Below are 72089 nucleotides of genomic sequence, written 5' to 3' on the forward strand. Positions count from 1 at the left end.
CATGGATGAGTAGCATGCGGTAGTAGTCAGAAGGCCGGATAATCCTCGACAATGCCTCTGTAACATCTCGGATACGGGCTCCTGGCAGGCAGCATACCTCCCGGGATGAACGGTCAGGGCGACAGATGGGTGTCTCCGTCCCCCTCAGCAGAGAGTCTCCAACCACCACTACCCTACGTTTCTTATCAGTGGTGGCAGCAGACCTCCCAGCCTTAGGGGTACGAGGCTTCACCTCCTTAACTGTTGGGGGTGATTCCTTCTCTCCTGTATCAAGAAGAGCATAACGGTTATCTTTTACCACAGCAGGAGGGATCGCAGCAGCGGTGGAGCACTGCCTGCTGCTAGAAGTAACCAGATGGCTGTGTCCACCCTGAGCCTCCTCCTCCACTGGTGTGTCAGTAGTCCTGTGAACTGGGACAGCTACGTCAGCTGTCTCCACATGGATACTGTCCAGGAATTGCTCATGGATATGGATGTTCCTCAGCCTAGCCACCTCCTCCTGTAGCTCTCCCACCTGCTGCCTGAAAGATTCCACCAGTAGGCACCTTTCACATTGGATGCCACCCCCAGCCTGGATATCAGTAAGTGGAAATTGCAAATTACAGTCTTTGCAAGCCCACACCAGAATCTGGGTAAAAGCATCCATGCTTTGGTGCTCTGTCTGGCTACAGGCACAGGTGGAGGAGACAGAAGCAGTGCTGGCACAGGTGTTGCGGGTCCTCCTCACCATTGTAAGCCTCCCTCTGTCAAACTCTCTCAAATTCCCGTCTGCAGCTCCCTGTCCGCTCTGCTCTGCTGTAAACAGAAAGGTTTTGGATGTGGCTCAGTTTAGAGGTTCAGGGGACCAATGGGTCACAGATGAGACCAACAAGGGACCCCCCCTCCCTTCCTACTCCCCTTCCAAACTCCCTTGCAAAACTTCCTGTTAGCAGCTCCTGATCGCTAAGCTCCCTGGTCGCTTGTGTGCAGCTTTATAAAGCCCTGGCCTGAGTGAATGCCCCGCCCACTGGTTAAGACTCAGCCAGTTACCAGAGGCTTGTTACAGACCTGACTCAAATATTATTGGTGTTTACCGATGGGGGTGGTAAGTGCTGCAGAGAGGACAGAGTGGGGCACATCATGTGCCTTGGCACAGGCAGGGCTTATGGCATACCTCCACCACACCTTGGAAGCTGAACAGAAGGGTACATGGTCTCCTTTACATAACCTCATGGTAAGCATCCGGCTCCCCTTACAGAGGAGCAACACTTGGACCATCACTTTGGGGTCCTGCTCACCTCAGTGATGCATACTCTATGCCAGGGGAGTGGGAATAGCGGCCCCCGATCCAGGCCATTCCACTGACACCAGGCTGGGTAGACGACTGTTGGCTCCAGTGGGCAACCAACTGGATTGTGTTCCAATTCACATGGAGAAATAGAACTAGATACATATGAGACCCTGTGGAGCAGACTCAACCCCTGGGGAGAGATAGGGCGGCTTTAGTTAACATGTTAGAGCGCTTCCTGCAACATCCACCATTCTTGAGGTGCTGGGAGGAACCTGCAACCCTGGTGAAGCAAGTAAGGGGATATCTATCTATCTATCTATCTATCCTGGGGAGGGGGCAAATGGCACAGTCAGGGTTCCCGCCATCCTGCAGGCTAATTGGACCATCACACCAGGATTGCCAGCTGAATGGGTAGGACATGTAAAACCAGTGGTGGTGGGGAAGAACTGGTCTCAGGTCCACACCCTAATTAAGGCATCTATTAAGAAGGGTCAGGAAATATGTTCCCTGGGAGTTACCCTCCAGGCCCAAGGGAAACAGATAGTGATCTCGGCCACCAAAATTGGAGAGTGTCCATGGTGGAACATGGCTTGCCACCTGGGCTTGGGAGGGACTATAGGGGTATTCAGCACCAAACTACTGTCCACCACCATGATTGCTGCTAGGGTGCTGACAGCAGTATTGGTGTTCTGTGCAGGGTGCCACCTATGCACTCAGAGGGCTCTCTGTAGGACCCAACAAGTGTTTCAGGCCCTGTATGAAGGAATGACACTCTGGCATAAGGAGGAAGAAGCCCCCCCTTATAGAAAAGAAGTGGGGGAATGCGGAGACTTATCACTATCTCACATAGAGTCTGCCTGGTAGATGTTGGCAGAGACGCACACGGAAAACCCCAAAACCACAAGCTTGCAGTTTTTTACTGACAGAGGCAGCCAAGTGCTCAGTAACAACCCCTTGTATAGCAACAATGGTGATGAGTGAGGGTAAACATGAAGAGGGACAGGGAATTTAGCAGAGAAATTAGAGAGCAATAATTTGGCCAGACTGAGACCAGAGCTGCCCATCTGGGGAGGGGGAGGACTGATGATTACAATAAAGGGGAGCCAAAAAAGGCTGGACTATAAGGTGGATAGAAAGCTGGCTAGATTGTTGGGCTCAATGGGAAGTGATCAATGGCTCCATGTCTAGTCGAGAGCTGGTATCAAGCAGAGTGCCCCAGGGGTCAATCCTGGGGCCGGTTTTGTTCATCATCTTTATAAATGATCTGGATGATGGGATTAATTCCACTCTCGGCAAGTTCACAGATGACACTAAGCTGAGGGGAGAGGTAGATATGCTGGAGGGTAGGGATAGGGTCCAGAGTGACCTAGACAAATTAAAGGATCGGGCCAAAAGAAACCTGATGAGGTTCAACAAGGACAAGTGCAGAGTCCTGCACTTAGGACAGAAGAATCCCATGAACTGCTACAGACTAGGGACCAAGTTGCTAGGCAGCAGTTCTGCAGAAAAGGACCTGGGGATTACAGTGAACGAGAAGCTGGATATGAGTCAGCAGTGTGCCCTTGTTGCCAAGAAGGCCAACTGCATATTGGGTTGTATTAGCAGGAGCATTGCCAGCAGATTGAGAGAACTGTTAGTTCCTCTCTATTTGGCATTGGTGAGGCCTCATCTGGAGTACTGTGTCCAGTTTTGATCCCCCAATTACAGAAGGGATGTAGACAAATTGGAGAGAGTCCAGTGGAAGGCAATGAAAATTATTAGGGGTGTGGGGCACATGACTTATGAGGAGAGGCTGAGGGAACTGGGATTGTTTAGTCTGCAGAAGAGAAGAGTGAGAGGGGATTTGATAGCTGCATTCAACTACCTGAAAGGGGGTTCCAAAGAGGATGGATCTATAAATAAATAATAAAGAAGAGTAACTGGAGATATTCCACTCTCCTAGAACTGGAAGGGACCTTGAAAGGTCATTGAGTCCAGCCCCCTGCCTTCACTAGCAGGGCCACCTACTGATTTTTGCCCCAGATCCCTAAGTGGCCCCCTTAAGGATTGAACTTATAAACCTAGGTTTAACAGGCCAACACTCAAAGCACTGAGCTATTCCTCCTCTATGTTTGACCATCCATCTAGACTGTTCTCGGTGGTGGCAGATGACAAAACAAGGTGTAATGGTCTTAAGTTGCAGTGGAGGAGGTCTAGGTTGGATATTGGGAAACACTATTTCACTAGGAGGGTGGTGAAGCACTGGAATGGGTTACCTAGGGAGGTGGTGGAATCTCCTTCCTTAGAGGTTTTATAAGGCCCGGCTTGACAAAGCCCTGGCTGGGATGATTTAGTTGGTGTTGGTCCTGCTTTGAGCAGGGAGTGGAACTAGATGACCTCCTGAGGTCTCTTCCAACCCTGATATTTTATGATTCTATGACCTTGGGGCTCACTCTTCGGGATGTGGGGGAGGTAAATGGATGGTGCAGCTTTGCTTCTGCAGGATGTAGCTGAGCTTCTGCTACAATAAACCGAGCCATAACCAAAGACTCCAGTCTCTGTGTGTTCCTGTGTGTCTGTTGGTCGTGTCTGAAGACATAGGATACCCCAACAGTTTAGCCACAGCTAAGAGGAATGAAGGCCCTTTAGCTAAAATATAAGAGTTACGGGGTGCGGAGGAGAGTGGAGCTTTGCATTTCTCTTTATTCTCAAAATCTTTCCCATTTTTTGGCAGATAGTCCCGTAAAACCATCTCAGTTCTTCCCCACCCCAGTCCTATTCTGTCCTCTGAACTTTAAACTTGAGATCCAGTCATTTTAAAAGCAAGAAGAGTGAAAAAATAAGTTCCAAACCAGAGTCCCGCTCGCCAATTTTTGTTGGTTTAACAATCACATTTCCTGTTGTTTGCAGAGAACGCTGCTCTTTCCCCCTGAGAGTAGATTCTGACAATCACGGAAAACTGACTAACCATTCAGCCAATATCAAAGGGGTAGCCACGTTAGTCTGGCTCTGTAAAAGCAGCAAAGAGTCCTGTGGCACCTTATAGACTAACAGATGTATTGGAGCATAAGCTTTCGTGGGTGAATACCCACTTTGTCGGATGCATGTACATTCAATCAGTGATACTGTTTCTTCCCATGGAATGAAAGCACAGAAAATAAAATCAGTCCCCCACCCCCTTTATCTCTGTCATTCTAGGAAGCTTTGATTGCATTCATAACAGATGTGAAGCAATCTGACATATGCTTCTTCAGCTAATGGCATCCCAGATGTGACACTAAGGGCTTTTATACACATATAAGTTGTGTATAACTATCCTGAGTGTGGTGTCTGTTACAGCTACCCCCCTATTCCATTTTGTTTCTTACAGCTGTCCCCATATTCCATTTTGTTTTTGTTCTCCTCCTGTGGCCGCCCTGCCCTGGCTGTTGTTTACCAGGGCTACTGCCCTTCTCAAAGGGAGGGCCCGTTAAGTTGTTTACCAGGGCCATTGCCCTTCTCAAAGGGATGGCCACTTGTGCTGCGTGCTAAATGGGACCACTGTCCTGTTCAAAGGGTTAGTCCTGTTATCACCTCGTTGAACCTGGGCTCGGTGTAGGGCAGGCAATGTCCAGAGCTGCAAGACCTATTGTGTTTTTAAGATCCTGGGCATGAGTCATAGGTCTCATGTGCTTTTGAGTCACCTATTGCACAGGACTCTGCCCAGGCATGTTTCTGTGCTCACCTGCCTGGTTTTTCCCTGTGCCTCCTCCCCTGTGACAGAGGGAGCCTATCAGGATTACTGGCGGGAAACTGCCTGAGTTTGCCCTTAAAAACAGACATTTTTGAAACAAACATCAGAAAGGTTCCTGCATTGCTGCCTGGTCTGATCAGCCAGGGGTTCTGGGGGGTCCTTTCTCTGCTCTTGTTTTATTTTTGAGCACACCCCCGTTTTTTGACCCCCCCCCCAAAAAAAACGAATTGCTACCTGAGAGAGCTCCTGATTATTGAGACTGTACCGAGCCCTCCTTGCCTCTTCTGATGTTGCTGCTGCTTCTGCCTTTGCTGCTGCCTTGGGGACTGGTAAGAATCTCTCTGTAAAACTTTCCCTACTTTTATTTTATTACTTTAGCTGCTGGCTCTGTTTCCCCAGCACACAGACTCAAGCTAAACCTTGGTCTGTGTCTTAAAATCTCTCTTAAACTCCGCGGCTCTTTGCCGCTAAAAATAAGTTTGTGCCGCTGCTAAGCTCTGCTCCTGTGGGCTTTGCCTCGGGGCTCCCTGCTTTCAGCTGTATCCCTTGGCTTCAGCCAGCATCCCTTGGCTTCCTTGGGAGCTGGGTCCTGGGCACATACCACTCTGCCCTCTGTGACTTCCCCATAGCATAAGGTGCACCATAGGTTTTGTTTTTTTAGTTTAATAAGTCACAGTTTGTTAAGACTGTAGAGCTTGTAAGTTCACCTGCCTTGTTATAGTTTACTGTTTTGTTGCTCTGTATAGTTGCTTGTTAAAGTTTTGCTTAGAATTGTGATATTTGTTGTTTTGCCTAGTCGTTGGTTAAGATAGATAAGGTTTTGCTGCTTAAATTCATCTCCCCGCTGTCCCGATCTCTCCCTGAACTTTCCCGTGTCTGTTTTCCCCCGCTCCAATCTCCCCCTCTGTGTGCTTCTCCGTGTGTCCGTTATAACTCCTTGCTGCCCCCCCCGCGTCTGCATCACCCTCCGAACCTCCCAACCCCCTTGCTGCTTCTCCTCCTGTGAAACTTCCCAAACCCTTTGCCGCTTTTTTTCCTTTGTTTTTGGTGTCCGCTTGTTGCTTAAACCTCTCTCTGGCCCTTCTCCGCTGCCCTCCCCTACCGAAGATCACCATCACACTGCTCCGTTGTCCTTACCCTGCAGGGCTTCAGAGTCTCTCGCTGCTTCCAGCCGCACTCTCCTCTCATCAGTTGCCACTAATCATTCACTCCCCTCCCCCTCCTGTTCCTTGACAGATTATCTGCTATCCTAGCCTCACAAATTAAATCATTACTTTTCTTTTATACCGTTACATGGCATACATTCACTTATATTCACATTTTACTTGTAATTATAACACCCCATTGGTTGTTTCCACTTTTCTGATATACTTTGTATTTGCATTGATACCATTGTGTTACATTGTGTATAAGGCCACCAACCACTTAATACATTCTATCTAAGATTGTTGACCATTTTATATAGAAGCTACCATTTAATTTTGCATTTCTTTTTGATACGCTTATTGACTGTACTGTACCCCACTGTTAGAACTCCCTACACTGTTCAATAAGAACCCCCCCATCATTGTCTATTGTAAACACCCTATACACCCCATCCCATCGTATTTCATTGTTAAATTCCCACCACTTCCTTTTTTCTTTAACAAAGAAATTAATTGGCACCCCACCTGTGTGGTAATTGCTCCCCAAGATCCCATAAAGCTGCAGGCAGGGACATGTGGATGCAGTTATACAGTTATAGGCTTGGCAGCATTTGGTTTCCATTTGTTCTTTTATAACTTTGGCCAACAATATTGATGGATTTTTTTCAGCATTTTAAATTTTGTTATCAATTTAAATTTTCAGTGGTGTGAAATGATGTCTTTTAAGTTTTTAAAATCTATTTAAATCATCATAGCAGCAGGAAATTATGAGGAGGCCAGACAATAATTATTGAATGATGCTGAGATTCAAAAAGCTAAAGCTTTCTAAGCCAGTTTTAGCAGCGATGTATTCAGCATTTATTCCAAGAGCTGTGATACGCATTAAGTTGGGACTCTAATGAATTCTCTAGCAGCACTTTTCTTTCTTTGCCTACTTGTAAATTTCTATTATTATCGCTGGAAATATGTTTTTGCAGTTAGTGTGAGCATGGTGAAATCAGTGCTTACCACAATTTGTCAATCAAAATAGAATTTTTCCACGCCTAAGTACACCTATTCCCATACTGGAAGAAGATTACAGCCTCCCTTATACCTGTAAAACTGACTTCACACGAGGGCTCTGTATTGCTATAATTATATCAAAGAAAAAATTATCCAGCCCCAGCTCGCATTGTTATACCAGGACACACAGTGTGTAGAAGAGACCTAATTTTGAGACAGAAGTAGCTGACCCTCGTAACTTTTAATTTCCTGGCTCTCATTGCCTTGTTTTCAGAACAGCGACACTAGTTTTTGGCAGAGAGTTTTGGCTCTATGAAGCAGAGCCAAAACTAGCAAGCCAGCCAGAGCTCATCTCATGCAGGTGAGAGATTTCAGCATGAGGATTAAGCATGAAAATTTACCAGCCCTGGCAAAAATGAAACTTTTCTGCTCAGCATACAGAAGGGCGGGATAGGCCTAAAGTATGTTGTGTTCACTTAAAATGACGTCCCAGTAGTTTGTGCAGAGAGGTTAGATGGCGCGGTTTAGTGGTAGAGAGTGACACATGGCGTCAGGCTCAATTCTAACCCTTTTGCTTTTCTGTACCTCATTTTCCTCAGCTGTAAAATGGAAGTTGAGACTTCATTTAGGTTGTATAAGAGCTTTGATACTTTCTAAAGAGAGGCCTGTCACAAGGGATTTTTTTTACTGTATTTGTTTTATTTTTCCAGGCCTTTTATTATGATTTATTGTGTGTTCTCTGGTAGCATTTAAACATCCCTGTCGCGGGCTAAGATCTCATTGTGCTGGGTGTTGCAATGTGTAAAGTGCAATGTTTCACTCCCAGCCCTGAGCAGCCCCCCTCCTGTCATTTCATCAGCTTCCGATTTTTTTCCAGCTGATTTTCCTTCTGCCGCTGCTGCCTGGAAGACCCATACAAAGCAGCCAAGTCAATGAGGCTCTCCTACATTGCTGCTGAGTGCACTAACCACCAGGCTAGATGGCATGCTGTGGCAGTGCCCTCTACATCTCTTCTCTTCTATCTGTTCCACTGTGTATAAATAATTAACCAGCTGACACAGCAGAGACCTGGCTATGGGCTGTCTCCTCACAAGGCACTGCCCTGACCACTGGTCTATATAGTCAATTACTGCCTGGTTACTTATTTAATTATTTATACAAATGGAACAGCACCTACAGGAACAACTGAATGAGGTCAGCCCCAAACTAGCCCAATGGTTGATATTTTCCTGGGAGGCAGGAGAGACGATTTCACCCAGTTACCTGTACTGAGCCCCATGATTTGTGTTTGGTTCAATCGTGTCCCAGAAAGTCAGCCAGTGTGGATTAGAAGCCACATGAGATGCAAAGTTCACCACTTCCCTTAAGAGTTATCCAATCATTATCCACTGGAAATGGGTGCCTTATTTGAATTTGAATTGCTAGATCAAAGAGACCTATTCTCATAAAACCATCCTCACTGCCATTAATTATATTCCAATCATTTAATTCTTTATCAATTGCTGTATCATCTTTTCCAGGGATCAATGCTAGGCTAACCAGCCTATTTAACTAGGTGATCTCACTTTCCATATTTGAATATTGGCACAATATTAGCAGCCTTCTAATCTTCTGGAATTTCCCTTGGATTCCAAGATTTATTAAAAATTAACATTATTGAGCCAGACACCTCCTTAGCCACTCTTTCAGAACTCTTGGGTGCAAGGTATTCAAGCCTGCTGATTTAAAAATATTTGTCACTATTAGGTAATGTTTAGCATCATCCTTCATTACTAAAGGACTGAAAAGTAGTTCAGCATCCTCACAAAAACATTATCCAACTTCTTTCCAAATTCAGAACAGAAATATTTGCTAGGATTTCTTCAGTTCCTAATATACTTTAAAAAGTCCTTATTTTCTCTAGCCCTACCATCTGTGTAGTTTTCCCTGATGTCTTTAGCTTTCCTTATCAGTGTTCTGCAGATCATAATTTTTAATTTATATTGATTGTGCTTACTTCCCCTTTTTACATTTGTTATACGTTGCATTTTTTCTATTGCTGCATTCAATTCACCACTCAACCATAATGGGCTTTTAACTAAGGTTATCTTCTTTCTTTTGAGACATAATGCTTTACTGATTGATTTAACGTAAGTTTCAGAAACCTCATATTTTACATCTATAAAGGAATGATCTGTTGATTGCAGAAAAAATCATCTCCACTGAGAAGTTAGGAACAAACTGTAGCGAAGAATTAGAATTAGATTTCTGATCCCCTAGCTGAATTGTTTGAAATATGACTGCTTTGGAAATTGAAGCTATCCAGTTTGTCAACACACAAGCCAACAATTGTTTATCACAGTGGGGCAGCTGAACATGAGCCATTCTGGAAAAAACACTAGTTTCACTTTTCATTCTTACTCACGGTCCATAATCGTTCACATATCTGAATGTACTCACTCAGTCTTCAGACTTCACTATATCCTTTGGGCTGGGAACAATCTCATCAGAGATGAAAATGGCAATTAGCAGAAACTTCACAAAAATATGGAAAAAACATTTTAGTCTTATATCGCAGTCGGCATACTCACTTGTTTTGGTAGTGCTTGAAAAGATGGTGGAATCTGACTTTAAATGCCCAGAAGAGCTGCACTGGAGATGTTTGTACATCTCCTTACTTTTCTTTATCCCAGCAGTGCTGTTTTTTATATTAGGCATAGTTTTGCAGCCAGAGTGTCTACATCCTTCTGTTAGAAAAAAAGAATTCTACTACTGTTACAACAAATGCAAAAGTAACAACAAATGCAAAAGTGACTCTACAGATAAGCACAAGTTTAGTAGCTGCTGGCCTGTTTTGTTAAAGGCTTTTTTTCCTGCTGTCTTGTGGATAGTGATCCTTCTTCTGGATGGAAGATATATTAACTGCTTGAGTGAGAACATCATAAAGTATCCGATATTCCAGGTAAGATTCACCTGCCTTGAGAGATGAAATAATGTTGCTTTCAGCCAGTTTTCTGGAGTTGCTCCAGAATTTTGCCACTTGTGTTTTATATTATGCAGGAAAAATAGTTTCTATTAAAAAATTAGAGGAAACCAGGATCTGCCACCAGTTGCTACACAATGTGAGCTGAGTTTCGTTATTTCTTCATCTTTCTAAAGGGATGTCCATCCTTGATTGTAGAACTCAGGCAAAGAATAAACAATATACATAAGATTACTCATTACAAAAACACATGTCTGAGAGGTGGAAGCTAGACAATGAGTGCAATTATCTGAATTCGTTTCACTGGGGTCACAAAATGTATGGAATTCTTTTTCACTAGTTTCTTTTTTCCTGTATGGATGGGAAATGTCTCGATAACTAAAGGGAAGTTAGTAGTTTTTCGTTTCCTGGGGATATGTGTGAGTCCTTGAAGTAATGTAGGTCCAGATGCTCAAAGAGACATGGTGGATGAGGTAATGTCTTTTATTTGATCAATGTCTGTTGGTGAGAGAGACAAGCTTTCAAATTTACACTGAGCTCTTCTTCAGATCTGTGTAGCACGAAAGCTTATCTCTTTCATTAGCAGAACTTGGTCCAGTAAAAGATATTCCTCCACCCACCTTTTCTCTCTAATATCCTGGAACCAATGCAGCTACAACAACTCTGTAATGAGATTGTTAAATGTATTCAAGCACCTTTGAGGATTGGGGTGGGCCCTCTTTGTCAGCTCCTGTCTGCATATTCCAGGGGAGTTAAAGCAGTAAAGAATCCTGTGGCACCTTATAGACTAACAGACGTTTTGGAGCATGAGCTTTCGTGGGTGAATACTCACTTCGTCAGATGCATGCATCTAACAAAGTAGGTATTCACCCAAGAAAGCTCATGCTCCAAAAAGTCTGTTAGTCTATAAGGTGCCACAGGATTCTTTACTGCTTTTACAGATCCAGACTAACACGGCTACCCCTCTGACACAGGGGAATTAAAATGCCTTTTTTCCAGTCTGAATTTCTCTGTCTTCTATTTCTGGCCTCTGGATTTTGTTAGGCTTTTGCCTGCTAGATTGAAGAGCCCATTATGAAATATTTGTTCCCCAGGTAGGTACTTACAAGTGTGATCAAGTCACTCCTTAATCTTCTCTTTGATAAGCTAAACAGAGTGAACTCCTTGAGTCTCTCATTATAAGACATGTTTTCCAATCCCTTAATCATTTTTATGGCTCTTCTCTGAACCCTCTCCAATTTATCAAAATTCTTCTTGAATTGTGGGACCAGAACTAGACATAAGATAATAGGGGTGGTCGCACCACTGCCACATACAGAGGTATAACAACCTCTCTACTCCTACTTGAGATTCCCCTGTTTATGCAGATAAGGAAGCCAAATGTAATGGTCTCTTCTGGCCTAAACTCTATGATGATCGTTGTAGCTAAATATAAATAAAAGGATTTATCCTCTAAACCCTTCTGGTGGGATATAAAAGAGTTATAAAGAAAAAGTCTAATGCAAATAAGAGGTTTTAACATAACTGATTTTTTTTCAAAGATCTTGGGACTCGTTATCATATTCGTTGCTGTCTGCATTGGTTCAATATGCAAGTGCTGCTGCAAGAAGGGCTACAAAGAAAAGGTAGCAGCGGATAAAGCTGAAATCAATCAACTAGAGCAAAAAGCTCGTGAGTATATGTTAAAACAGAAGGAAGATGCTATCCAGCAACGCGTAAAGGATGAATATGGCCCGGAAATAATTTTAATACCTATTGACAATAAAAAGTTCTCTGATATAATAAATGAAGTTTGTAAAATTTCAGGAGAAGGCAGCTCAGCTGACCAAGGATAAATAGGAACTGTCAGCATTTCACCTCAAGGGACCTCCAGTCAGTCACCTCAAGAGACCTCCAGTCAGTCACCTCAAGAGACCTCCAGTCCTTTACATCAGGGAACCTCCAATCTGTCACCTCAAGTGATATCAGAAAACACAAGTTGTTCAAGTGTGTGAGTTTTTCTGTGTTTTAATATGACACCACAGAAAGTCTGGTAACTGATTAACATACCAGTAATAACACCAAACCATGACTACACAGCAACTGCAATCTACTAAATGCACAAAAACCGAAGTGGAAAATAAGGAAGGAGATGCATCCCCAGCAGTTCTGCTCCTCCAGCCTCCCCCTGCAGTTCTTGGCTTCCTCTTCCAGGCTGGGGGGGGCTGTAGTGGGTTCCCCTCCCCCATTCCAGGCGGGAGAGGGTGGCTCCAGGGGCTCCCCACCCTCCTCTGCCAGGCTGATGCTCCAGGGAGGGAAAGGCGGCAGAGCTGTCTTGTCCCGTTGTTCACAAGAGGGGAGAAGGAAATGGCAGTGGAGCCACCTTGAACTGTTGGGCTCTTTAGTTCCCTCTTCCCCCTTCCCCTCCCATGAGAATGGTGTCTGGATGTCGAGGGGGTGGAGAGGGGAAGAGAGCTCTGAGTGCAAAGTTCCAGATCCGTAGCAGCACTACACCTCTGCTGGATGAGATTTCCTGAGGTTTGTGTAAACATGTGACACAGGGTTCAAATATGTAAGTCTTATAACTCAGGTGTCTGAGATATCAGGTTCCTCATTGCATGAGCTTTCCAGTTCTTCACAGCAAGAGATCTCCAACCCTTCACCTCAAGGGTTTTCCAATTCTCCACTTCAAGAGGTCTCAAAAGTTTCATCTCAAGGAACTACAGATTTCTGATTTCTAATAGTCGTGTAATCTCCAAGGGAAAAGCTACAACACAACCTCATAACCTGCTTCTCTCAATTGGAAAACAAAGAGAAATTAAAATTAAGGATGATTAAAATTCTGTCCATATCTAGTTAAACAATGGTCATAGGGTGACCACCCATCATTAAAATATCTTCCGATGGCCAAGTAAGTTTTTGAAACGTAGATAGAAGTTTGAGGTGACCACAGTGATTTGTGTTCAGGAAGAAAATCCGAGAGACTGCCAATAATCCGCTCAAGACTTCTGCAGCTGTTAAATAGTTTAAATACAAGGCTTACCTAGCAAATGTAGCTCAGTTGTTTTTCACATGCACTAGATTTGCTTTAGCATTTACTTTCATATTTTTATGTGCAAAGCATTTAAAAATAAAGGCACTCTGAAACTCAACACTTGTCTCACTGGTTTGGTTTGGCTTGAACGATCTCACTCAAGGAACAACACACATAGTCAAATTCATGGAATAACCGAAAGCTGATTACAATGCCTTGAGCGGGTGGGTTGGACTAGTCTGAGCCCAGCCCTCACATCAGTTATACTGGCCAGGTGGAGTTAACTTACACTGCTGGAGTGTGGGAGACAGTATGGCCTAATAGATAGTGCACAGATATGCAAGACACCTGGGTTCTAATTCCAGCTCCGCTACTGGCCTGCCGGATGACCTTGCGCAAGTTGCTGCATTGCTCTGTGCCTCTGTTTCCCCATATGCACAATGGGAATAATGCTACTGACCTCCTTTATAAAGTCCTTTGAGACCTATGGATAGAAAGTGCTATACAAGAGCTAGGTTTTATCCTTATCATAGTAGGAATTTGTTTTCCTGTGCCATAAAAACCTTAAAGATTTCATCAAATTTCCCCATCAGATGAAATCTTGAAATTTTTCTCCAGCCAAAAATCTGGGGAAAATTATTGCTTCACGTCGATTAAAATATATCAGACATTTCAAAACATTTTGTTTCAATTTTGACCATCTTAAATTTTAAACCTTTTTTCTGTTATACTTAGCTTCCATTTAGAAATGAACCTGAATTGCCTGAAAATGTCAAATTCCCATTTCTCTGTCATGTCCACTGGTCTATATTTGCATGCCACACCCACAGAGTGTGGGGCTCTGTCACCCCATGGTGGTGGCATGACCACCTAGACATCAATGAGCATGCTGCAACCTAGATTGAGTCTTTTAGCTCAGCTTGTAATGGCCCCTGTAGTAGGATCCATACAGATGGAAAGACTGTGTGTTACATATTAATAGATTTGTAGATTTTCCAGTCACATCAGCCACCTGCCATCTGTTTCTCTTCTCTGCTTAGATGAGTGTAGCTCCAAGAAGCAGTGTTCTGCCATGAATACTCAGTGACGAGATCGAAATTCACTTTCCCTACACATTCCTCTCTATTTATTCCAAATACACCCTTCCTGGGAACACCTGGCCCAGGGGAGCCGGCTGTGACAAATATGCCAAACACAAGCCTGTTTTTGTATTTATTGTTATGAATGTTATCTGCAGGGGTGAACCACCCAATGAAAACTTCAAAGACTATTCTATTATGGGACAACGTAGGCCAACAGAATATTCATTGCCCTATGTATCAATGTGTTGTGTGTATTTGTGGGTGCCTAGTTGCTAGGGAGGTGGGGGAGAGATACATGTGGACTCTGGAATCATTCAGCTGCTGCACAGATCCCAACCAAGATCAGGGCCTCCCTTTTGTTGGGCGCTGCAGAGACCACAACAGAGATCAGGTAACCCTTTCCTGTGAAAAGTTTCAGTTTAAACAAATGCACATTTTTTTAGGGAAATATTACTGATAGTACATGTAGTTTTAGAAAAAAATGTTGATGTATTTAGATTGTTTTGAAATAGAGTCTGAAAAATCACTATGTTTTTTTAAATAAAACATTAGGATTGATTTTTTTATATGTATGTTTATTAAGAGTATTGTACAACTTTTTCATATGCCTGGTTAAAAACTAGGTTAGTTTGCTGTATTTTTTACACTTTGGTTTTACTGTGAAAAAGTTTGTTTGTGCTGCACCCATGTGGTGGAAGCGGAAATTGCGCTTCTTTACATCCTTAGCTGTTTTTCAGCTGAGTATGTGTAAAGGTTTTGAAATATACATCTACAGGGGTTTAAAAACTAGTTTTGCTTGCTGTTGTTAGGAAAAACATGTACAGGTTTCTGTTTAAAAGCATCTTATTTATGAGTGTTGGCAGATTTATCAAGTGTTATTCTACAAGAAGAAAGATCAGAGGGGAGGTCTTTGAAAAGGGCCAAGAAAACTTCCTCTAAAGCAGCTGCATTTTCCAAGGGTGGGAACAAAGAAACCATTTTCCCTGGTTCTGAACAGCCCCGAACATCCAGAGCCTTTATTATACAGAACGACTCATCATTAAAAAGGGCACACATCCCTGTAGCAGTTGCAATATCCGGGGATGTGGGTAAGCGACACAAAGAGGCCAAAACCTCCAGTTCTGAACAGCTCAAAGCTTCCACTGCACATAAGAAACTAACTTTAAAAAGGGTAAACAAACCGGTAACAGCAGCAGTGTCTAGGGCTGGGCATGAGAAGGGCCAAAGATTCAACCCCCCTGATTCTGATCAGCCGAGAGCCATTGCTACAAATAACAACCCACCTGCTGGCTTTGTTCCATCAATTGCTGTTTGTAATGAGCTGTTTCACACTTGTGTGTCTCTTAGGCATTTAATGGATAAAAAGTTTTCAAAGTTACTTCTTGAGGCATTTCAAAAGAAACCTTCTCCAGAAGAAAGGGAGGCTTTAGAGCAAAAGAATAAGAGACACATGCGATGATTGTAAAATTGGAGAGAGCAGTGAAGGGTGAAGCTTGGCTGTGACTAACCATGAAACCTAAAAACGTGAAGAGGGGCTGAGAAAAAAAGTGGGAAAGATCTCAAAGACTCAGGAGGTTTGTGGCAAAGAAATTTTAAAAGGCCAGAGCGTTTTTAAGGAGGGAAATGGATTTAGATCCCCCTATCCCCTCATCTGACAGTGCAGGCAGGGCCGGCTCCAGGCACCAGCTCAGCAAGCAAGTGCTTGGGGCGGCCAATGGAGAGGGGCAGCACATCCGGCTCTTTGACAGCGGGTCCCTCAGACCCTCTGGGAGTGAAGGACCTGCCGCCTAATTGCCGCCAAAGAATGAAGCGGCAGTGGTAGAGCTGCTACAGATCACGGCTTTTTTTTGTGTGCGCGCGCTGCTTGGGGCAGCAAAAACCCTGAAGGCGGCCCTGTTCAGAAGCAACCCAGGAGCAGCCCAAAGCAACTAGGGATTACCAGGGAATTAGGACCTGAACTTTTTTAAAAATAGTAAAATGTCTGTGGGGACCCTGGTTGCAGGTCTGTACTTAAAGAGATTCAACCTCTGTGTCATTCCAAGGCAACATAACCTGTGCAACCTTGAGTGTATTACCAGTTACACACAACACTATGCAGTAAAGGCTGATAGTGTGTATCAGTAATTTAGAGTAAACTGTATTAGAAGGAATTTGTAATTACTCCAAAAGAAACCAGGAAACTGACAGGTAAGGTGAAACTAAAAAGGAATACAAGGGCCTAGGACATTTCCTGATATTTTGGAATTGATTGGGTGTGATTTTCAAAACTTGCCATGTTAGATAAATACAGATAGACAGACTGTCCAGGCTGATTCCCCACTCTGGCACTTCGAGTGCAGAAGATGGGGGCTGCAAGGACTCTAAAAATTAATACTGGCCACTCCAGGCTGGTATTAAACTCCCAAGGTTACAGATTTTCTCTGATCTTGGATGGGTAAATGCTGCCACCACCCAAGTGCAGAACCCCTCTGGGAATCCAGGGAGGCGTGCTTGGGAATTCCTCCCTGTGGGGTACCCTCAAGCCCTTTCACCCCTACTCCAGGGAAGAGCTGAGAAAGAAACCAAAGGAATCAGCTGTTGCCACCAGATAATTAAATAACTTGCACAAACCTCTTAGCACACAAAAGCCCAATCCTGTTCTTAAAAAAAAGGGAAATTTTATTAAAAACAAAAAGAAAGAAAACGTCTGGAACACAGACCCAAACCCTTGGATCATAAGAACAATGAAAACTCAATTGAGTTCTTAAAAGAAGAATTTTAATTAAAGAGAAGGTAAAAGAATCACCTCTGTAAAATCAGGATGGTAAGTACTTTACAGAATAACAGAAGATTCAAAAGCACAGAGGATTTCCCCTCTAGGCAAAACTTTAAAATTACAGAAACAGGGATAAACCTCCCCCTTAGCACAGGGAAAATTCACAAGCTAAAACAAAGGACAATCTAATGCATTTCTTTCTATTACTTACTATTTCTGCAATATTAGATGCTTAGTGTCGATATGTTTTAGGAAGATATATTTTTCCTGCCCTGTTCCCTTGTTGACTCCAGGAGAAACAGGTCAAAAAATCTTTCCCCCCCAGATTTGAAAATATCTTCTCCCCTTATTGGTCCTTTTGGTCAGGAGCCACCCAGGTTATCTGAGCTTCTTAACCCTTTACAGGGTAAAGAGAAATTAACCCTTTATAGGGTGAAGAGGGATTTTATGCTACCCTTAGCTTTATGCTTATGACAGGGGCTTTGTCATATATAGGTGCATATTACCCCCCACCCTCTGTCCTGATTTTTCACACTTGCCGTCTTGTCACCCTAGCTGCGAGGAAGGCAGAAAACACCCTGGTCCTCCATCAAATGGGAGAAAAAATACCTTTCTAACCTCCAAATGGGCACTGGACTAGACCTGCAGCATCTGCCCAGCCAGGTTCCCATTCCTAGCTCAGGATGGGTAGGGTGGGGCTGCTGGAACAACATTAAGAGAGTTCAGGTGGCCCCCATGCGGGGTTAAATCCTTGGAGCTGGGAAATGCTGGCCAATCTGCACCCTCGTCCCTAGCTGGCCAATGAGTGCCAGAGACTGCCGGAGGGAGGAGTTACCTAGTGTCCATTAGTGTGTCCCCCGTCGCTGCTGGCCCCATGAAGTTCCCCACCTGTTAAGGCAGGTGCCAGTAATTCCAGCACAGTCAGCCTTGGACAAGCCATGCCTCTTGCCTGAGTCAATCAGAAGCTATTGTTTAGACATGTGGTAGAATTGCATTTCCCTGAACCAATCACAGTGTGCCACAAGGCATGGTTATAGACCACTGGCTTTTTTCATAAATGCCTCTCTAGAAACAAAGGAATGAAAGCCAAACACAGTACCTAACACAAGTTTATGTAGAAATATGACAACCTTAAAAAAATTAATGTTAGCTTAGTTTTTAAAGTTTTACCTAAAGGAAAGCAGCTCTAAACCCATATTTATTGTAAACACTAAAGAAAGCTTTAGAATTACACACTTCATGCAAAACACACACACAGAGGTTAATTTAAAAGAGAAACCAGCTTCTATAAAACAGTTGATAACATTTTTACAAGACATGTGCAGGCTACTTTCCCCTCTTTTTTTCCCTCTAACTTTTAAAAAACCTAAATGCTGTTAAACCAAATCCAATTTTAACAAACAAACTTTTAAAAGTTGGACATGAATAAAAAAACAGTATTGGTCTTTTTTGATTGAGATAAAAAATCCTGTAACATAACAAAAAGCTCTGTCTTTACAATCGAATCAATATTTTGTAAAGATATAGCTAAATAAAAAATATTCAATATATATTACCCTAGCCTATCAAATAATATCATTAGCTTAATTTTAAAGTGACACAAAAAAAACCCACAGCATAATCAAACAAACATTTTTCTGCTTGTAAACTGTAAAGAAAATTTTAGATGGCAGAGTAGAATATAAAAATCCTCAGCTGAGAGGGTTTATAGTAAAATTTTATTTAAAGCATAGAGGGAAATCTTACTATAGAGAACCCATATTTACATATGTGTTTCAATTAAAAAATTAAGTTGAAAAAGACAAAAGCCATGCATGAGCATGAAGGAATCCTAGTAAGGAGAGAGAGATGAGCATGTGGTACAACTGAAGGAGCATGATTTCCCACGGTCCTCCTGGACCGTGGGAACACCAAAATGTCACCATCTAGGAGTGATCAGTTCAGGCTCTTTGCAAACTCAGGCAGAGGCCACTATATTGTGTACACCTTTTCAAGATTTTCTTCCCAACAATGATGCACTGAACTGCTATCTGAATAGTCACAAGTTAGAAATAACACAAGCTCCAAAGTTCAAAGCAACCTGAACTCTGGGTTTTCATTCTTTAATATATTTAATAAGACTTTAAAAAAATCTGACCATTTCTAACATCTCAGTTCTGTGCTCAGGTATTCTGCCGGTGATTTGAGTCAACACAGACCATCAGGAGAAGAAGAGGAAGAGAGAGAGGAAGAAGAAGAAGATCTGAATGTTTTAATATAATCTCCTCAGTTTGGTTTTCAGTAGAGATGGACTCAGGAAGCAAAATCCAGATCCTGGTTTCCCCAGAATTCGAACTGGAGATTTTAATTAATCCCCTTAACATGGAGGGACAGCAATGTCTCCAAGGTTGCACTGAGACATGGAGTTGAGTGGGGATTGTTGAGATAAGCTAGCTGCCATGGTTCAATATTAAACTTGTTCTCACCTCCCCAAAGGGACACAGATCTGAGGTTTTCATGGAGAGAGGGCCTGCAAGCATGTTTCAATCTGGAATTGAGGAGGTTCAAAACCAAGCAAATGTTTTGACATGTTCCAGGAATCAGGACATTGGGTTCTGGCTGATCTGCTGACGTAAAGTAGCCAGAAAACACCTAAATCAATTCCACACTTAATTTCTATAACTAGAGTGGAACAGTCAGAATATACCAGTGAGACTTGCCCATGGTCCTAGAAACCAAACTCGGCTAAGATATTCATGAGGAACTAGTGATTTGGGGATCCCAACCTTAAATACCTTAAAAGTGCTTGATTTCCAGAGGCCAAGTCCCCAGAACTTTCAGAAAATCCAGTATCTATCTATCACATTTACACAAATGCATGTTTATTTCAGAAGTGCTCCACAGAGGTCCAGCTTTTTATAGATATAAATTGCCCCTTAAATGAATTACTCAGCTTAATCTGAGGAATATCTGCATCAGAACTCTTGCAGCCTTCATCAGCCCCTTCTTCTTTCTTCATTACAAAGAAAGTTTGGAGAGTTTGCGGGCTGGAGAAAATCACTCTTGGCAAGTTAAATTTTACCATGCCAGAAGCCAATTCTACACTTAATGAGCCCCAAGAGGTCCACTTTACAGTCTCAACTTCCTGAGAAGTTAGCTGTTTTCATTTCATTTAGAACAATCATTTCTCCATGAGATGTACTAGCTGATATATATCCTCCAGTGTTCCAGGTGTTTTTCTTTTCTGGGACAGAATAAGGAGCAAGCTGAATAAAGTCAGCTACTGAAAATATTCCCAGTTTATTTTGTTAAGAGTTTTAGTGAGATGCCTGTTTCTGAACAATATTTGAAGATGAGTCTCCCACCAGCAAGGATTCCTAGGTTATCAGTTTATTTATTTATTTATTTTGTGTGTGTGTGAAATAGATCATTTTATTTAATGTATCTATTTATTTTATGTGTGTGTTTGTGGTGTGTGTGTGTGAAATAGATCATAGGTTTTTTAGCAGGTAGGACTTGTGTTTGGAAAATATATCTCAGTTAGAGTGTGCATATGTTCAAAGCTAAATTATCAATAATAATATGTTCCACGTGTTACATTGTGATTTCCCTTTTATATATTAGATTGTTGTTAGGAATGTAGGATGACAGATTATTTCCTCAGTTATCCGTCGACATCTGAAAGTGATGAGAACATGAATGGTACCATCACTGAATCTGTCTTTGTACCTCTCTATGCACATCTATCTATCTATCTATCTATCTATCTATCTATCTATCTAACAGCAATGGTACATTTTTATTATACCAGATGATGGAACCTGACCTGGTCATTCCTATGGAAATATCTACTCTTTTAAAATTAAGGGAAAAAATATACACTCATCATCTTACAGACATGCTCATTGTACATCTTTGGAAGGTCCTGGCTGAGGGAATGTCAGCCATGGCTGGGAAGAAGAATGACTGATGAGAGAAACCATATTGAACACAGCTTGTACCTTGCTAGATTAAGTTTTAGACTTTTAGATGCATGTTTTCACTTTTATTTACTGGTAACCCTTTCTAACTTTATCTCTTATTCTTGAATTCACTTAAAATTCCATCTTCCTTTGTTGACGAACTTGATTCACTGTTACTATAAACCAACTCAGAGCCGTGTTTAAATAGAAGGGTGCATTTACCCCAGTTATGTTAATAAGCTGTGATGTGCTTTTGTGTCTTTAGTGGAACAAACACACCTTATTATTTCTCCAAATGGCTCAGGAGGGCCGGGCACTTCAGGGCATGTGATTCTGGGAAAATTCAGGCCTGAGGTCACGTCGCCGGGTGTAATCGTGGTTGGTGGAAGCTGCAGTGGGGCTGTAACTAGGGAGGTCTAAGCGCAGACACTCGTGGTGTGACCTACATACTGATAGGCTGGTTGTGAGCATCCCAGGCTGGGAGCTACAGCAGCAAATCATCGTGAGGCATCCAGGTGGCAGGGTAAGTGTGACACAACCACTCATTGGTCCATATTGCCCCCTCATACCTCACAACTGGAAGTAAATGACCATTAACCCAATTTTTTAGATTGGGGAGAAACTGAGTCACAGAGATATCAAAGTCTCACGGTGTCCAGGGCCCATATTTCAGCCGCTGTCCCCTTGTGTACTATCTCAAAGTTTAGTACAGGTTATGTTGATGGCTCTCTCTCCCTTCTTTCCTGGAAGGCAACAAGGTATGGTGCTGGCCAACCAGAGCACCGTGAAAGAATTTGTCCTGCTGGGGTTCCCTCACCTGCATCACCTGGGCTTCCTGCTCTTCCTGGTGCACCTGATGATTTACCTCCTGACGCTTGCTGGGAATGTGGTGGTCATTGCCATCACCTGGGCTGACCACCGCCTCCACACCCCCATGTACTTCTTCCTCAGGAGCTTCTCCTTCCTTGAGATCTGTTTCACCAGCGTCATTGTCCCCAAGATGCTGGCCAATTTCGTGTCAGAGGACAAGACCATCTCCTTCGCCGGCTGCATCGCCCAGGCTTTCTTCTACCTCTCCCTGGGAGTCTCTGAGTTCCTTCTCTTGGCAGCTATGTCTGTGGACCGCTACGTGGCCATTTGTTACCCGCTGCGCTACATGGCCATCATGAATGGCAGAGTCTGCACCTTCATGGTGCTTACATCTTGGTTTGGTGGCTTCTTCTTCATTATTGGCCTCATCATGTTGATCTCTCGGCTCTCCTTCTGCGGCCCCAACGTCCTCAACCATTTCTTCTGTGACCTGGGGCCCCTTGTCAGCCTCTCCTGCTCCAACACACACCTGGTGGAATCAATGGACTTCCTGGTAGCAGCTGTTGTTTTGCTGGGTTCTTTGGCCATCACTGTGCTCTCCTATTCCTACATTGTTGCTACCGTCATCCGCATCCCCTCAGCCAAAGAGCGACGTAAGGCCTTCTCCACCTGCTCCTCGCACATCATCGTCCTGAGCATCTTCTATGGCAGCTGCATCTTCATGTATGTCCGTCCGAAGCAGCGTGATGGACTGGATATCACCAAAGGGGTGGCCATCGTCAACACAGTCATCACTCCCATGCTCAATCCCTTCATCTACTCGCTGAGGAACAAACAGGTCATACAGGTCTTGAAGGACACTCTGTGCTGGAAAAAATAGATAGTGCTGCATATGAGGAAAATAATGATTCTGGAGGGTTGGAAGGGGGGTTAATTAATACACTAAAATGTACTCAAAGTCTTTGAGATGCATGGGAGATTAGGGAAGTGCTTAATTAATAAACTGAAATGTGCTCCAGTTTTTGATATGCACTGGATTCCAGGGAGGACTTAATTAATACACCGAAGTTCAGCCAGAATTTCTGGATGTATCTGAGGGTAGTCATGGCTTCCAACTCCCAGCCAAGTTAGAGAAAGTTGGAGGAACAGGTCTACAGCAGGTGCCCACAAATTCAGCTTGAATTCTTCTGAAGGATTAGGGGTGCTTCCCTTTGCTATAATGCAGCCTGCTCTTGGTCCTTGCCTTCCACCTGGTCAGCTCTGCTCCACTGGTCACTGGTGAAGAATAAGATAGAGCCACCAAGAAGCCCTCAACACCTGCACCCAACCCTGCATCTTCATTTGAGATGGCCTGGGTGACCACCAGAGATTGCATAGCTCTGATCCCGTGCAACCCAGCGCACCATTCAATTGGTGCTAATGGGTGAAGGAAAAACAACTCACTAATGAAATATGTGGAATCTTTAACCTTGTTTTTTATCCTGCTTTTGCTAATATAGTCCAGGTGTCCAGAACATAAGAATGGGAATAATGGGTTAGACTACAGGTCCATCTAGCCCAGTATCCTGTCTTCCAATAGCAGCCAATGCCAGGTGCTTCAGAGGGAATGAACAGAACAGGTAATCATCAAGTTAAAAGATCCCTCAACTAATGCAAGTGTTTACAGAAGTATGTTATAAAGAAAACTGGGTGATTAATGAGGGATATTTGTTATTGCAGATGAGTTCTGTTGTTACCCAGGGTTCTTTCAACCCAAAGCTCTTGGTAACTTTACTCTGTGTGAGGAGGTGTCAGGAAATAAATCAGGGGAGACACGGCCGTCCGACTGATAGATGGCTGGCACAAACAGGACAAAACAAGAGTGCTTTCACTTAAAGCTAAACTTTACTAGTCTCAAGCACTTACACACGTCTGCAGCAAGTTAGTAAAACACCCCCAACCCTTGATAATTACCAAAGCTGAGTGTGGCTTTCGTGTGACACAGCGGCAGCCCGTCTGCCGCTGGAGAACACAAGATGCATCCAGAGAGAGAGGCCAGTCCCGAAACGAGTCCCACCTGTCTCAAGCTTTTCCCCCTTATTTATACATTAGTAATTAAAGAAACCTTGTTAAGTAAGCAGTTTCAAGCAAGTGGTTCCTTCTGATTATCTATTAACCAGGTGTGGGTCTTTCCAGAACTTGCAGCCTTGAGACCTCAATAGACATTCTTGAGGGTACATCCTGCTCTTTTCAAATGCATGTATCAGCAATTTTAATACAATTCTTATCAGGGAGGACGTGGGATCAAGCTGCCCTTTCGGTGGCACCCTAAATCCCCCTCCCCTCCTGCCTTGGTCAAGCTGAGACTTGCTTTTAACAGCTTGCTGACTAGGCTGTCTTTAGCAATAACCAAAATAGCGGTTTCAGGCACTTTACTGGTTTGCCAAAGTCTCCCCGTACACTGTCATGGAGGAAATAATGATCCATTGAAAGATGTTTTAACTAATTGAGAACTGTGAGTTGTCACAATGTTTGTGATAATGACTGGGTTAGAGATTCCTTTCCACTCACCAGTCAGCTAAACTGAGAATTATAAAAGAAATTCCTTCACCAATTAGAAAAACAGAACAGATGGTAAAATTTTTCCCTCCAAAAGGAAGTTTCTTTGTCTCACATGGTATAAAAGACAGAGGGCTTGAAAATTGGTCTGGGTAGTGCAAAATGCTGCATCTCACCAGTTACAGAGGAGAGAGAGAGACATGGAGGCCAGTTACATCAATGGGGGCAATGCTCTATTCTGTATAGCACTATGCTAATCTCTGATGGATAATCTTTGATTAAATAATTTCATTTGACCCTGTTATTTGACAATAGCGAATTGTTATTCAATTGAAACATACTAAATGTGGCCATCCTGGAAAGGATCCCTTATGTTGTCATTATAAATGATGAAAAGTTTAATTTTCATGTCTTATAGACTCATAGACTTTAAGGTCAGAAGGGATCATTATGATCATCTAACCTGACCTGCACAATGCAGGCCATAGAAGCTCACCCATCCACTCCTGTAATAAACCCCTAACCTATGTCTGAGTTATTGAAGTCCTCAAATTGTGGTTTAAAGACCTCAAGCTGCAGAGAATCCTCTAGCAAGTGACCCATGCCCCATGCTGCAGAAGAAGGCGAAAAACCTCCAGGGCCTCTGCCAATCTTCCCTGGAAGAAAATTTCTTCCCGACCCAAATATGGTGATCAGTTAAACCCTGAGCATGTGGGCAAGACTCACCAGCCAGCGCCCAGGAAAGAATTCTCTTTAGTAACTCAGATCCCTCCCCATCTAACATCCCATCACAGACCATTGGGCCTATTTACCTGCTAATAATCAAAGATCAATTAATTGAATGACTCATTATTTTCAAACTCTATCGTGTTTCTTTTTCTGTTGACCTTACATTTGGGCCATTAGCATTTAGAGAGTACTGTATTATTTGTGTAACCCTTCTTCCAGGCTGAATTGATGGCAGCAAGGGCTGGGTTCAATACCTAGGGGTCCCTCCCCTACAACGTAATGCAAAACCAGCTTGAGCCGCCACCCAGTGACCTGGGAAAATCTTACACACATCCCTGGGCACCTCCAAGAGGCAATACTTCCCCTCTCGCAAGCACAGAGTCTTGGTGTAGCAGAAAATGTTTAATAACATGAAGTAAACAACAATCATTAAATTGGGAAAACACCTCAACTACAGTTCATAGACCAAACCATGAGCAAAGACCCACCCCAGAAAATTGGGCCGTGTCCTCTTCCCTGGACTCTTGAGTCCAGCAACCCCCAAATCACCCCAAGATTCCAAAGTCCAATACCTCAAATGTCCCTAGAGTCCAGCAACCCAAAGATCACCCACAGTCCCAAAAGTCCCGCAACCCAAAAGTCTCTGTCCTGGATCAGTGCAGCCCCAGAGTTCAAGAGTCTATCTGCAGGGATTTTTCCCCACCAGTGTGGGTAGAAAGGGCACCTTATGTAGTCCGGGGCCGACTGCCCTGCCTCTCTGTGGCATTCTGCTTACGCCTTCCCCACGAACTGCTCAGCTCCGCTCCGCTCCGCCAGCTGCTCTGCTCCACCAGCCATCCCGTGATCCACTCCAGCCATCCCCCGCAAACTACTTGGCTCTGCTCGCTCTGTGGGCCGCTCCAACCATCCCACAAACTTCTCCGCTCTGCCCAGCTGCTCTGCTCCACCAGCCATCCTGTGACCTGCTCCAGCCGTCCTCATAAACTGCTCAGCTCCACTCGCTCTGTGGGCACTCCAACTGTCCCACAAACTGCTCCGCTCCGCCAGCTGCTGTACTCCACAATATAGCTTCAGGCTCCCCCACTAGTTAGCACAGCTCTTTAGTGATTTCAGCTCTTAGTGAGCTCAGCTCAGGAACCTGTAACTTAGATTCTTAAGGGAATCAAAAATCAGCTCTGGTATTCAACAGTGGAGAGAGAAGGAGGTTTAATTGATGCTTCTGGCTCACACAAGGAGCCCACTCCCTTGTCTAGTGAGTGCCACTCAATTGATGGTGAGACTCCCTGTCACAAAGCAGTTTCACAGTTCCTCATCCACACAATCAGGGTGACAACACTCCACTCCTTCCGCCCCAACAACAAAGAAACTGGGGATCCCACAGCTGCCAAAGCAACCGTCCCAAGCTGCCGTGGGCTATGCCAGGCTGGGTGGGTGTGCCTAGGCAAACACGATCAACTCTTTAAATTCTTTTCCACACTCACCATAATTCACTATCAGATGTCAGGGTAGAGCTCATCCTGACTCTGCTTACATTTTTGTGGAATAAATACACATGGAAGTGTTAAAGAAAGCCTTCAGAGAAGTGTCATACAATTCCATGTAACATATCTTGATTAAGTGTGGGGTTTTTTTTTTGGTCTAGTCATTAAAATTAGGTTAGATTAGGGTTGTTTTATCATTATTCCACATCCCTAGGTATCTTCAGCCATGGATTCCTCAATCTCAGAACCATTGGTCCCAGATCACAAAGGAGATAGAATCACTATGGTTCTGGAGAAACCACAGCATCCCCAGGATTTATGCAGAGTCTCAGCTGTTGGCTAGGCATGTGGGGTCCCAGCTGCTGGCCCCGCCCCAGGGTTCCACTCCAGGCCCAGCACGCAGGGCCCCAGCTGCCAGACCTGTGCCTGGCTGTGCAGGCAGAGTCCCAGCTGCTTGCCCCGCACCCGGGGTTCTGCTTCCGGACTCGCATGCCGGGCTCCCAACCCCACTCCTGGCCATTTATGCAGGTTCCCAGCTGTCAGCTCCACTCCTAGCCGTGTATGTGAGGTCCCAAGTGCTGCTCCCACATGCCAGGTTCTGCTACTGGCCCCACACCTGCCCCCTGCCATGGTCCCAGCCTTGGCCCCCTTACCGCTATCCATGTCCCCCTTCCTGGAGACACAGCCTTGCTCCTGGACTCAGCTTTGGGGTGGACCGAGAGGTGAAATAAAAAGTTTGTGGATAGTTTTGCTGGACTTCAGCACCCCCATTATAAAAGTGTTCCAGTGCCACTGATCTTATGCCCACATTGGAGCTCCTCAGTCCCAAGGGTTTCTCCTCTCTTCTCTGGTGCTCCAACTTCCCCTTTAATGATGGGTATAGCCTGGTTCGATTGAAGTCAATGGAAGTTTTGCAATTGATTCAGTGGTGTTGGGTTCACTGCTAAACACTCTGCTACCAGGAAGATATTGACAAACTGGAGAAGAGCTGCGAAGATTATCAGGGAGTTGGCAAATGATCAGAGAATATCAGAGTTGGAAGGGACCTCAGGAGATCATCTAGTCATCATGTAGGAGGAAAGATTAAAAGAGCTAAATCCAGTTCAGCTATGAGACAACTGTGGAGCAGGGCTGCAGGGGGTATTCCAGACTGTGTAAAGGCACAGCTGAAAGAGGAATTATTGAGAGATGTTATCTATTCCATAATCATAGGTATGGGAAAGGGACAATCTAACATGAGTTACAGTAAATATTCTCTTGGGAAATTGCAACCTGCTCTATTTTCAGCACGTCCGCCCATGAGAGTATCTCCTGGTCCTTGTCCTGTTACACCCTGGAGAGAGAGAGAGAGTTCAGATCCACAAACAGACTGAGCTGTGGCAACACTTCACTTCTAGATGCCTAGCTAACTAGTGGAGTCCCCAAACCCTGACTTTGGCATCCAGGCACCCTACATTTGAGAGACGGAGGCCTGAGAAGGAGATTCACAAAAGCCAGCATGCTAGGTTGGGACCTGCCTAAGTTAGCCAATGGGAGATGCTAAGACAAGGGGTATTTACTAAACCCTGCCCCTCTCAGGTAGTTCAGTGCCTACATCCAGGCAGATACCTCCCTCTGCTCGGGATTCTCAGCTGTGAACCTTCTCTTGGAGTTAGGTGTTTAGGTGTTTTTTTGTAATGAGTTGGGTGTGGAGAGAACTTTTAGCATAGTTATGGCACTCACACAAGACACCCCCAGCTCAAGCCCACCCTGTGTTTAGAAGGGATTTGATGAGGGCTCTGGCGTTTCATAAATGAATGTTCTAACCGGTGCACTATGGGATATTGCATGGTGGAGCTGTTCCACTCTAGATAAATAATGAAAGATCCATGGAGCAAAGGGACTGGATCTGGGGTTTCTTCATCCTGGATGGGTGCTGAAACCACGAAGCTATAGAGTCATTCATACACTGACCTACACTCTCTCTCTTTCTCTCTCTAGTCCATTCTCTCTGCTTATTCAATACAAAGTGGAACGTCTTCAAGAGCAGAGACTGAAGGAGCTGTATAATAGTACATCTCACTGTCTGGGGGCTAAGGCACTGAGCTGTGAGATGGCTGATCCTTGCTACTGCCAATAATGCAAAGTACATGTCCTATTCATGCATTTAGCATTAAAATAAGTCCCAAAAAGAAAAGTCATTTCAAAATGAAAGCTTCAGATGTGTCATTCAGATAAGGTCTGAACACAGTGTTTATCAAAATGCTTCATTAATTTTTTTTCCAAAGCAAAATTTCATGGAAATCGACATTTTCCCATGATTTCAATTAAACACCATTTTCCGGGGGGAATGAACATTCCTTCCAAAAACCATTGACCAGCGCTAATTATTATTTTTAACTGTCCTAAGATGATTCCCACCAAATAAGTTTAATTTAGCATCACCGATTTTGTTTATTGTGGGAGGAGTGAACAACGTACACATACAAGAGATTGTCAGCATTTCAGCTTTGTTTTGTATTTAGTGATAACACCTCATGGAATGGACTCCATGCACTCCACCCTTGTCGGGACCTCTACTGTATCTTTGGTGCTCACCACCAAACTTCAGTGATTCAGCTGATCAAATTTAGGCTCCATCTTGATTCCCCTCAACCTGGCACCACCACCACATGGAGTTAGCCAAATGGTCACCTAGAAGGGACTCAGGAGGTGACACTGCTGGGCATAAGCTGCTCTTTTGATACCAGTTGCACAGAGCAGCTCAAAGGGAGGGAGCTGGTACAATAAGCTGCCCCTTCCCCATCCCCACCCCCTGCTGCCCCTAGTGCCCATTATACAGTATAACCACTCCATTCCCACTTCTCATCCCCTGGTGCCCATTATACAACATAACAACCTTTTCCACATCCTTTCTCCTCTGCTGCCATATGGTAGACAATATATGGTCATTTTGTCATCAGTTGCCTTTTTGCCATCCAGTGGCTATTACAGTGAATAGATTCATATATTCCAAGGCCAGCAGAGACCAGTGTGATCATCTAGTCTGACCTCCTGTATAACACAGGCCATAGAATTTCCCTCAAATAATTCCTAGAACAGATTTTCTACAAAAACATCCAAAGTCTTTTGGCCACAGTGTGCTACTGGGAGCTCAAATTCAGCTGATTATTCACCATGACCCCCAAAATCTTTTTCAGAGTCACAGCTTACCAAGATAGAGCCCCCCATCCTGTAAGTATAGCCTGCACTCTTTGTTCCTAGATGGATTCATTTGCTGTTAGACATATTAAAATACATATTGTTTGCTTGTGCCCACTTTACCAAGCAATCCAGTTTGATCTGAATCAGTGACCTGTCCTCTTCTTTATTTACCACTCCCCGAATTTTTTGATCATGTGCAAACTTTATCAGTGATGATTTTAAGTTTCCTTCTAGGTTATTGAGAGTTAAATAGTGTAAGGCCAAGACCCTATCCCTCCAGAAACTGTGCAGAAACAAACCCACACAACGGTGATTCCCCACTTACAATTACAATTTGAGACTTATCTGTTGACAGTTGTTAATCCATTCAGTGTGTGCCATGTTAATTTTATATCACTCTAGTTTCTTAATCAAAATGTTGTGTGACACAGTCAAAAGCCTTACAGAAATCTAAGTATATTACATCAACATTATTACCTCTATCCACCAAATTTGTAATCTTATAAAAAAAGATATTAAATTAGTTTAACAGGATCTATTTTCCATAATCTACGTTGATTGGCATTGATTACAATAGCCTCATTTAATTCTTTATTAATCCAGTCCCATATCAGTCACTCCATTGTCTTCCCCAGGATTGATCTCAGGCCAACAGGCCTACAACTACTGAAGTCCCATTTAGCCTTTTAAAAAAAATCTGCATTACTTTTTCTTCCAGACCTCTGGAATTTCCCCAGTGCTCCAAGACTTATTGAAAATTAATCCGGCTCTTTAAAAACTTTTGGATGCAAGTTATCTGGATCTGCTGGTATAAACATATCTAACTTTAGTAGTGTCTCTTTAACATCCTCCAGAGATACTAGAGGAATGGAAAGAGCTGTATAATCACCATATGATGAGACTATATCATCAGCTTTTTCCCAAATACAGAACAGAAATATTTATTGCACACTTCTGCTTTTTCTACAGAATTATTGATAATTCTACCATTTCCATCCAGTAATGAACACTCATCACTGTCAGGATTGTTTTTGTCCCTGAGATAGTTTAAAAATCCTTCTTATTGTTCTGAACTCTGCTGGCCAGAGATTTCTTTTTGTGTCCATTTGCTTCCCTTATCCCTTTTCTACAATTCCTAACTTCTAATTAAAAACCTATTTTTTAATCCTTACCTTCTGTTTCCAAGTTCAGTATATTTTGAGCGGTAGAAGGAATAAGTGTTTAAAGAATAAATTCAGGGTGGCATAATCATGAGAGGTGGAAGAACTGTCTAATATATATGTCACTGGTCATGAGCCTTGGGGATCTGATTACAATTACTGGCTCAACCATGGATTTTCTGTCGCAACTGTCCTGCTGTAAATTGGGATACTTCCCTACCTCAGCAAACAACATCCCTTTGACCTAGATTAAGGAATATTGGGTTGGTAGCCAGGAGATGCCAAGTAGGTGCAAATAAATCTGTGAATTTCATAGCATATATTATTGTACGATGCCTCATAACTCCCTTAGAATCATTTGAGAATTCATGACTAAACTTATATTTTACTTTATATTCTTACTTTGGCTGGGTGCAGGGAATTAGCTAAAATATGCCTTCCCATGATCAGTAAGTAAAAACCAGTTCATTTTTTTAAATTTTAGTTTTCAGTATTGATGAATATTACACTATCAAATCTTTGCCCTTACTCGCATGTTTTAAGCTTACGCTACCAAAGACCTACCAAGAAATAAGCACTGCACAGATCCTGAGTATTAATAAGTGCATCAGCTCCGCTCATCACCTTTCAGTTAGGAATTCTTGTAAAGTCTGCACATTTACAGACAATTTTTCTCAGCGCCTCCTTCACCTTTTTGTTCCTCAGACTGTATATGAAGGGATTGGTCATAGGGGTCAGGATTGTATAGAAGACAGAGAACACCTTGTTGAGGTCTCTGAGCGTGTTGGTTTTGGGCAGCAGATACACAATCATTAGCGTCCCGTAGAACATTGTCACCACAATGAGGTGCGAGGAGCAGGTGGAAAATGTCTTCTGCCTGCCAGTGGTAGAAGGGATGGTCAGGATAGTGGAGATGATACAAACGTAGGACACCACTGTTAGTGCAAATGGAGGCAGAGTGAATAGACCAACCAGGATTGTAATGACAAGATCTATCAGGTAGGTGTCAGTACAGCAGAGATTGATTATTTGTGTGGATTCACAGAAGAAATGATCAATTTCATTGGGACCACAGAAATTTAATTGTAACATAAGGCATGTTATGATGGCAATAGCCAGACATCCATTTATCCATGACCCAGCTGCTAGCTGGCGGCAGAATCTGCCATTCATAAGCGTTGCATAGTGCAAAGGTTTGCATATTGCTAAATACCGATCATAAGACATCACTGCTAGGAGGTAGCACTCGGTAGCTGCAAAGAAACTGGCAAAATAAAATTGCACAATACAGCCACTGACAGAAATGGTTCTGTCTCCAGTCAGGAGACTGGCCAGTACCTTGGGCAGGATGGTGGAGGTGTAGCAGGTCTCCAAGCAAGACAAGTTCCCCAGAAAGAAGTACATGGGAGTGTGAAGGTGCTGATCAGCCACAACTAGCACAATGATGAGGATGTTCCCGGCCATGGTCACAATGTATATCATGAGAAACAGCAGGAAGACAAGGATCTGCAGTTGTGGGATATTCCTGAACCCTAGGAAGATGAACTGTGTGACAGCTGTTTCATTTCCCCATTCTCTATTTGCCATGGCACGTATCTAGGAGGGAAAAAGAAGAGAGAATTAGCTTTTGAATTTGATCAGACAAAACATATTTAAATTTTACTCCATCCTATTGTGCCTTGCAGGTGGGGACACTGAAGCTGATGGTTCAATAACAGAGCTTGCATTTTGACTCAACTTGCAAAAAAACTATTGATAGGCTTTCCTCAGCAGGTTTAACAACCTGTTATCCTCTCTCAGTTCAGACAAGGGACTCATTATGATGGTCAAGGGTCTGAGTACTGGATGGCTATCTAGACTTACATACAGATTTGGTTTGTGTAGCCTCATATTTCATCTCCTGACATACTAAACCAGGACAAATTTTGTCCACGTGTGGGAGACCATTTCTGAGAAGTGTTTGACACAACAAGTCTGGGCATGGTGGTCAGATTAGGTGCGACTGTATCTAACTGGCCTTTCTGTTCTTCAGCTCTATGAATCTATCAGCTCTATGAATCATCTCTATGGTTATTTCACATTATGACCAAGTTCTAAAATACAAAAATATCTGAGTGGACAACGTATTAGTATTATGAAAATACTAATAATGGCTAAAATCACTTTTCATTGTGTGAGTCGGAGAAGCTGAAAATGTGATTAAATTATTCACAGTCCACAGCTGAGAATCCACTCTCTAACATGAATATGTCACATATTCAGGCTGTGATTTTCATTGCATACTAAGCAAATTAGGTACCCAACAAGTTGGCCACCATAATCCTAGTTGGGAATTTTTCAGTGAAATGTGTTGTTGAAACCAAAACTTCCCATCAAAATGTATCAAATTCAACTTTCAACATAAAAGGTTGTTACAATGAGGAGGGAGAAAAAATGTTCTTCAGCTCAGAGGATAGGACAAGAAGCAATGGGCTTAAATTGCAGCAAGGGAGGTTTAGGTTAGATATTAGAAAAAACTTCCTAACTGGCAGGGTGGTTAAGTACTAGAATAAAATGCCCAGGGAGGTTGTGGAATCTCCATCATTGGAAATTTTTAAAAGCAGGTTCGATAAACACCGGTCAGGGATGGTCTAGCTAATACTTAGTCCTACCATGAGCACAGAAGACTGGACTATATGACCTCTCAAGATGCCTTCCAGTCCTATGATTCCTTCAACAACCTTGATGGGGAAAGAGAAAGGATTTGAACTTGGGCCTTCTACTTTTCGGGTGAGGGCCTTAACCACAAGCTATAGAACCACTCTCCCTTGTGGTCCTGGGCCCAATGGCTTTTCATTCTCATTCGCAGCAGCACTTCCAAGTCATGTCTCATTTGACAATAAAGGGAATTTTTTTTTGATTAACTGAAAATGTTCATAATTTTTGATGCAGTTGCACCCAAAATGATTTATTTTTGGCCCTGTCAGTGAACCAGAAAATGAATTATTTGCTTAGCTCTAGTTTCAAGATCTCTCACTGTTAAAGGCTGATATTAATAATGCCTGGTGTTGCTATGTGACGATGGTATAGCTCAGGAGTGTTCTGTGCCTCAAACCATGCTCTCCTGCCCAAGAGACAGACCTTGTCATGGTACAATTCCCCACTCTGAACCTTAGCGTCCAAAAGATGGGGTACCAGCATGAATTCCTCTAAGCTCAATTACCAGCTTAGAACTTGTAGCACTACCACCAACCAGGAATTCCAGTGCCTGGTACACTCTGGTCCCCCAAAACCTTGCCTGGGGACCCCCAAGACCCAGACCTTCTGGATCTTAACACAAGGAAAGTAAACCCTTTCCCTCACCATTGCCTCTCCCAGGCTTCCCCTCCCTGGGTTACCCTGGAAGATCACTGTGTGATTCAAACTCCTTGAATCACAAAACAGAGAGGAAAATTCACCTTCCTCCCTCCTTCTCTTTCCCCCTCCCAGACTCTTCCTGAGAGAAAGTAATCCTGGCACAGAGAGAAATCAGTCTTTCTCTCCCTCTTCCCTCCTTTCTCCCCACCAATTCCCTGGTGAATCCAGACCCCGTCCCCTGGGGTCTCACCAGAATAAAAAGACAATTAGGTTCTTAAACAAGAAAAGCTTTTAATTAAAGAAAGAAAAAACAGTAAAAATTATCTTTGTAAATTTTAAAAAAATGGAATAGGTACAGGGTCTTTCAGCTATAGACACTGGGAACACCCTCCCAGCCTAAGTACACAAGTACAAATTAAAATCTTTTCAGCAAAATACCAATCTGAACTCCTTTCAGCCAAATACACATTTGCAAATAAAGAAAACAACCATAAGCCTAACTCGCTTTATCTACCTAGTACTCACTAGTCTGAACTTATAAGAGCCTGTGTTGGAGAGATTGGAGAGAAACCTGGTTGCACGTCTGGTCCCTCTGAGCCCCCAGAGTGAACAACAACCAAAACTAACAGCACAGCACAAAAACTTCCCTCCATCAAGATTTGAAAGTATCCTGTCCCCTGATTGGTCCTCTGGTCAGGTGACAGCCAGGCTTACTGAACTTGTTAGCCCTTTACAGTCAAAGAGATATAAAGTACTTCTGTGCTATTAACTTTTCTTATCTGTTTATGACAGACCTACATCTGAACTCCTCTCAGAGTGGAATCCTGTGGGTTACCCCCATTTATACCAGGTCACGAGGTTTACAACATCCTTTGATTCACCAGCCATGTTTACCAGCTGGATTTGGCTCTGCTATGGGATCCTCTCTGGGAACTTGTGATCAGCATGAAGTTGTATCGACTCAGGCTGGTATGTTTGATTGGTTCATAGAAATGTGATTCAAGCTATAAAAGCCTAGGAGCATAATGTTTTAAGGAACAGCATGAAAACCAGCCAAAATAAAACAGAGTATATGGTCTGTAGATTCAGCGATACCCTGTCAGAATACAACGAGAGCCAGTCAGCCATTATCAAAGGTACAGAAGTTCAAGTACCTAGGTTTGATCATACAGAATAATGACGAACTCAACAATGAATAGGAGAATGCCTATCAAATTGAAAAGTAAAAGCCATAAGACAGTAATAAGGCCTACACTTTCATATCATAGAATATCAGGACTGGAAGGGACATCAGTAGGTATCTAGTCCAACCCCTTGCTCAAAGGAGGACCAATCCCCCACTAAATCATCCCAGCCAGGGCTTTGTCAAGCCTGACCTTAAAAACCTCTAAGGAAGGAGATTCCACCACCTCCTTAGATAATCCATTCCAGTGCTTCACCACTCTCCTAGTGAAAAAGTTTTTCCTAATATCCAAACTCAACCTCCCCCACTGCAACTTGAGACCGTTACACCTTGTTCTGTCATCTGCTACCACTGAGAACAGTTTAGATCCATCCTCTTTGGAACCCCCTTTCAGGTATTTGAAAGCAGTTATCAAATCTCACTCCCCTATTCTTCTCTTCTGCACACAAAATAACCCCAGTTCTTTCAGCTTCTCCTCATAAGTCATGTGCTCCACCCCTCTAATCATTTTTGTTGTCCTCCGCTGGATTCTTTCCAATTTTTCCACATCCTTCTTGTAGTGTAGGGCCCAAAACTTGACACAGTACTCCAGATGAGGCCTCACCAATGTCGAATAGAGGGGAATGATCACTTCCCTCGATCTGCTGGCAATGCTTCTACTTATACAGCCCAACATGCCATTACGTTCTTGACAACAAAGGCACACTGTTGACTCATATCAAACTTCTCATCCACTGTAACCCCTAGGTCCTTTTCTGCAGAACTGCTGCCTAGCCACTCGGTCCCTAGTCTGTAGCAGTGCATGGGATTCTTCCTCCTAAGTACAGGACTCTGCACTTGTCCTTGTTGAACCTCATCCAGTTTCTTTTGGCCCAAGCCACTAATTTGTCTAGGTCCCTCTGTATCCTGTCCCTAACCTCCATCATATCTACCACTTCTCCCAGTTTAGTGTCATATGCAAACTTTCTGAGGGTACAATCCATGCCATCCTACAGATCATTAATGAAGATATTGAATAAAACTGGCCCCAGAACCAATCCTTGGGGCACTCCACTAGACATGGAGCCATTGATCACTACCCATTGAGCCCGACCATCTAGCCAGCTTTCTATTCACCTTATAGTCCATTCACCCAGCCCATACTTTTTTAACTTGCTGGAAAGAATGCTATGGGAGACCGTATCAAAAGCTTTGCTAAAGTCAAGGAATAACATGTCCACTGCTTTCCCCTCATCCATAGAGCCAGTTATCTCCTCATAGAAGGCAATTAGGTTAGTCAGGCATGACTTCCCCTTGGTGAATCCATGCTGACTGTTCCTGATCACTTTTCGCTCCTCTAAGTGCTTCAAAACTGATTCCTTGAGTACCTGCTACATGATTCTTCCAGAGACTGAGGTGAGACTTATCGGCCTGTAGTTCTCCAGATCTTCCTTCTTCCCTTTCTTAAAGATGGACACTACATTAGCCTTTATCCAGTTATCCGAGACCTCCCACAATTGCCACATGTTTTCAAAGATAACGGCCAATGGCTCTGCAATTACATCTGCCAACTCCTTTAGCACCCTCAATTGCAGCACATCTGGCCCCATGGATTGTGCTTGTCCAGCTTTTCTAAATAGTCCCAAACCACTTCTTTCTCCATAGAGGGATGGTCACCTCCTCTCCACACTCTGCTGCCAAGTGCAGTAGTCTGGGAGCTGACCTTGTTCGTGAAGACAGAGGCAAAAAAAAGCATTGAGTACATTAGCTTTTTCCACATCCTCTGTCACTAAGTTGCCTCCCCCATTCAGTAAGAGGCCCACACTTTCCCTGACCTTCTTCTTGTTGCTAACATATCTGTAGAAACCCTTCTTGTTACTCTTAACATCCCTTACTAGCTGCAACTCCAAGTGTGATTTGGCCTTCCTGATTTCACTCCTGCATGCCTGAGCAATATTTTGATATTCCTCCCCGGTCATTTGTCCAATCTTCCACTTCTTGTAATCTTCTTTTTTGTGTTTAAGATCAGCAAGGATTTCACTGTCAAGCCAAGCTGGTTACCTCCATATTTTCTATTCTTTCTATACATATGGCTCTGACTAGTGGAGATTGAGGAAAACGTCGGACAGATCTTTAATAGACTCATAGAAGATTAGGGTTTGGAGAGGGTGCAGGAGGTCATCTGGTCCAACCCCCTGCTCAAAGCAAGACCAAGCCCAACTAAATCATCCCAGCCAGGGCTTTGACAAGCCAGGCCTTAAAAACCTCTAAGGAAGGAGATTCCACCACCTCCCTAGGTAACCCATTCCAGTGCTTTACCACCTTCTTAGTGAAATAGTGTTTCCTAATTTCCAACCTAGACCTCCCCCACTGCAACTTGAGACCGTTACTGCTTGTTCAGTCATCTGCCACCACTGAGAACAGCCGAGCTCCATCCTTTTGGGAACCCCCATTCAGGTAGTTGAAGGCTGCTATCAAATCCCTCCTCACTCTTCTCTTGTGCAGAAACTCAAAATTCCTGCCAGCAGATCCCATGTAGATTTGGAGAATGGCCCCTTGCCCCTCCCGACTGCTTGCTTGACATTGGCTTGAAAGAGGAGCCAGGTAGCCTTCCGATGTAGGCTCACATACTACACTCCCCCCATACCCTGTAATACTTTAGCTTTATCCCTTATCTTTTCTCATTGTACTAAAAGCCCCATCTGGTTGTGGGAAATGAAACATACAGTGTCTTTGTTCACTGTTTACACATACTAGTGAGGATCCCTTTGTTCACCTATATTAGTATAAGGGTATCAAAAAAGTTAAATCCAAAATTCTATCTCAGGCTAACAAACAAGCCTATACACTAACACAATGTAGTAGCAATCTGGGATTGGATGCTCACCTCTAATCACAGGATAGCTCAAACTTGACTCAATGAGCTATTATTTCTCAGGATTTCGTGTCCATCACTCCGGTTCCATGGCTGAGATTCTTGTCAAACTTCCTTCTTCAGGAAGTTGATTTTCTCAGTAAAGAGACCTGAATCTCTCTGAAGGAACAAGTATATTTGGAAATATACTTCTCCTTCTCTATTTACAAAGAACAGTTTTGTGTTATCTGGTGATGCCTTCACACGTTTTTAATAAGACCTCCCCATAACCTAGTCCCCTGTTGATTAATTTTAGGCTTCCTAAGCACTGTTGCTAACAATGCCCAGTGTGATTTATTTAAGTGATATTTATTTATTTATTTCAGTCAAATGATCCCAATGGTAAAACATTTCAGACAATGATGAAATGCTAGTTCACATTTTTTGGAAGACCCTTGTCCCAGGTGATGGGCTGTTATAGTGCACTATCCCTTTATTAATGTTCAATAACCTTGGCCATCCAGTGGGCATTTCAGAACATAGCTATTCAGTTCTCATCTTGTGGACGTTTTGCCGCATAACTGCCCTTTTCTCATTATTTTATCTTCTACTGAAATCTGTTGGTCAATATAACAGACTCTTCTCATGTCTTTCACTCTGCTGCCACCTAGTGTAGATTATGCATCATAACAGCATCCATCTTTACCCTCTGCGTCCTCTCTAGTGATTATTTTTTGCTATATCGTCTTTTTCCTACCCTTGGCTCCCTTCTGCCACCTGGTGGTCAATGAGCAGTATAATAGCCAGGTTCCCACCCCTAATATGCGCTATCCAGCAGGAAATGCATAGCATGGAGGTCCATGTCTTTCCTGGCCACTTACACCGATGCTCTCTAGTCTCTGGTGTAAAGTTTTACTTCTCTTGCTACTTTCCTCTGATGGTCATTTGACAGTGTAACTTCCTCTTTCTTGCCTCTTCCTGTATTAGCAAACAGTGGACATTCAACTTTCCATCCAGATGTAGCCACGGCCTGAGAACTTAAATGTGCTGAAGACTACCCAGAACTTCCTATCCGGCAGGTAATGAATAACATACCCCACCAAGACCTGAAATCAGAAGAACCACTATGGAGCACACGTGACCAACTCACATCTCTGGATCCAGTCAGGGAATGGTAAAGTGTCTGGACCTCATCTACCCTTCCAAAGAAGCATATAATTACTGACCCAACAAGCTGCTCTCCTGGTTTCAACTTGCCACATAGACTTTGGACAACATTGACCTGCGTCTGAACAAGCCATAGAAGATGTGGCTACTTGATGCACAAGTGGGAAATCAAAGACACACCTATGTGCAACTGCAGTGAGACCCTCCAAACCATTGACTGTACTATAACATAGTGCCCCAAATACAGATTCCTGGGTGAATTGGGTGATCTCCACAGCCTCACAGAGAAAGTCTTGAAATGGCTTCTGGACCACCACCTCCATCTGTAGAATGTTGCTTTGCAGATGCCATACGTGTGTGCGAGAGAGACCTCTCTTGCAGCTCCCTCCTGATGGCCATTTGGCAGTGTAGCTTCATCTTTATTGCCCTTCCATTTCAGCTGCTGTCCACTGGCTATTGTACATCATTGCCACATCTTTCCCAATCCTGGCACACGTCTGCCCACTAGTGGTCTTAAAGAGCATGTCTGCACCTTCCTCATGTCTTCTCTTCTTGTGGGTATGCTCTATTCTGAATGAAAGCCACTGGGAACCAAATCGCACAACAGCGCGATTACAGCAATAGTGAGTATCACAGCTGGTACAACAGCAATTGCTCTTGGTCATTGAACAGTGAGGTTTCCCTCAATCCAATGCATTTCCATGAATGTGGGGTCTGTTTCCAAGGGCACTGGCTAAAGGTAGGCTACTCTGAGTGACTCCCCAGTGGGCAGACAGCTGAGATAGTTAATTGGATCTAAGGGGGTAAGTACCCAAACTCCCATAGGTCCGTAGGATAATCCCATTCCTAATGTTCAGGCCCTACAATTCTTCTTACTGGTGGCCATTTTCTCTGCCCCTGGCCATGCCCTGATATGTCCCAGTGACTGAGGCAGCGCTGCTGTGTTTGACATCACAGGAGTTCTGTGTGTTGGGAAATGGTAGCCACTTCCTCTAGCCACACCTTGCCTCACTCCAGAGGAGAGGCCTGCATGGAGCAGTAAAGCTGTGCACAGCACCTGGGAAGGACTGGAGACTGTGCACTGAGAACTAACCCTCACCAGCTTTGCACTTGTGGTGACCATTTTTAGGGACATTCATTGAACCAGCTTCCTTCCTTTGAATTGCTCTGTGCAGCTGGCATCAGCAAAGTGGCTTTTGCCCGGCAGCATCACCTGCTGAGTCCCTTCTCGGTGACCGTTTGACATGCCCAGCCACAGGAACAGCCTCGGTTCTATGTGTGCACCCCTGGTAGAGTCCCAGCAAAACCCCAGCTAGGTCTGGACTGTGATCTGAGTCTGGATCTTTGTGTTTGCCCAACCTCCCCACAACACTGGGCCCAGTAAGTCTTCTTCTCTTGCCTTGCCTGAGATGGTTACAGCTGGGCTTAGTGATAACGATGCTGCTGGTGAAATGTACAGGCTGGCTGTTTGCATCTGCCGTCTGTGAATGGAATGAAGGGTCATGATTTGGTGGGGGGTATGTGGCATAGATGGTGAAAGGCTCAGGTTCAGATGTGGGAGAGTTCTCCTGCTTATGTCCCTATATAAGGTCCAAACATGTTTGTGTCTATTAAACATGGCTTTTGTGTTACCTAAACAATTTTTGGTGGACAATTTTGGTCAGCATTTACTTTCTTCTCTTTTTTCACTGAAATTAATGGTGATTTTTGTCTGCTGTTCTCAAAAATCTGTTTTTTCTTATCCTCCCTTTCCCCATTCCTCCCTTCTTTTCCAGTTTTTTTTAAAAGAAACAAGAAAAATCTAATTTTGCTTAATTGAAAAACTGAACAAATTCCATGAAAAATATCCCAAACAGATAATTTCATTTGAAAATTTTTCATGTAAAATCCATAACAATTTTTTATTAGACTCAACTGTAGCCATTTGAAGATCTCTTCATGGTCATTTTTTTGCGAGCTATTCTTTTCACCTGGGAATTCTAGTTTTTTTTAAAAAATCTTTCCCTTTTCCACTTAAATAAACAGAAAGAAAAATCCATTGTTGTTTCACTGAAAAATTGAAATAAAAAGTCCATGAAAAATATCCCATATATATTATTTCACTGGAAATTTTTCATGGAATACTTTCAAAAGCCATACAACATAAGATTTGCGGGTCTACGGTTAATGAAAATACAGCCCATTGTGTTTATCACTTTTATTTAAGATTAGGAATCTGCTAACATAAAGAAATATTAAAATACGATTGGTAAAATGCAGAGAAATTATCCTTTGCTATTAAGCATCCCTGACTTAGCACCTATCCCTTTATATTAACTTGGCTTGAAACATTCTCAGAATTTAACAACTTTCTCTATCGCTATCTGAATTTACCACCACTACCAAGAAAAAAAAATCAGACTGTAAATATAAGGACCAAAATTTAAACAGTTTGAAAAATAGTAAAGAATGTCTGGTGAAAGTTTTGGAATAAGTTTCATTTTGCAGCTTTCAGAAAGAAGGGATTTTTCATGTATTTGAAACATTTTGGACTTTTTTTTTAACATTTGGTGTTTTTTGTTTGTTTCTCCACTTTGTTCTCCTCTTATTCCCCCTGCTTTCTCAACCCTTAATTCTTTTTTTTTTCATGTTACCACTGGAAATAAGGGAAAAAGAGGTGAAAAATGAGAGAGTGGAACACAAAGAAAGAGCAAACACTGATATAAAAAAAAGCCCAAACTTGAAAACACACACACTTTAATTTTGGGGTGTCAGGAAAAGATTGGAAAAATAATAAAGTATAAAATTTCTGTTTCAAAAAGAAAATTTTCCATGTTGTGTGGGGGTAGACATTCAGTATCTGCTCTGCCAAAAGAGAACGCATGTCAGAAATTCTCAGTGTGTCATCACTTTAGTAACTCATCTTTCATTTGGCCTAAGATAGAGATGAAATAATGTGAAATCCAGCCCCACTGAAGCCAAGGGGGGTATTTACCATTGACATCAATAAGGCTAAGATTTTATTTCATAGACTTTGTGCCTATAACTCAGTAAATCAGCTCAGGTCATCTTGGTTTGTTTTCAGCCTAAAAGAACTGGCTAGAGATGTCTGATTTCTTGAGAAAGCTACACATTTATGCATCACTCTACTCAGGGCCTCCTTGACCTCCTTGTTTCTCAGGCTGTAGATGAGGGGGTTGATCAGCGGGGTAAGAACAGAATAGAAGACAGAGAACACTTTGTTCAGGTCTCTCAATGTGTCAGATTTCGGTAGCATGTAGACAATAATGATAGTCCCATAGAATGTCGTCACCACAATGAGGTGCGAGGAGCAGGTAGAAAAAGCCTTTTGTCTGCCGCCGGTGGAAGGGATTCTCAGGATGGTAACAATGATATAAACATAAGACAACAGGGTTAGCAGAAACGGGAAGAGTGTGCAAAGAGAAGCCAGGAGAAAATCCAACACCAAGATCAGGTTGGTGTCACTGCAGGCCAGTTTTATTACTGGGGTGAAGTCACAGAAGAAATGGTCAATTTCATTGGGGCCACAGAAGGTTAGTTGTGACATCAAGCATGATATGATGAGAGTGGCCAGACAGCCGCTTAGCCAAGATCCAGCTGCTAGCTGGAGGCAGAGCCTGCCGTTCATAAGGGCTGCGTAGCGCAGGGGGTTACATATTGCTAAATACCTGTCATAAGACATCGCGGTCAAGAGACAACATTCTGTAGCTGCCAGTGAAGCAAAAAAATAAAATTGTGCTATACACCTAGGAACAGAAATGGTCCTGTCCCTAGTCAAGAGACTGGCCAGCATCTTGGGCAGGATGGCTGAGCTGTAGCAGGTCTCCAAGCAGGACAAGTTCCCCAGGAAGAAGTACATGGGGGTGTGAAGGTGCTGATCAGCCACAACTAGCGCAATGATGAGGATGTTCCCAGCCATGGTCACAACATAGATCACTAGGAACAAAGGGAAGAGAAGGATCTGTAGTTCAGGGACCTTCCCAAATCCCAGGAGGACGAACTCCATGATTGACGTTTTATTTCCCCAGCCTGTGTCTGCCATGGGGTGAATGCAGAGACAATTAAAAAACACCTGCAGTATAACCACAAGAACAAAGTTAAAACAGGACTCAAGTGTCGGCAATTAATCTCATAAATGTTTAAAAACTCATCTACCCCGCATCGTTACCAGTCCATCTTTTGAATCCAAATCACAGAGGCAAATGCTGACTATCTCGTGTCTAGAAACCAAACCTTTATTACCACCTCTATCTCATCAGATCATGAATCAGTGTAACAGCAGCCAAATTCTCTGGTGGCCCAAGTACAGACCTGGCAGCTTAGACCATTTATTGATCATATCCTATTTATTCTGCCATACTGGAGAAGGGCAATAATAGTTCAAGCCTGAATAGCCACCTCTCTCAGTGAGTGGAATGTGATGGGCTAGCGAAAGAACAAAACCAATGAATATTAAATGGTAAGAACCAGTTTTTTTAAAGTATTTAGGCTCCTAACACCTATTAAAATCCATAGACATTAGGTGTCTGAATACCTGTAAAAATCTGATCGTAAGTGACTCTCAACCTGGAGTTACAGCAGAGGTACCCCTCAGCTATAATACCAAATAAGATGAAGATTTTCAAAAGAACCTAAGGGGGTTGGGTGTCAAGTTTCACATGACTATTAAGGGAATTTGTGCTGTTAACTCACTTAGGCACCTTTGATATCTCATCTTAAAAAATTTGGATGAACTTTTCTATGTAATCTAGTGGATTTAGACCATTTCTTCCTTGGAAATGAATAGGAATTAATATCTGCCTATAGCTTCTTGGTCAATATGTCACTGTTCTTCTGGAAAGAGTTAATTCCATCCATACTCTCACTAGAGATCATCTTAACATAGAATCATAGGACTGGAAAGGACCTCGAGAGGTCATCTAGCCCAGTCCCCTGCATTCATTACCTACATAAGAATGGCCATACTGGGTCAGACCAAAGGGCCTTCTAGCCCAGTATCCTGTCTTTCAACAGCAACCAAAGACAGAGGACCAAGAAGGAATGAACAGAACAAGTGAACATGAAGTGGTCCATGCCCTGTCGCTCATTCCCAGTTTCTGGCAAACAGAGGCTAATAGCCATAAACAGAGCCAAAAATCTAGACCATCCATGGCAAGTGTTTGTCTAACCTGCTCTTAAAAATCTCTAATGATGGAGATTCCACAACCTCCCTGGGCAATTTATTCCAGTGTTTAACCACTTTGACAGTTAGGAAGTTTTTCGTAATGTCCAACCTAAACTGCCCTTGCTGCAATTTTAGCCCATTGCTTCTTGGTCTATCCTCAAAAGTTAAGAAGAACAGTTCTTCTCCCTCCTCCTTGTAACAACCTTTTATGGACTTGAAAAATATTATCTTGTCTGTTATTATGACTTATGAGGAGAGGCTGAAGGAACTGGGGTTATTTAGTCTGTAAAAGATAAGAGTGAGGGGGGATTTGATAGCAGCCTTCAATTACCTGGAGGAGGCTTCCAAAGAGGATAGAACTCAGCTGTTCTCAGTGGTAGCAGATGACAGAACAAAGAGCAATGGTCTCAAATTGCAGTGGAAGAGGTCTGAGTTGGATATTAGGAAACACTATTTCACTAGGAAAGTGGTGAAGCACTGGAATAGGTTACCTGGGGAGGTGGCGAAATCTCCCTCCTTAAAGGTTTTTAAGTCCGGGCTTGACATAGCCCTGGCTGGGATGATTTAGTTGCGGTTGGTCTTGCTTTGAGCAAGGGGTGGGACTAGATACCTCCTGAGGTCTCTTCCAACCCTCATATTCTGATTCTATATCCTCTCTCAGTCTTTTTTTCTCCAGATTATGGAAGCCCATTTTTTTCAATCTTCCCTCATAGGTCTTCTTTTCTAGACCTTTAATCATTTTTGTTGCTCCTCTCTGGCCTTTTTCCCGTTTGTCCGCATCTTTCCTGAAATGTGGCACCCAGAAGTGGCCACAATACTCCAGATGAGGCCTAATCAGCTCAGAGTAGAGCAGAAGAATTACTTCTCATGTCTTGCTTACAACACTCCTGCTAATACATCCCAGAATGATGTTTAGGTTTTTTGCAACGTTAAGAAAGTTTTTGTAATGTCCCAGCTAAAAAGTCAGGTGAAGAATGTTTTCCCCACACGATCACAACCATCTTTAGCTTTATTTGAGGGAGAGTTTCTGATGTGTCACCTTTACATTGAAGGAATAAACATGGCTATTCCCCTCTGCCCCGATTTTGGCCATGAGCAAAATTGGGTTCATTTATTACTTTAACTCTAGAATGTCAGTCACTGTTTCAAAATCAGCATCAGCTGCTAAAATACAGACATGAAGATGACAATGGGAAGGAGACATACTGCCCCTAACATCACAGCTGCAGAGATAGTACAGATTTGTTACACTATGGCTTTGATCTAGAAAAAAAATGTATGTTTGAGCTGCACTTCCATCATGTGAAGGGTTTAAATGCTTTGCTAGCGACACTCTTCATTAGAGTTTAAGCCAGAAGGAACCATTGTGATCATGCAGTCTGACTTCCTGCATAACACAGCCAGAGAACTTCCCCCAAATAATTCCTAGAGCAGAGCTTTCAGAAAAACATCCAATCTTGATTTAAAAATTGTCAGTGATGGAGACTCATCCACAACCCTAGGTAAATTTTCCAATGGTTAATTACTCTCACAGTTATAATGTGTGTCTTAATTTCCAGTCTAAATTTGTCTATCTTTAACTTCTAGCCGTTGGATCATATTAGACCTTTCGCTGCTAGATTATAGAGACCATTATCAAATATTTGTTCCCCACATTGCTCCTTAAAGATTGTAATCAAGTAACCTCTTGACTTTCTCTTTGTAAAGCTAAATAGAGTAAGCTCTTTGGGTCTCTCAGTCTCTCATTATAAATCAGGTTTTCTGATCTTTTAACCATTCTTGTGGCTCTTTGAACTGTCTCCAATTTATCAACATCCGTCTTGAATTGTGGACACCGTAACTGACACAGGATTCCAGGAGCAGTCACACCAGTGCACAATACAGAGCTAAAATAACTTCCCTACCCCTACTCGAGGTTCCTTATTTAATTGATTACATCAGTTTTATGGAAATCGATTTAAAAACTGACATAATTAAGACCTATATGGGCACATCTCTGTTTAAAGCTGTTATTGGTTTGCTTTGCATCTATAAGTACCAACGCAAGCTAAATAGATATAAGTCAGGGTTTAAATTGAGTTAAGAGTGTCTGTAGTGCACAGGCTGTCTTGTCAAGGAAAATTGGTTGAGTTTAGGTTGTTATGAGCTAACACATGCTAGCCAAACCTGACCGAAATGTATTGTTTTTTCCTGGAGTAGATGCAAGCTAGAACATTTAGCTCAAATATATACCTGCCCCTGGATATTTCCACTACATGCATCCAACGAAGTGGGTATTCACCCAAGAAAGCTCATGCTCCAATACGTCTGTTAGTCTATAAGGTGCCACAGGACTCTTTGCTGCTTTTATTTAGCTCGAAGTTACTTTTGTCATATTCTAGCCTAGGCATGGCATGTGTTCAGGAGATAGCTCTAGAGCGTATGTCTGTTAAACCCAGCCACTTTCCCTACTCAATACAAACAGAGGTTTTGCACCAAATTAACTAAATTGATTTTAATTCACACCTGGCACTAAATCAATGCAACTTTTGTGAGTAGAACAGACCTTAATGAGTCAGATTTTTAAAGGTATTTAAAATTATTTCAATGGGTAAATGCTTTTGAAAATTGCACTGGGTTCCTATTGCCTTTAAAAATCTGGCCCGGTGTTGTTAGTTCTTTCAGGTTGCAATTTCTTAATGATTAGTGATTTAGACCTGTGCAGATAATTCAGATTTACTGAGTCAGAATTCCCCAGGCTCTTGCTCTGGTGGAAGGCTTTTCTGAACTCCCTTAGTAAAAGCAAGAACAGCTCAATAAAGTAGAGGGTATTGGAAGACAAAGCTTTTCCCTACCTATTGTATGTTGTTTAATGGCAAAATAAGGTGTGAAATGGGCATCAAATCAAATAAAATTTTAAAAAAAGGAAGACATCTATAACTGTATTCTAGGCTCCACCATGAACTTTTGATCAATATCTTCACTTTAAAGCTTGATAATAACAATAACAGGCAGCTGAACTAAAATTGCTAATGTCCCTAAATCTCTTAGTGAGAATGTGTTTTATCAATGCAGTGTCAGGGTAGGGATCATGATTACCTTGAAGCCAATATCAGCTGAGGTTTTTATCTCTTGCTGTTCCTCAAAAAGTCGGATTCTGGTAGTAAAGATACTTACGTATTCCTGACGGATGAACAGGTGCTGCAATCTTGTGTGAAAGATACTCTATTTACAAAGGGCAGAATGCCTTCCTGTATTTGTACCCTTGACAGGCGATAGTGGTGCCTTCCTTGAGTCTACACTTGAAGGGAACTTGCAAAGCTGGAGTCTGGGGAGTTACTGCTCTGTTTCCTGTGCAAACAAGACAAACAACGGCCCTGATGCAACCGGCCTCCCACACTTAGAGCACACCTGACATCTGCTGCCTGATGTGCATGACGATTTCTTTGTATGAACATGAGTCAGGCCTGAAGAATCAAGTGCTCAGGGCTTCACAGTGCAATCAACTCACAGTACGTGTGACAAAGTTCCTCCTCTGCCTTGGTGGGTCCTGCGCTTTCTGGTGGATTTGCTCATCTCAGAGGTCCACGGCAGCCTTTTGCTAGAGGCTCAGACCTACCATTCACTCAGCTCACCTCATCAATGCCCAGCATGGGGGAAAGGAAGAACAATCTCCACAGTGTCTGTTGTCCCACCTAATGTATCGGGGACAAGCCAGATCCCTTTCCAAATTACACCTTCCCCTATGGTGTTTCTCACAGACCAGGTCAACTCATCCTGTGTCTGATCAGGAGTTGGGGGGAGGAGGGGAACTCGGCCTCACACTCTACACCGGGGTCCAGCTCAGGGCCCCGTGAATAGCAGCTGTCTACAATGTCTCCTGTATCAGCTGCGTGACAGCTACAACTCCCTAGGCTACTTGCCCATGGCCTTCCCCCAGCACCTTCTTTGTCCTCAGTGCAGGATCTACCTCCTGAAGCCTGATCATGCTTGTACTCCTCAGTCCTCCAGCAACACGCCTTCTCACTTCCTGCTCCTTGCGCACCCTCCATTGACTGATGAGAGGTCCCTTTTAAACCAGATGTCCTGATTAGCCTGCCTGCCATAATTGATTCTAAAAAGTTCTAATTGGCTCTAGGTGTCTTAATCATCTTGCCTGTCTTAACTGGTTCTAGCAGGTTTCTGATTGCTCTAGGGCAACCTCTGCTCTGGTCACTCAGAAAAAAGAAAACTATTCATCCAGTGGCCAGTATATTTGCCTTCTACTAGAATCCTGTACACCGCTGGTTTGGGTCTGTCACATAAGTTAAATGTGTGGTCAATTTAATCCAAGGAACACTCTGCAAACAGACTTTCCCAGCATCAGCTCCAATTCCAGCTTTGTCTTGGTTGTTTACCAGGCTTCATGCCTTGCCTGGGACTCTAGACAGAAACATCTAGTGGGGAACAATGAAAAAATATATTTTCCCTATTTGACTCTGATCTCATTAATATTTATTTATTCCTTCATTCAAGTAGCTCATTACCTTGCAGCACATTTGCAGTGCATTCCTTAGGTCTGGTCTGCACTATGAGTTTAGGTCAAATTTAGCAGCATTAAATCGAATTAACCCTGCACTCGCCCACACAACGAAGTCATTTACTTCGACATAAAGGGCTCTTAAAATTGATTTCTATACTCCTCCCCGAGGAGGGGAGTAGCACTGAAATCAATGTTGCTTGTTCGAATTAGGGTTAGTGTAGGTGCAATTTGACTGTATAGGCCTCTGGGAGCTATCCCACAGTGCACTGTTGTGACCATTCTGGATTGCAATCTGAACTTGGATGCACTGACCAGGTAGACAGGAAAAGCCCCACAAACTTTTGAACTTCATTTCCTGTTTGCCCAGCGTGGAGAGCTGATCAGTACAGGTAACCATGCAGTCTGAGAATCGAAAAAGAGCACCAGCATGAGCTGTATGGGAGGTACTGGATATGATCGTTGTATGGGTAGACAATTCCATGCTAGCAGAACTACATTCCCAAAGACAAAATGCTAAAACATTTGAAAAAATCTCCAAGGGCATGATGGAGAGAGGACACAATAGGGACCCACTACAGTGCTGCGTGAAAGTTAAGGAGCTCAGACAAGCATGCCAGAAAACCAAAGAAGCAAATGGATGCTCCGGGGCAGAGCCACAGACATGCTGCTTCTACGGTGAGCTGAATGCAATTTGGGGAACGGGGCACCACCACTACCCCACCCCGACTGTGGATTCCGAGGAGGTGTTACTCTCAGCCATACCTGAGGATTTTGCGGACAGGGAAGATGATGAGGAGGAGGAGGATGAGCTTGAGGAGAGTACACAGCACACCATTCTTCCCAACAGCCAGGATCCTTTTCTCACCCTGACTGAAATAACCTCACAACTCTCCCATGGTGGTATCCTGGACCATGAAGCCAGAGAAGGGACCTCTGGTGAGTGTATATTTGTAAATATAAAATATGGTTTGAAATCAAGCAATTTTTAATGATTAATTTGCCCTGAGGACTTGGGATACATTCACTGCCTGTACAGCTACTGGAAAAGTCTGTTAACATGTCTGGGGATGGAGCGGAAATCGTCCAGGGACATCTCCATGAAGCTTTCCTGAAGGTACTCCAAAAGCCTTTGCAGAAGGTTTCTGGGCAGTGCAGCCTTATTCCGTCCTCCATGATAGGACACTTGACCACGTCATGCTAGTAGCAAGTAATCTGGTATCATTGCATGACAAAGCCTGGAAGCGTATGGTCCCGGTGTTTGCTGGCATTCAAGCAACATCCGTTCTTTATCTCGCTGTGTTATCCTCAGGAGAGTGATATTGTTCACCTGGTTGAAATATGGGAATTTAATTAAGGGGACATTCAGACGTGGCCATTCCTACTGGGCTGTTTGCCTGTGGCTGAAGAGAAATCCTTCCTGCAGTTAGCCAAGTGTGCGTGTGTGAATTGGTGCTAAGCTGTTCACGTTTTGCTAGCAGGGACCTTTCCTGATACCAGCCACGTGGTGCGGGGAGGGTTAAAGCGCTCATCCCAGAGAATTGGATGGGGCAGGGGGTTAGTTTGGTTTCTGCTGCTGCACGTTAACAGGAGAGCCGCAGCACTCAATGGGCTTTGCTTGGTATGTGAAGGAGGGCGCTGCTTTTATGAAGGTTGCAGAAGCCAAAAGACTATGGCTTACAATGGCCACATGCAAGCTGAATTCTGTTGACTAGCCCTGCATCTGTGATCTCTAACACCAAAGCCGCAGGGACGCAATATTAAGATGCAAAATGCGACCTTGTACCAAAATCACATGTGCTATATAATATGAATAATGTTGTTCACCATGAAAGAATATACCCATTGTTCTGTAAAATGAATCTTTTTAAATACTTCTCTCCCTTTTTTCCCTCTTGCAGCTGCAAATTTTTCAAGTCTCACTCCTCTGTCCCAAAGGCTGTCTCAGATAAGACGGCAAAAAAAACACATGCCCGATGAAATGTTCTCTGAGATCATGCAGTCTATCCACAATGAAAGAGGTCAGTATCACAGTACAGGAAAGTGGCCAGTGAACGTGAGGACAGGAGGGAAGCTCGAGATGAGAGGTGGCAGCAGGAAGATCAGAGGAAACATTACGCAACACTGGGGCCACTGTGGGAACAAACGGACATGCTCTGGCATCTGGCGGAGCTTCAGGAACGGCAGCAGGATCACAGAGTGCCTCTGCAGCCCCTGTTTAACTGCCCTCCCTCCTCTCCAAGTTCCATAACCTCCTCACCCAGACGACCAAGAACGTGGTGCCAGGGGAGGCTCCGAGAACCCTGCCACTCCACCCCAGTGGACAGCCCAAGCAAAAGGCTGTCATTCAACAAGATTTGAAGATGCCTTTTCCTTCCCTTCTCCCTGCCCTCCAGGTGTCAGTTCTCTCCCTGTTTTTATAATCAATTAATAAAGAGTACACAGTTTTTGAATGAGAGTGACTTTATTTCCTTAGAAAACAAGCTGTGATTGAAGTGGGGAGGGTGGGTGGTTTACAGGGAATGAGTCAACCAAGGGGGAGAGTTTTCATCAAGCAGAAACAAACAGAATGGTCACACTGTACCCTGGCCAGTGATGAAACTGGTTTTCAAAGCTTCTCTGTTGCGCTGCACTTCCTGATGTGCTCTTCTAATCACCCTGGTGTCTGGCTGCATGTAATCAGTGGCCAGGTGATTTGCCTCAATCTCCCACCCTACCATAAATGTCTCCCCCTTACTCTCACAGAGATTGTGGAGCACACAACAAGCAGCAATAACAATGGGGATATTGGTTTCGCTGAGGTCTGAGCAAGTCAGTAAAGTGTGCCAGCGAGCTTTTAAATGTCCAAATGCACATTCTACCACCATTCTGCACTTGCTCAGCCTATAGTTGAACAGCTAACAGGAGACGGGGGAGATTCCAGAAGACTGGAAGGGGGCAAATATAGTGCCCATCTATAAAAAGGGAAATAAAAACAACCCAGGAAACTACAGACCAGTTAGTTTAACTTCTGTGCCAGGGAAGATAATGGAGCAGGTAATCAAAGAAATCATCTGCAAACACTTGGAAGGTGGTAAGATGATAGGGAATAGCCAGCATGGATTTGTAAAGAACAAATCATGTCAAACTAATCTGATAACATTCTTTGATAGGATAACGAGCCTTGTGGATAAGGGAGAAGCGGTGGATGTGATATATCTAGACTTCAGTAAGGCATTTGATACGGTCTCGCATGATATTCTTATAGATAAGCTAGGAAAGTACAATTTAGATGGGGCTACTATAAGGTGGGTGCATAACTGGCTGGATAACCGTACTCAGAGAGTAGTTGTTAATGGCTCCCAATCCTGCTGGAAAGGTATAACAAGTGGGGTTCCGCAGGGTTCTGTTTTGGGACCGGTTCTGTTCAATATCTTCATCAACGATTTAGATGTTGGCATAGAAAGTACGCTTGTTAAGTTTGCAGATGATACCAAACTGGGAGGGATTGCAACTGCTTTGGAGGACAGGGTCAAAATTCAAAATGATCTGGACAAGTTGGAGAAATGGTCTGAGGTAAACAGGATGAAGTTCAATAAAGATAAATGCAAAGTGCTCCACTTAGGAAGGAACAATCAGTTTCACACATACAGAATGGGAGGAGACTGTCTAGGAAGGAGTATGGCAGAAAGAGATCTAGGGGTCATAGTGGACCACAAGCTAAATATGAGTCAACAGTGTGATACTGTTGCAAAAAAAGCAAACGTGATTCTGGGATGCATTAACAGGTGTGTTGTAAACAAGACACGAGAAGTCATTCTTCCGCTTTACTCTGCGCTGGTTAGGCCTCAACTGGAGTATTGTGTCCAGTTCTGGGCACCGCATTTCAAGAAAGATGTGGAGAAATTGGAGAGGGTCCAGAGAAGAGCAACAAGAATGATTAAAGGTCTTGAGAACATGACCTATGAAGGAAGGCTGAAGGAATTGGGTTTGTTTAGTTTGGAAAAGAGAAGACTGAGAGGGGACATGATAGCAGTTTTCAGATATCTAAAAGGGTGTCATCAGGAGGAGGGAGAAAACTTGTTCACCTTAGCCTCCAATGATAGAACAAGAAGCAATGGGCTTAAACTGCAGCAAGGGAGATTTAGGTTGGACATTAGGAAAAAGTTCCTAACTGTCAGGGTAGTTAAACACTGGAATAGATTGCCTAGGGAAGTTGTGGAATCTCCATCTCTGGAGATATTTAAGAGTAGGTTAGATAAATGTCTATCAGGGATGGTCTAGACAGTATTTGGTCCTGCCATGAGGGCAGGGGACTGGACTCGATGACCTCTCGAGGTCCCTTCCAGTCCTAGAGTCTATGAGTCTATGAGTCTATGAGCTCATGACTACTGTCCAGGCTGCCTGTGTATGGCTTCATAAGCCATGGCATTAAGGGGTAGGCTGGGTCCCCAAGGATAACTATAGGCATGTCAACATCCCCAACAGTTATTTTCTGGTCTGGAAAGTAAATCCTTTGCTGCAGCCATTTAAACAGACTAGTGTTCCTTCCCGGCCATCCCACATTGATGTTGGTGAAATGTCCCTTGTGATCCACCAGTGCTTGCAGCAGCATTGAAAAATACCCATTGCAGTTTATGTACTGGCTGCCCTGGTGGTCCGGTGCCAAGATAGGGATATGGGTTCCATCTATCGCCCCACCACAGTTAGGGAATCCCATTGCAGCAAAGCCATCCACTATGACCTGCACATTTCCCAGAGTCACTGCCTTTGGTAGCAGCAGTTCAGTGATTGCTTTGGCTACTTGCATCATAGCAGCCCCTACAGTAAATTTGCCCACTCCCAATTGATTCCTGACTGACCGGTAGCTGTCTGGTGCTGCAAGCTTCCACAGGGCTATAGCAACTCACTTATCAACTGTGAGGGCTGCTCTCATATTGATATTCTGCAGCTTCAGGGCAGGGGAAAGCAAGTCACAAAGTTCTGTGAAAGTGCCCTTATGTATGCGAAAGTTTCTCAGCCGCTGGGAATCGTCCCATAGCTGCAATACTATGCGGTCCCACCAGTCTATGCTTGTTTCCTGGACCCAGAATTGGCATTCCACGGCATGAACCTGCCCCATTAACACCATGATCTCCAGAGCGCTGAAGCCTGCGCTTTGAGAGAATTCTGTGTCCATGTCCTCATCACTCTCATCGCCGTGCTGCCGTTGCCTCCTCCTCGCCTGGTTTCCCAGGTTCTGGTTCAGCATAGACTGCACAATAATGAGCAAGGTGTTGACAATGTTCATGACTGCTGCATTGAGCTGAGCAGGCTCCATATTTGCCGTAGTATGGCGTCTGCACAGGCAACCCAGGAAAAAAGGCATGAAACGGTTGTATGCCATTGCTTTCATGGAGGGAGAGGGGTGCCTGATGACATGTACCCAGAACCACCCGTGACAATATTTTTTGACCCATCAGCCATTGGGATCTCAATCCAGAATTCAAATTGGCAGGGGAGACTGCAGGAACTATGGGATAGCTATGGGACAGATACCCACAGTGCAGCACTCCAGAAGTTCACGCTAGCCTATGGATGAACACCTCCGAATTAGTGTGCTTAGTGTGGCCGCATGCACTCGACTTTATACAATCTTTGCCAAAAATCAAATTCTGTAAAATCAGACTAATCCCGTAGTGTAGACATACCCTCAGTTTCAAAGCTTGCAAAGACATGGGCATCTGCTACATGAGGCTCCATTTTGAACCAGACACCTGTCAATACAATGAGTCCTTGGGACAAGACTTTGATGGCAGCACAATCTGTAAATCCTTGGACTACTCTTGTTCCACAAGCAAAGACAATCAACGTTAGCTTTTAACAGCAGAGAGCATGCTTACATGCTGAGCTGCTAACAGGTCATGCTGATTCTCTTTAGGAGTTGAAGGCAGATCGTCACATGCACAGACTAATCATTTATTTAAAATATTTTGATGTTGTCTATATAGCCATTGCATTTGGTCATCATGGGATTTTCTCCAGAAACTGGTGATCCAGGAGCTGATCTATTTAGCTTAACCAGAGTCATCCCATGATTACCTTGAGAAAAATGTTGGTCTAACCTCTGCACAATAATAAGATTATACCCATGTATTTTTGACTGTAAAATAAAGTTCTATTATTCCCTCCCCTTTTCAGAGAAGATTTTATTGCAATGGCCTCAAACCTTTCGATAAGTTTCCATTTCAGCCTACCTCCCATTTGAATGATTATTGGTCTCCGAAGCTTTGTTGTTAACAATGTCCAATGTGACCTATTTAATTTCATCTCTTTTTTTTAAAGTCTAATAGTCTTTGCAGGGAAAATACTTCAGATAAATGTTTCAGGGATGCTGGTCCAAGTTGCAGTCTCTTATGAAATACTGCTAATCAATATCTAGTGGACATTCCTGAGTAATAATATCTCCCTTCTCATGACATGGCCAAACTGAACTATAATGGTCTCTAAATAACATATCCAACGACTTCACAGTCCTTTACCCTTCCCATTCTCTCACATAGTGCCTCTGATCCCCAAACAGTGACCAGTATTCCATTGGGCCAGACACTATACAGAAACAGAACCAAAAAATAGCCCCTGCTCCAATGAACTTACAAATTAAAACAAGAGATGGACACAAACAGGCCAATGGGGGAGCACAGAAAGAAAGACAATCTTGGTCTTATCTACTTATACCACTCCCATTACCATGGCATATCAACAACTTCTGGCAATGCATTCAACAACATGAGTAATACACCTTTCTTTCTTTCTTTCTTTCTTTCTTACTTTCTTTCAGCAGTGGTTTTCAATGTTGGGTCCGTGGACCCCAGAGGTCCATAGACTATGTCTGAGGGGTCCATGAAAGGTTGTAGTTACCATAGAACAGCAGTTTTCAATCTGTGGTCTGAAGCTCCCCAGAGGTCTATGTCTAAGATTTCCAAAGGGGTCCGCACCTCCATTCAAAAATGTTTAGGGGTCTGCAAATGAAAAAGTCTGAAAATCGCTATATTAAAGTAATAGGCAGGGACCCCAGTCATGGACCAGCAACCCCCATGGCACTACGCACTGTACAAACACAGAACAAAATGATGGCCTCTCCATCAGAGAGCTTCCAGTCTAAGCAAAGAATTATGAGATTGGACTTATTTCCTGAGCGTACTTCTCCATCTGTGTCCTGCAAACCGAGTGGTTGGATCAGCCACGGTGGCTGTCGCTTCACATTGCCTTTCATCAGACCACTGGCGTGCTTCTTCCAGTTTGAGACAGAACAGAAATGTATTGAAAGTATTATCTCTTATGTATGTTCATTAACCCAACCTACATTTATTACCTAAAATAAAGATACCCTGTGTGGTTATGATTGTCACAGTTCCCCTGCACCTGTCCAAGAAAGAACATCTATTCTAGGCTTCCAGCTCCTCAGCCATCACCTCTCTTGGGTGGAGGTTTGTATCTCTCTCCCTTCTGATTGGGGTATTTCCAGGCTGCACAGATCTTGGCTATATTGTGATATCTCCAGCAAAAGATGAGCTATCTAAGCAGGTCTGCTTCGTTTCTCTCCTCAGAGACGGTACACAGTGTAGTTGCCCACAGAAGTTACCAGACATCTCTTTCTAAAGAAGCCCTTTTATTCTTAAGGTGAAAGCATTACAGAGAAAACACGTTAAAGGCTGCCAAAGAACCTACACCAATGCTAATCAGCAGAGATCACCCCAACTCCAACCAGGATCCTGTTGGTGGCAGGTCCCTCAAAGCCCATACAGGCCCTCAGTCTTATGGGACGTCAATGGGTTAAAGTCCTACCAATTCTTCTCTAAGGATTGTGTTCCCTTTGGAGCAGAGATCCTGCCCAGGTGCTGGGTCAGGAAGGTGGCCTAACTCAGGCTGTTTAGTTAAAAGTCTTTTCTTGGTCTAGTGGTCCCTGGAGTATCCAGTTTGACCACCCTCTGTGGAAGCTCTATGGAGGTGTACCAGCCTGAGCAAATTTGCCTAATCATTTCTCTGACACCCCCCCCGCCCCGGGCACCCACCCACCCACCATTGTTCTTAGTTCCTGGAGGATCTGTGGTCATCCTCTCTCAATAGTACACACACATCTGCATTTTTAACACAGTGAACTGTTAAAATACTATAAAATAATAATTCAAAAAGGTTTGTCCAGGATACTGTTGTACCCGTCACAATGGTCTTTTAGCACCAGAACTTCCTCGCATTGCCCCTTCTTATATCAAGGGGGTGTATTTACACCTAATCACAGCAAAATCCCATATTTAGGCACCAATGCGATCCTTAAAACTCCTGCTTGGCTGACACTGAGCCCTGTAGATGCCTAAACTTCATGGGTGCTGAAATTTCCACCTTAAGAGTTTCCTGTTGCTCTATGTTTCTACCTGTGGGCATGTGTGTTCCTGCCTCACTCTAGATGGCCAGGTGCCTGTTTCCCACCTAAACCCCAGGATGATCCTCAAACCCAGGGAAAGATCGTGGTCCCTCCGCCTACCTCATGTGTGGGGCCTGATCAGGTACACATGTTCTGAGCATGTTTAATGGCCCATAAAACAGCATGGAGCTGGAAGGTGGGGAATAGAGTTAAGAAGACTGACCTAGACTATAATTTCCTAGGCACAATGACTATCTTTTTCTTATGTTAGTACATTGGGTTACTAGGATTCTACTGTCATAATAAAATAATAAGAATAATAATTCATAGATTCATAGATTCCAAGTCCAGAAGAGACCATTGTGATCATCCAGTCTGACCTCCTGTATATCACAGGCTAGAGAACTACCCCAAAATAAATTCTAGAGAAGATCATTTAGGAAAGCATTCAATATAGGCTTAAAAATTGCCCATGATGGAGACTCTACCAAGACCATTGGTAAATAGTTCCAATCATTAATTACTCTCTGTTAAAAATTAACGTCCTCTTTCCAGTCTGAATTTGTTTACCTTCAACTTCCAGCCTTGAGATTCCAAAATTGATATAGTCTTACTAGGATCCACTTTTTCTTGTCTTCCATACTTTGGAGCAATTGTTGATGCTGGCATCATCATTGCCATTACTGGGCATCTGAGCTAAAACCCGATAGAAATGCATGGGAAAATTTACCCCTTAAAGAGTTATCTTTGAATGTAGGACTTTTCAAAGCAGCCTAAGCCAGTTCGATGCTCAACTTCTATTGAATTTCATTTATCTTTGGTTCCCTGCCCTAGGCTCTCTGCAAAATCAGAAAGGCAGAATCCACTTCATGTCTGGATGGTTTTTCTTCCTAACCACAACTAATGGAGACAATTTTTAAAATTAACACAGAGATAAGGGAAAACAAGATGGAAGCTTGGAAGAGGTAATGGTGTACTATACTGGTGCAAATATCCAGCTGAAATCCTGTTTATATAAACGTGCAGGGGAAGGAATACAAGAAGACTGAAGTGGAGTTTCTTTTACAACAAATTAATCTGAGAAAGAAGATAATAACATTGACCTTGTTTGTGAAGTGCTTTGAGATTTGTTGATGAACATTCCTGAATAAGTATTATGATTATGATTAATAGTAGTAGTAGTAATGATCATTCAATGTTGCTTTGCCTCTTAGCAGCTTTGCACATATTAACTGAGTAGCAATTTCCACTGAACTGAAAATATTTCAGTAGTCCTTTCAATTGGGACATAAGCTTGGGTAGGAATTCAATTCTCAATAGCAAGGGAAGTGTGACATATTATACCTTGGGGGAGCATACTGTAACCTCCATATTCCTCATTTTCATATAATCGTGATCTCACATACAAAGCGTCTTGTAAGATATCAGGGGAAAGGTTATGATCTGATTAAAGTCATTTCTCTGTCCATCTATGTGTATTATTAATACATAAGAAGTTATGAGAATTGTGTTGTATGGTTGTCACTAAAACATGCTGTAAGTTGGGGAATCAGTGAGATATTAGCTCCCCAGAGGCAACAGCAAGGAAAGTAACCAACGCCCAGGCAGGGTGTCAAACAACCCACCAACAGCCATTGTTCAGCAAGGGAGCTACAATGCAATGACTCACCTGCATGAGGCCATACCAGGGGAATTGCTCAACCCTGCCTGGAGAGACTCAGCAATGCCCTACAGACATGCCTGAACTTGTGCTCCCCAAACACATGAACTGAGGATATAAAACAGACAGAGTGCACACATACGGGGCCTTTCTCCTGCCCTCACCTTTGATTCAAGCAACTAAGACACTGAGAAGAAGACAAGACTCCAACAGAGGAGATTGGCCCAGGTTTAAGGAACAAACCTGTATATTAAAGACTGCAATATCCAATGGGGTGAGAAAAACTGCTCAGTCTAGTTACTGCCCAATGCTGAGAGTTTAGACTGTGTGCTTATATTTTATTTCTTTTGGTAACTAACTCTGTCTTTTTGCCTATCACTTAATATCACTTAAAATCTAACTTTGTAGTTAATACATTTGTTTATTTATTCTATCTGAAGCAATGTGCTTGTTTTGAAGTGTGTCAGAGGCTCCCCTAGGGATAACAAGCCTGTTACATAACAATGTCTTTGTTCAATTGATGAACTCACAGAAGCTTGCAGTATGCAATGGGCATAACTGGACACTGCAAGACAGAGATTCCTAAGGGTTGTGTCTGAGACTGGAAATATTGCCTAGCGTCATTCAGTTACACAATCCAAGGAACATCTTCCATGCCAGAGGCTGTGCATGAACAGCCCAGGAGTGGGGATTCTAATAGCAGAGCAGGGTGAGGCTGGCTCCCAGAGTCAAGGATTGGAGTGACCTAGCAGATCACTGGTCCAGATAACACCAGGGGAACATCACAGGAAGTATGCGGCAAGGGCTCCTTTTAGCCCTACATTTCTATGATTATATGGGTGTATGCATATATAACAATATAAATATAGGACCATGGCACCAGACATGTGCATTATGTATTTGTTGTTTTCAGTGTTGCTGTAGCTGTGTTGGTCCCAGGATGTCAGAGATACAAGTTGGATGAGGTGGTATCTTTGATTGGACCATATTCTGTTGGTGAACAAGACTAGCTTTCGAGCCACTATGTAAGATGACTGGAAGGTGCTACTGGAACGTGCTCATGTATTATAGTGATGAGCACAGTATAAAAACTATCTATCTATCTATATATCTATCTATACCCATAAACCCCATCTATCTAGCTATCTTGCTATCTATTTCATGTTTCTAGGCTCCAAAGGGATTTGGATTCTCAATTATCCCCCACCTTTTCTCTCTAATATTTTTTAACATTGGCTATTATTTTGCACCTCTCCTCCCATTCGTTATAGGTTCTTTGGATTCAAAGAAGCTTCCTTTAAAAAAGAGTCCCATGAGAAAATGTACGTTTGTCTGTTGGAAATTTTCCCATGGTGCTGACAGAGGGGATGAATTTAATAACTTCAGTAAGCTCTCATTCATTTGAATCTGCAGCAAAATTGCTGAGAGACAAGGTCAGTGCTGGCATTAGGTGTTACTGGAAAAATACATTTAAATGAGGACATGAGCCAATAGACTTAAGTTTGGTAGACAGTGAAGAGGAAGAATGAGAAATAGAGGGGATAAAGAGATCAGCGGGGAGAGGGGAGGACTAATAGGAGATTAAAATAGGTCTGGTTTTAGAGAGAAGAAGGTGTTCAGAGAAAATGTTAGATAGATAGATAGATAGATATTCAGTATTGTTGTAGCTGGGCTGGTTCCAGGATATTAGAGAGACAAGAGGGGTAATGTAATATCTGTAATTGAAACAACTACTGTTGGTGAGACAGATAAACTTTGGAGTTTACACAGATCTCTTCTTCAGGTCTGGGAAAGATATTCAGATTGTCACAGCTAAGCTGGAACACATTGTTTAGCGTAAGTAGTTATCATATATTTCCAGGGAGTTTTGGAAGTGAAATGGTCAGTTAACATCTCTCCAGTCATGGCGGGGGTGGTGGTGAGGGGGAGAGGAGAGGGAAAAAAGCTGGGGTAATGTAAGATTTTCAGTCCATGATTTTTACTGTCTAGCAAAGTTATGAATTTAATCTACCATGCTCATCTTTTGAAGGCATTGTCCAGCTTTCCTTTGAGGGCAAGCACTGAGAAGTAAGCAATAGAGTATTCATTTTGTGAAAAGTGTTCACCTCGGGTGCTATGGCGTTTTTGTCTTTTATAATTTTTCTCTGTGTTCATTTGAGAGCACAGTGATTCTCAGGTTTCACCCACTTTGCTGTTATTGGGGCATTTAGTGCACTGGATGAAGTTCACTACATGTTGTGATAGGCATGTGTAGGACCTATGGATATCAAAAGATGTGTTGTGAGAGGTGTTGATCATTGTAGCAGTGGAGATATGTCTTCAGGTTTTGCATCTGTTTTGGCAGGCTTTGGGCTGCTTTGAGTTGTTGAGTATTCGTCTGTGGTGAGCTTTGAGTTGGTGGATCCCAGTCTGTGCGGAGTTTGTTTCTGATGATGATCTTGGAGAGTTTGGGAGCTTGTGTGAAGGCCAGAAGAGGGGGTTCAGGAAAGAATTTTTTCAGGACACGGGTGGAGGGGGTTTTATTTCTATATTGAAGCACGTTCACTCTGGGTATTTGGGTGAACCATTTCATGGTCTTCATCTACTTCTCTGGTGAAGTGTCCTTCTTTGGTGTGTGGAAGTAGAGAAAAGAATAAAGGGCATTTGAATGCAGATATCTTAGTTTCTAGGAATAGAGCAAGAGTCAGGCTAACAAAGTCAGGCTGACACTGACTCTAAGAATGTGAGACTTGAAGGCAGACCTAGGTGGGTGGAAAGCGAGAAAGCGAATGGGAACAGACTGCAAGAGATACTGTTTTGACCTTGTGTTAGATAAGAATGGAATGTAGACTGTGGCAGAAATTAATGAGAAAAGTGAGATATCAGGAAGAAAATGTATAACAAAATACAGCTGTTGCTCATTATTGTATGCAATGAAAGGTTTAAAAGCTTGCCTAATTGTTTATCTAAAGGAGATCTGCTCGTGTGTACTTTCCTGTGCATATTGCAATTACTAGAAATAAAGTTGCCTCTGGCTTGTTGCTTCAGACTCAGAGTGAGGACTTTGTTTTCCTCCACAATTTGGTGCCGTGACTTGGATGGCAACACTCGGCTGAGACAGTGAAAAACTACTCTGAACTGTTCCCCGGCGAACCCCATGGCACCATAATAGAGGTAAGAGAGCTTTTGAAATCTCGACTGGGGTGTCGTAGGAGGACTGCCCGTGGGGCCGTCTGTCCTTTTGGGGTTTACGCCATCTGAACTTATTGATTTTGCAACAAAATCAGCTGCAGAGCGGTTCTGAGTAAGTAAGGTTAGTCATTGTGATTCTGAGAAATAGTTTTTGTCACCCTCAAGTAGGCTACTTATTGTGGTTCTGAGGTCCTCAATAATTTAATGCACCACCACTGAGGGTTTTTTATCACCTCAAATAAGAGAAAAGTTGTATTGAGATCGGACATAATGAATTAAGGTTATTGTTAAATGAGATATGGGGAATGAATGTGTGTGTATGACTGAATGAAGGGTGAGTATGAGCCACTGACCAGGTCTAATACTAAGCTGTCTCAAGGAACCGTAGGGCTACCTCATGTGGGAGTTCTGAAAGCAAGGGGGTTAGCTGAGCTATGTGACCCAGCAGAGAGGTTTCCCTTAGTTATGAACTGCTGACCAGGTCCAGACTTAAGCCGCTAGTCGGTGGAACCCATGGCCCAGTGGACCCTTCCCCGGGGATACGAAAGAGTGAGAATTTTCTCTAGTTTATGAGCCCCTGACCTAGCAGACAGAGTGACCTCCCTGTGTGTGTGTGTAACTCTTCCCTAATTCATGAGCTGCTAGCACACAGGGCACTCCCCTGGTGTCTGGAAAATGAGAGGGAGGTAGTCTAAGAATTCCCCCATACCATCAAATGGCACTCTGCATATTACATGTATGTGCACTATGGCCCAGGGATCTGCAGGTATTTAGAGAATTGGAATTTTTACACGCGTGATAAACCATCCAAAAAATTCCCACTAGAAGGTACCTTCAATCTAGATAAAATCATATACCTCAGAGAAACCTTTACATCACCAAAAGCCTCTGACAAACGGTGGGAGCAAGTTGTCTAATTTGGTGGGAGGAAGTTACAAAGAGACTCCAAGAGTCTTGGGTGCGGAGTCTGAAGGAATCCCAGGAAAAATTAAAGACTCAAGTGCAGAATTTAAAAACAAAAAGTAAAGCACCTAGCTGCCTCCCTACCCAAACCACTTCATCAACCCCCTCGGCTCCTTTATATCCCCAATTAGTTAAGGCTGAAGGGAAAGAAACGGGTTAATTTGAAAATTCAGCTTGGCCTAGAGATAAAAAGAAAACTGCTCTGCGTTCAAGGTCAAGAATCAGCACAATCTACCTTGCTCTGCATGCCAAGATTAAAAAAAACTAACAACAAAAAACAGCTGGCTCTGAAAAATATAGACAGAGATGAAACAAAGGCAACACAAGTTACAGGACTGAGGAAGCAAGTTGGAGATTTTTTGCAGTGTACCTCTGTACAACCTATGCACAGGGTAACTTCTTGCCCATCTCTCTCTCTCTCTCTCTCTCTCTCTCTCTCTCTCTCTCTCTCTCTCTCTCCTGCCCCTGCGCCTGGCCAGCCTGGGCAGCGTGTTTGTGAGTAAAAAATAAAAGAAAGGTTGAGGTGGCTCTACCCTCAGTTGTAGCAGGACTGGGCAATAAGAGGAGTTGGGGAAAAGGGAAGAGATGTGTACCGGACAGCTAGAAAAAAAATTGAACAGTTAAAATGCCAATTGGCCATGCATTCTGTCCAGGTGGTAAGCCTCACAGGGGAGGACTCAGGTAGCCTTGTGAGTGAGAATGTTTAAGAACAGGATCAGGTGGGGTGGGGGTTAGTTGAGAAGACCACCCTCCTTGCTAAATTGGTAGTGGAACAAAGCCTGTGCCCATGGAACGGACAGTGCAGCAAAGAAAAAAGGATTGGACCCAGACAAGCAGACAGAAAAAAAAAATGGAAAATCGGTTGGAAGCCCTGAGGGGAATGGTGGCAGGACTAAGGTAAAACAGTAAATATAGGCATGGGGAATTTAAACCCCTGGAACAATAATTTGAATGGTAAAATCTGAGTTGATTGTGGTGTCATTTTGGAAAATAAGCAAGTTATTTAAGGAAAAAAGTAAGAAGTTAACTCTGTTGTTGCTGGAGGGAATTTTCAGTTGGATTTTGTAAAAACAAAAACAAAAAATGCTAAAAGAAAAAAGAATTATTGGTTTCTTTGCAGCCATTCTGATGGTAAAATGGGCCCTTTTCCAAAGAAATGTCTGTAAATAGATCCAGGTAAAGAGACCATTTAATTAAAATAATTTGGCTATGAACATTTTAGTAAGATTAGAAAAACGTATGGGGTGCCTATTGGAATTTAATCACCCAACATGGATGAAAGGAATTTCAGGGAAAAGAACATGTGTAGTGTATATTGTAAAAGGCATGAGGAAGATGCAAATATGTAATGCTTCTTAATTAATATCCTATTAGGCGCCAAGGGGCTACAATAGGTACTGTCTTCTCTTTTGGATTACTGCGTGTTTTTGGAAACAGGAGTTAAAGGCAACAGGCAATCAGAACGCTGGTAAAAATTAATTGTATTCCTTTTAAGTAAAGTTTTTAACCTGTGAATGGCTCTGGATCTAAAAGCGAACCAGAAAGCATCTGTGTGCTTATGCAAATTACCTAGCTGATAAAGTAGAAGCCACTGAAAACTGTCCTGGCCTATGAAACAAACACAGAAAAATGTGGGGATAATTCCTGTTTTGCCTGCAATCAGCATGAGTATTTGTATAAGAAAGAAACATTTTAAACAATCACTGATTGCTCCAGAAGGAGTAGAAATATGTTTTTGTCTTTTAGAAAATTAGAGAAAGCTAATGCCAGCTAAAGAGCAATCCAGCATACCATGCATTTACTGGCACAATTGAAATAGTGTTCTATGTCCTTGTGGTGTTTTGTCTTGTGGCTAGAATTGTTGTGTTTAATTTTCTACAGGACAGCCTAGTTCAAAACCAACTGGAAGGGTTAGAGCTAAATGCAGATACTTGTTTTATCCAATTTGGAATAGAAAGCGGTTTGGATATTATCAGGAAATACTAAGGTTCTAAGATACAGAGGTTGTGCCAAAAGATGAGAAATGCTTTTGGAGTGCTGCTGGTGCACTTTACACCCTGATCACCTTTGACGCTACCTGGACAGCCGCCTGGTTGCACCTTAGGTGCTCTTGCCCTATTCTGAGCAAAGGGAGGGATGATTGCAGCAGTTAATGAGATTGGTATGCACCTGATTTTAATTTGCCTGGTAGTTGGTGTTTCCAATCTCTGTAGTGTTAGATCTGTTATTTGCCTTTCTGCTGGCCTTGCTATTTTGCAGGCCTCTGCAGCTGGATTTCTTTTGGGCACATTCAAGCCCTGTCTTTCTCGGCTCTCAGCCGAGTTTTGACTATGAGCATTATCTTTGGGTGGGAGCCAGCGTTTTATCTTTCAACTGAGTTTGCTAGTTTCAGTGTTGAATTCATTCGTTCTCTGCTTCTTTCTTCTTCTCCTCTTCCTCCCCTCAGCCTCTTGTACCTGCAAAGGAAACGTCCACTTTCCACTCACCCACCTCTGACCCTCCCCAAAATGCTTTGTGATGCTTGCAACAGTTTTGGCCACATACAGTGCTGATCTGCCTTTCCTGGACACTCCCTTAGGGAGAAGGGTCAGCAATTTAATATTGGAAAAACAGTTAAAGCTAGAAAAGCAGCACACCCCCTTGGGGAACTTTTGTAAATATTTAGATTGATTTTGTTCAAATGTATAAATGTTGTAACTATGAGTATGTGTTAGTATTAGCTGATATTTTTCAAGCTGGGTTGAAGCCTTCCCCTGCAGAAGGGCAGACGACAAGTCTGTGGTGAAAATTTTGTTTAAGGATTTCATTCTAAGATTTGGCATATCTCTGAGTATTAACAGTGATCGTGGAACTCATTTTACCGGACAGATAGTAAAGGAGTTATGTACAGCTTTGCAGATTTAGCACAATCTCCACTGCCCCCACCACCCACAGTCTGCCGGGACAGTGGAAAGTCAAAATGGGATTTTGAAAAATTAACTGGCCAAGATTTGTGCTGAGACGAACTTAAAGTGGCCAGATGCCCTGTCATTAGCACTGATGAATATGAGGCCACTCCTAATCGAAAGACTGGACTCAGCCTTCATGAGATTCTGACAGATGCCCAATGCGGCTTCCAGCGGCACCTCTGCTGACCCTTGCCCAGATGGACATTCATTTAATGAATGACACAATGCTTAATTATTGCCAGGCACTAATGAAATGTGTCAGGTCTTTTTATACACAGGTGAAAGAAGCACTACCTAAGAATCCTGAGCAACCCTGTCATTTGCTGGAACCAGGAGACTGGGTCTGCATAAAGGTCCATCAAAGAAAGATTGCCCTGGCTCTTCTCTGGAAAGGCCCTTACCAAATTCTGCTAATCACCAACATCGCTATGCCAGGACTAACTGCCTGGACCCATGCGTCTCACTGCAAGAAGGCCCCTGCACCTCAAGATAACCCTCCGACTACTGATCAGCCTGTCCCTCCTCTGGTACTTCTTTTCCTCCTTCTGGACAGCAGGAGAAAAGGACAAGAAGAAGTGCTGATAACCTCTCCCTTGTCCACTAACCGAACCACCATACATCCATCAACTGCTGGAGGAACCCACTTATTACAGGGTAACGTGCTGGTAACCTCTCCTCTGTATGATGCTGAACCATGACCGTTCCAGGAAAAAAGAAGAAAGTATGTTCGTTCCGCTGAAACCGAAAAAGTCTAGGGATTCTTGTCTACAAAAGACATTAAGAATTGGCCCTGGTGGAAGAGACGGAGTATAATAACTTGGCAGGGAGGAACTTGTGGGAACCGTGCTTGGGACTGAGGTATTGAGTGTTGGTTTGGGTTGATTCGGGGGCCTGGGCTCTGTGCTTTCGGACAAGTACCTTCAGCATGTATAGCTCTCCCTAATTGGCTTTCAGATGACGAATACCAAAGGCGCCTTGCTCCCACGACCACTGTCCCCGCCATTATCCTCACTACCATTACCACCCCTATAACACATCGTAATACAGACAATGCCATATATTCTGATAAAACCCAATGGCCAAGGCCTTTACACCTTAGTAATCCCTTTGGGACGATGCCAATAGTGCAGCTGCAATTTGGAACATTTACAAAGGCCAACAACATGATGAGAAATTAGAGAAACTGGAAAAGGCCCCTGGTCTTATTGCTGAAGCACAGTTAACCCAGGGGCAGGCTGAAGTTGGTGAATTGCACGTTATTTCTGCCCTTAGTTCAATAACCCAGAAACTGCAGACAATGATGGTGCTAAATATCACTGAGGCTGGGAAAGGATTGCAGTGGGATCTGGCTTGTTCAGAAATTCAGGATTTTCTGAATAATCAGCTGATGGCCATTTGGAGTGATCTCAAGCATCAGGTTTTGCTCACTGCCCTTACAGATACCTCAGGAGTATCATCTGATCTATGGCCGTGGAGACATATTTGGAGATTTTCAGGGTGGAAGTGCAGATGCTCACAGTGCTCTTTCCAAGCATACAGACTGATTGGAGGGGTGTGGGCTCCCACATACTGAATCGTGCTGGGTTGGTGGGGAGGATGCATGTGGGATTGGATAATTCACTGGGACAGTTGGAAAATTAAACCACCTGGTCTGTCTAATCGATTTATAGTCAATGCTCCTGGAATAACACCCGACATTTGGACAAGGATAGGGAGTGAATGGACACTTTGGATGTTAGATCCCCCCCAGCTTCAGTGTGTACATAAACTGAAGCCCAGAGAAGTTGTCACTGTTTATGACAACATCTGTTGAGAGGGTATGGGACAAGGAACTACCCTGACAGGATAGCTGCTTTTTCAAGCTAATGATAGCTGTGTGTATGTTAAGACCACCACTTTGCATGATATACATTTTAATCTCACCACTGCTGGAGGCAGTAATATCATTTATTGGACTGTGGATAGAATTTTACAATCAGCCCTTAGGTTCCAGATACCCTTTAATTGAACTGCCTTAGTACCTGATTGGTTCCAAAATTTGCTTTTACTCCTACCAAAGGTCCAGAAAATATTTGAATTACAAGGGCAATTCATATGTTCCAAAATATATATCAGATTGAAAAGTATGCTTTTGATACAGCCTATAGAGTGTCTACTTCATGTACTAATTATGATGTATTGTGTTTTGTGACTAAGGTTATATAACAACCCCATCATATTATTATAGTAGGAATGTTAATGCTTTTATTGTTGTTTAGTTTAGGGTTAGGTCATTGTTGAAAAGGATGTAATAATAATAATACCTTTTATGTTCATACTAACCATGCATTGTTGTTGCATCCAACCAAAACCCATGAGATTGAACCATTTGATCTAGAATCAGAAATACAAGGTTTGATGAACATGGAGGTTTAAGATTGATAGTTGTGCTGGAAGCACACAAGGGAACAGTGTGGAAGTAGAGAAAAGGATAAAGGGCATTTGAATGCAGATATCTTAGTTTCTAGGAATAGAGCAAGAGTCAGGCTAACAAAGTCAGGCTGACACTGACTCTAAGAACATGAGACTTGAAGGCAGGGCCTAGGTGGGTGGAAAGCAAGAAAGTGAATGGGAACAGACTGCAAGAGATACAGTTTTGACCTTGTGTTAGATAAGAATGGAATGTAGACTGTGGCAGAAATTAATGAGAAAAGTGAGATATCAGGAAGAAAATGGATAACAAAATACAGCTGTTGCTCATTATTGTATGCAATGAAAGGTTTAAAAGCTTGCCTAATTATTTATCTAAAGAAGATCTGCCCGTGTGTACTCTCCTGTGCATATTGCAGCTGCTCGAAATAAAGCTGCCTCTGGCTTGTTGCTCCAAACTCAGAGTGACGACTTGTTTTCCTCCACGCATGAATGCAGTTTAGTGTGCTAAGATGAACTCTCTCCTTGGAGCATATTCTGGGGTGTTTGGGTGCCTGTCTGTAGACAATAGATTTCTTGATGTGTTTCAGGTACATTCACAGATCCAGATCCAGATCCAGATCCACTCCAAGCCCCCAGTAGCAGGTGTACTGCTGTAGCATTGTCAGTGTGTAAATGTACCCTCAGATACTACCATGATGGAGTCTATTTAAGTATCACTGTAGACTATCTAAGGAAATGTATGCACTGTGATTCTTCACAGTGATTTACAAATGACACTTAAATCAATCTTACATTATTTGGGCTGTAAGACAAGTAAGTCAATGTTCTTATACTCAATTTTTTGGTAGCCAGAACTTCCAGTGAGGATCCTTGCTTTTGAGTATCTCAATTTCTACATCACCAATTTGAGCCATCTTGGCTGAGATTTCAAAAGATCTTAGTGTTGAGATGACTTCGCTTAAATGATCAAGTGACTTTCTGTGTGTGATAGAAAATAAAGTATCTCCAAATATTGCTCCAGTCTCCAAAATCTTTCTGAGCAAGTGGCAAGCTGGCTCTTTGCTTTAATTTATCACAGAAAATTGATATCATTTGACCTGCTCCCCAGCTAACAGCGTGAATCAGTGCAGCTAATGGAGTCAATGTGCCATCTCCTTACTTGGTGTAAATTGGTGTCTCTTCATTGAAGTCAACGTGACCTAGTGTATATCAGCCACAGCTCCAGTGGAGTCAGTGGTCAGATCCCCAGGTCGTATATAGTAACAAGGCTCCATTGATGTCAATGTAATGCTGGCTGACGATTTATCCCATTTTTTAAATTATGGTTTTAGTTCAGAAGCAAATTTTTCCTCTGTATTACACAAGCATAGCTGAGAAACCACTTTTTTAAAGCAAAGCGGACTGGAAGCAAGAGACTATAAAATGTCCTATGTTCTAAAACTGAGTCTCTCTATATCTCCAGTGATGAGATTTTTTTTATCTATATTGGCCCTTTGACTTCAGGAGAGTTTTGTGCAGATCACTTCCTGGTTATAAAGTGATTCATAAAGCATTAAGTGTTAGAATTTGCCATATTCTCTCCTCAGATCCATGTCAATGGATTGCTGCGGTACAATGACTAGGTAAGAAATTATCATTATGCTCAGTAGATACTGGCTCATAAATTAAGTGAGCTGAATTTAAAAGTTGCAAAGTGTTTCAAAAAATAAAAATTGCTGAGCTCTATAAAGTAACTATCCATCCCCCTACCTCACCATTTGAACATTTCATCAACTGCTTGTGGAAAGGTTTTGCCTGTTGATTTAATTATCAATAGCCAGGATATGTGTGTGTGTATATATGCAAAAGATTGAGAATTATTCCTCTTTTGATTTCCAAGGGCATCAATGAGAAACCAAACCCAGGTGCCAGAGTTCATTCTGTTGGGGCTCACCAGTATCCCTGAGCTGCAACAACTCCTCTTCGGGGTGCTTTTCTTAGCCTACACGTTGACCTTAATGGGGAACATCCTCATCATCATCATCACCTGCACTGACTACCACCTCCACAGCCCTATGTACTTCTTCCTCCGGAACTTGTCCTTTTTGGAGATCTGCTTAACCACAGTCATCGTCCCCAGGATGCTGACAGACCTTAGGACAGAGAGGAGAACAATATCTTTTGCTGCTTGCCTCTCACAGTATTTTTTCCACTTCTTCTTTGGGTGTATGGAACTTTTCCTCCTGACAGCCATGTCATTTGACCGGTATGCGGCCATATGCTGCCCACTTCTGTATATGTCCATCATGAGCCAAAGGCTGTGCTTCCTGCTGGTTATTTTCTCCTGGATGGGAAGTCTTCTCCTTATCCTTATACCTATTGTACTGACCAGCCAGCTCTCTTTCTGCAAATCCAACGTAATCAACCATTTCTTCTGTGACTATACCCCCCTGATGCAGATCTCCTGCGGGGGCAAGCATCTCCTGGAGCTTATCCATTTCCTGCTGTCTTTCTTCACCCTGTTCAGCACCTTATTGCTAATATTAGTGTCCTATTCCTACATCCTCATCACCATCATGCAGATTCCCTCTGCCAAGGAGCGCCAACGGGTTTTCTTCACCTGCTCCTCCCACCTCATTGTCATCTCCATCTGCTATGGCAGCTGCATTCTCATGTATGTCAGGCCCATTCAGGATGAAGACCTGGACCTGAACAAAGGCCTTGCCATCATCAACACTGTGCTTGCCCCCTTACTGAATCCTTTTATTTACACACTAAGGAACCAGCAGGTGAAGGAAGCGCTGAGAAAAGTGGCAAGAAAGACATTTTATTCCAAGGATGCGAGAGTGTCCGTGCATTGCAGAAATAACAATTAATTAAAAGAAGCAATGAAATGAAAATGGTCCAATTCTTTATTTTCTGTCCACTGTGGTTATTCTGTCAGGAGGTGAGCCAGTGTCCTTGTAGGAGGTACTATGTAGCAGAGCTGTCATGGCCTTATGGAGGAGGATTTTACCATTGTACATGGGGAGGGAAGGGCCAGTGGGATAATCCACTCCTGGAACGGGTGGGAAATGATTTTTTTCTGATATGAATAATTTTGATTCAAATATTCTCTTCACATTTTTGAAGGTTTTTCAGGTATTCATTGAAAAACAGAAACATGAAAGTTTGGCAGGGGGAAGAGGTTTGTTTGTTTTCAGCAGCTAAACAAGTGAAAGAGAAATTTATTGTAACAAGTCGAAATGTAAACTTGTTTTCAATTTGCGGCAGCCAAGAGTTGGGTGTTCTTTCACAACGTTTTGATGGAAAATTTTCTCCAGGCTTATTTTCTCCTCAGTCCTTCCCCTCTGACACTTCAGAGAGCTGACAGATTGTTCTTCTGCAGGAATACATCATGTGGGGTAACTCTGTAACTAATCTGCACCCTAAACATGAAGTTGGGGAATGAGAGCTAGCTCAGTTGTTTGAGCATTGGTTTGTTAAACCCAGGGCTGTGAGTTCAATCCTGGATTGATACTTGGGGAGCTGGGGCAAAAAGAGTACTTGGCCCTGGTAGTGAAGACAGTGGACTGGACTTGATTACCTTTCAGGGTCCCTTCCAGCTCT

At 43.1% G+C, this 72089-nt stretch overlaps 4 protein-coding genes and 1 long non-coding RNA gene across 5 annotated transcripts in view; 3 read left to right on the forward strand and 2 right to left on the reverse strand.

Moving 5' to 3' along the window:
• Positions 1-9228: 9228 nt before the first annotated feature.
• Positions 9229-13222, forward strand: LOC127031346 (uncharacterized). Its single transcript, XR_007768512.1, has 2 exons — positions 9229-10070; positions 11633-13222. It is a non-coding gene; the product is annotated as an uncharacterized LOC127031346 (long non-coding RNA).
• Positions 13223-19101: 5879 nt separating this feature from the next.
• LOC127031146 (olfactory receptor 49-like) lies at positions 19102-24531 on the forward strand. The gene is made up of 2 exons (XM_050917917.1): positions 19102-21405; positions 21633-24531. The coding sequence occupies exon 2, from the start codon at positions 21643-21645 to the stop codon at positions 22570-22572; it is 930 nt and encodes a 309-aa protein (XP_050773874.1). The 5' UTR covers positions 19102-21405; positions 21633-21642; the 3' UTR covers positions 22573-24531.
• Positions 24532-31410: 6879 nt separating this feature from the next.
• LOC127031773 (olfactory receptor 10A7-like) lies at positions 31411-32370 on the reverse strand. The gene has a single exon (XM_050918810.1). It carries the CDS (start codon positions 32368-32370, stop codon positions 31411-31413), a length of 960 nt encoding a protein of 319 aa, XP_050774767.1.
• Positions 32371-42336: 9966 nt separating this feature from the next.
• LOC127031774 (olfactory receptor 6N1-like) lies at positions 42337-43344 on the reverse strand. The gene has a single exon (XM_050918811.1). It carries the CDS (start codon positions 43342-43344, stop codon positions 42337-42339), a length of 1008 nt encoding a protein of 335 aa, XP_050774768.1.
• A 27043-nt stretch (positions 43345-70387) lies between these two features.
• Positions 70388-72089, forward strand: part of LOC127031264 (olfactory receptor 6C4-like) — a 5317-nt gene continuing 3615 nt past the window's right edge. Inside the window, exon 1 of the mRNA XM_050918020.1 lies at positions 70388-71279. Within this exon, the coding sequence (XP_050773977.1) occupies positions 70388-71279 (892 nt within the window). The remainder of the gene's footprint in view (positions 71280-72089) is intronic.

This window comes from Gopherus flavomarginatus, chromosome 11 (assembly GCF_025201925.1).
Source record: "Gopherus flavomarginatus isolate rGopFla2 chromosome 11, rGopFla2.mat.asm, whole genome shotgun sequence".
Classification (NCBI taxonomy): domain Eukaryota; kingdom Metazoa; phylum Chordata; order Testudines; family Testudinidae; genus Gopherus; species Gopherus flavomarginatus.

Coding starts and splice junctions, on each gene's coding strand:
- LOC127031146 (XM_050917917.1), top strand. CDS start 21,643: ATGGTGCTGGCCAACCAGAGCACCGTGAAAGAATTTGTCCTGCTGGGG.
- LOC127031773 (XM_050918810.1), bottom strand. CDS start 32,370: ATGGCAAATAGAGAATGGGGAAATGAAACAGCTGTCACACAGTTCATC.
- LOC127031774 (XM_050918811.1), bottom strand. CDS start 43,344: ATGGCAGACACAGGCTGGGGAAATAAAACGTCAATCATGGAGTTCGTC.